General features: G+C 48.5%; 1 protein-coding gene and 1 pseudogene across 1 annotated transcript; both read left to right on the forward strand.

Annotated features, from left to right (window-relative positions):
- Window positions 1–23991: 23991 nt before the first annotated feature.
- Edar (ectodysplasin A receptor) lies at window positions 23992–52444 on the forward strand. The gene is made up of 11 exons (XM_041656590.1): window positions 23992–24042; window positions 24687–24809; window positions 25961–26142; window positions 32984–33069; window positions 43561–43647; window positions 44622–44747; window positions 44847–44921; window positions 45188–45260; window positions 47659–47818; window positions 49130–49190; window positions 52122–52444. The coding sequence occupies exons 1-11, from the start codon at window positions 23992–23994 to the stop codon at window positions 52442–52444; spliced, it is 1347 nt and encodes a 448-aa protein (XP_041512524.1).
- Window positions 52445–70501: 18057 nt separating this feature from the next.
- LOC121450992 lies at window positions 70502–71382 on the forward strand (annotated as a pseudogene).
- Window positions 71383–71564: the final 182 nt, after the last annotated feature.

Consider the following 71564-nt stretch of genomic DNA (forward strand, 5'->3'; position numbering starts at 1 on the left):
ATCTCTTGTTTGTAGATTTTTTTTAATTAAACCATTGAAGAAGGAAGAGCTCCAGATTTGTGTTTTTAACACAGCATCAGCAAGTACAGCCTGGTACTGTGTATAAGAAGTGTGTATAGGAAGTGTGTATGTGATGTTGTACATAGGCAAACATGAGAACCACTCCAGCAAATGGTGGCCATATATACTCACTAGTAGTTGAATGAATTTAGACAATTGTCCTAATCCACAATTTCCTTTGGTTTGCAGTGCTAGGGTTCGGAAGCCAGAACCACATACATGCCAAACCCTATTCTCCATCAGATGCCCAGTTGCCCTCCATCCTGGTTGTTAGCTATTGTATAACATCAGTGTGATGGGTGTGTCAACGGGCACCTAACACCTGTGTCCTCACTGGAGGACATTCAGACCACTAGTGACCCCTGATTAGTGCATCATGGCCTCCAGGGGGTGGGTCAAGACTAGCATTTTCTTTAATAGTCCAGTGTTGTGAAATGGGATAGAATGGAGACAGACTCTCATGAAATAAGCATTGGATTATAGACCCTTACATTTCCTGCAGCTAAATGTGTATGTGTGTGATATATGGTTCTGATTGCTGTAGCAACAGATTTGTCCAATAGGTCAATGCTGGGACAGACACAGCTTCTTCTTGTTGGCCGGTGCTGCCCTATACATACTTGATCCTTGCAAGTTGTCCCTGAGGGAAAGGCTGGCCAACTATGGGGTTACACCCAGGCATTGCAGGAGCATGGCAGCAGGCATGGTACTGGAAAAGGAGACATAGTTGAGAGCTACATCCTGACCTGCAGGCAGAGAGACTGGGCCTGGCATGGGCTTTTGAACTGTCAAAGCCTATCCACAGTGATGTACTTCCTCCAACAAGGCCACGCCTCCTAATCCTTCTAATCCTATGAAAGAGTTCCACTCCCTGGTGACTAAGCTTTCAAATAGATGAGCCCATGGAGGGCCATTCTTATCCAAACCACCATAAACTGCTATCTAGGCTGCCTTGGCCAGAGGCCCCTGAGGTATGTAGCTGCCACTGCTCCTGAGCCATGTGACTGCCATGGGAACCAGGCCTCTTTGAAATCTGAAAACCCTAAATACTTTTGGCATACTACAGATAAACAAAGCAGGATCCCAAATTGCCAGATAATAAAGAATCCATAGGATAGTCTCTCTGTGTATGGTTAGACCCTAGCAGAATCTGGCTCCCTCCCATCCCGCCCACCTCTTGAGACTCTGGTGCTAGCTGAGGGTACCAGAGGGTACCACAGCACCCCACCCTGCCTTGCCTCCAGGCACCTGGCTCTCAGTGTCTCCTACTTCACACAGGCTGGCAAGCTCGGATTCTCTCCCCTGAGTCTCACTGTCTCCGGAAACAAATCTTCCCTGCTAGTCCATCTCTTTACCCACCAAACTAAGCAAGTCTCCGGGACTGAGACCCAGGGTGTTCCAGCAGCCACGGTCCCAAGCTTGACCTGGCAGCAGCCTTGACAGCATCACTGACATTTGCCTTCCCCTGTATCACAAGCCCCTCCCCCATGCACACACAGACACACCATTAGGCACTATTCCAGCATGTTCTTGAAGTCAGGAATTCATGGGAAGCCACAGAGAACTTGAGTTGGCACAAATGTTTCCCTGGCTGCAGCCCACATCCCAGGCATGACCTTGGGAGCAAGCATGGCATCTCTTCTTCATGGGTGGGGACTCCAGTTACCTCTGCCACCAGCTATGAAGCCACTTCAAGAGGACTCATCAAAGGAGGGTGACATAATGCTACTGGGCCTCCCATAGCCTCCACGTCTATGTTGCCACCCTGCTCCGACTCTGTGCCTTTTCCTGGACACCCCACACGCCCCCATCCATCCTTTGGAGTCCCCTAGGGCTACAGTGGCCCAAACAACCAGAATCCTACTCTTGGACTGACAGGTCTTCCGGACTACCTAGTCCTGCAGAGACCTCAGGGCGGAACCAAGCCTGGGAACTGCAGCCCTGGCTCTTGGCTTTGTGGTTTTACAAGGAGGAGCTGTCACCGTAGCCTCCAGCAGTCCTCTGCCCCCACCGTTCTCCTTCTGCCCTCTGCCCTCAGCAGCCCTCGGAGCCTCTCAGCTCAGTCCATTTGCCTGTTGCAGGCCTTCCCACTGGAGAAGCGACTAGCTCATGGTTGCTAATGAAAGTGATCGCAATCCCTGTGTATTTATCTTAGATTATGGTCGTTAGGAGCTGAAGCACCTTCCAGCAGCAGTCTGCGGTTGATGTGAAAACAGGCGAGTCCCAACAATGAGCTTAGGGAAAGGTGTCAGGTATAAATCTCGGCTTCAAACACCAGGGTGCATTCCAGACTTCAGAGACACTTCTTTGAATAAAGACTCCCCCCCCCTTTTTTTTTTTCTTCAATCCCGCCTTTCTTGTCCTTGGGCCTGGAGCAGGATGAAAGTATAGGGGTGTGTGCGTTCATTTAGTCTGATAATGAGGGCGAGGCTCGCGGGCATGGTAATTTGGCAGCTTCGGAACTTCCTGTAACAGTTTTAATTTTTTTTTTTTATCCAAAGGCTGCTTAAAGACAAACATTTTTTGTTAAACTGGTAGTAGTTCATTTTCTGCAGGAACCGTGCAATTAATCTTGTTTATATTAAAGAGGCAGGTTGCCTTTGTCAGCTTTCCTGAGCTATAATTAATGAAGATCAAAAAATGTTACAAAGACATAATATTTAGCTTAATGCAGATGAGGCCGGGCAACAGCTGCAGCAATTAGAGAAGCAGAGGGGGAAACAAATACCCCTTGGGAATACCTGGGATACATTAAACGGCAAGGATCTTCAGGCCTCTCTCCCTCCGCCAGCCATACCTGGAAGGCCCTGGTGACAGAGAGAGTTTGGACATCAAATGGTTCGCAAACGTCTGGGCAATTACATCTCAACTGCAGCTGGAAGGACCTAAGGATTCTACCGCTTAACCTAAGTTTATCCAGGTGTGTAGCTGCAGATCAGAGACTGAGAAACGTCGCTTCAGTGGCCGGAAGCGGCCAAGAATGGGCAGGCCAGAGGACCCTGGCGGCTCCCTGCTTGGAACAGTCTTAGCCCTCTGAAGGCATTCATTAGAATCAACACAGTGAGTCAGATGAACTCAGTGGATACCTGCCTTACCCAGGTGACTTCCTAACCCGGTGACTCAGACCTGTGGCTTTCCCGGGGAGAGTTCAAAGGGATTGGCTCTGCTTTCAAACCGCGCCCTATGCGCTTTGCCCTGTCAGAGAGCTAATAAGCAGCCACCTAGAGCCCACCAAAGGGTCGCATGGAGACAGAGTTCAGACGCGGAGGAAATTGAGAGTCAGGGAACAGTAGGCGCATGAGCAGCTAGTTAATAAGCTACAACCCCTACTGGGCCTCACAAATGTGAAATCTCAATTTCAGAAGTCCAGGGTGGGGGAGAAAAAGCAGAGGGAATAATATGTCAGGATTTTTCTTAGCACATTCTGATGACGCAAGAGAGAGCGCAGATGAATGTGGCTGACTACAATGAAGCAGTCCAGGGAGATTCTACTCAACCAGTCACCAAAGTGTCTGGGCTCATGGTTCTCGGCGACCCGGAAACAGACAGATAGCTATCAGAACCTGCCTGTTCGGATGACTCAATTCACTTCCAAGTCTTAAACGCTGCCCAAGGGTGTCACTCTCACATTTCAAGTCTTCATCGTGTGCCCTTCAGCGTCATAATTCCTCCTTTCATAATCTGCAGGAAGGATTCCATCAGACAGACACAAAGATGCTCATTGCAACAGTATTGATAACAGCGAAAATTGGAACCAATCTGAAGGCCAAATATTAAAGAATTCAATAGATTTGTGGTTCACAAAGTTCAATTCTGTGAACCATGAAAAACAATGTCATGTAATACTCCTTAAACGCTAGGGCAGTGGTTCTCAACCTGTGGGTCATGAGTCCTTTGGAGGGGTCGAATGACCCTTTCATGGGGGTAACATATCAGATGTCCTGCATATCATATATTATTTATATTACAATTCATAACAGTAGCAAAATTATAGTTATGAAGTAGCAACAAAGCTAATTTTATGGCTGGGGTGGAGGCCACCACAACGTGAGGAACCCTATGAGAGGGTTGCCACCTTAGGAAGGTTGAGAAGCTCTGCTCTAGGGAATGAAAAGGCAAACCACAGTACTGTGAACGAAGCGATCCTACTCTTTCCTTAAGAGGTGTTCAAGCAAGTGAAAAAACAAACACAGTGCATAATGGAAGTGGTGTGATTTTAGTTCCGTTTTAGCTATTTCTTTTATTTCCAGATTTTCCAAAATTTGGAAAAATAATTATACCACTGAGCATTTCTTGGCACTCATATGTGCCAGACACTCTGGGATAGGCTCTAGAGATGTTTCCTGTGAGACAACCATTACACACAGGTCATCTTCAAGAGCACATGGCTACTCAGTGACCAACGAGGACTTTTGTTGCATGTTTTCTTGTGGCACTGGGAAGCCAAGTATATGAGGTGCAAACACTCTGTCATGTATCTGTGGTGGTCTGACTGAGAATGGCCCCCATTGGCCCATGTATTTGAATACTTGGTGGAACCGTTTGGGAAGGATTGGAGGTGTGGCCTTGTTGGAGGAGGTGTGTCAACTGAGGCCTCAGAAAGGTCATGCCACAGGAAAAGGAATAAAAACAATCCATTAAGGATAAAGGCAGGAACCTCAATAGTCCAGGCCTGGTAAAGAAAGTCAAGCCCAACAGGCTCAACAGAACCTTCCAGTAACTTAACAGCTGCCAAAGTAAAACTCTTGTCTTTAGATCCCCTATAGCATATTATTATAATATTGTGTACTATGTATAATAGTATTCATTACAGCTACGTGAAGAAGTAGAAAAATATGACCCATAATAATAATAATTTTAGAAAATAGGTGATAGAAACGATTTCAAGGTAGCCATTGTTGGAAGTAACAAAGACTCAAGAACAACTAATTTTAATATACTTAAGGATTTAAAGGAAAAAAGCTTAGCACAATCAGTGAGTAGATGGAGAATTTCAGCAAAAAAAAAAGTGAGTTGTTTTTTGTTTTTTTAAAGGAAATTCTACAACTAAAAGGCAAAGGGGCCTAACACTGTGAAGGCTATAAAGGAGCAGTAAGGTAAAGTTAGATCAATTGAAATTATTTTATTTTATTTTTTAAAAAATATTTATTTATTTATCATGTACACAATATTCTGTCTGTGTGTATGCCTGCAGGCCAGAAGAGGGCACCTGATCTCATTACAGATGGTTGTGAGCCACCATGTGGTTGCCGGGAATTGAACTCAGGACCTTTGGAAGAGCAGGCAATGCTCTTAACCACTGAGCCATCTCTCCAGCCCCCTTGAAATTATTTTAGAAAGAGGACTAATACAGTTTTTATCATGACATTCCATTGCTCAGAAATCCACCGTCCCCTGCCTTACCTACTCACTGGAGACAGAATCTATATATTCAAGGCCATTTTGCAACTAACCCTCAAACTGCCTTCTACCTCTACCTCCCAGGACCTCACCGAGATCCCGCCTCCCCCACATTCTAGTTTATTTTTCTGATGCTGTGATAAACACTGAGCCCAAAAACAATGTTGGGAAGAAAAGATTTATTTCATTTTATACTTTCAGGTAATGATTCATGGCAGAGGGAAGTCAGGTAGGGACTCCAGGCAGGAGCCCAGAGGCAGGAACTGAAGCAGAAGCCATGACAGAGCACTGCTTACAGGGTTGCAGCCCACGGCTTGCTCAGTCTGCTTTCTTACACAATTCAGGACCACCTGCCCAGAGGTGGCACTGCCTGCCGTGGGCTGGGCTGCTCACATCAATCATGAATCAAAAAAACGGCCCCAGAGTGACCTACTGGCCACTGTGGCAAAGGAAATGCCTCAGCTGAAGTTGCCTCTTCCCATGTGACTCTAGTTTGTGACAAGCTGGCAAAAGCTACCTATCACACCCATGAACAAACTACCCATAACCACCTGTCGTCTTTCTAAGCATCATGACCACATCTAAAACCCTCTCCCTTTCCCCAAGTCCTTAAGATGGCATCAAATGCCTTTATCCAGGAGGTGCTCTTCAGTGGACTCAGCTGGCAATGTGATCCCTCCTTTACTCCTCTTCCAGCTGAATGGTACCACAGGAAAGCAGCTGGCACTTCTGCATCCATGTGACAATGCCCTCAGTCCTGGTCTCCTGCTCGTGTGTCTAGCCATCTTCATCTCTGCACTCCGCCAGTCTCAGTACAGTAGACTGCTGAATTAAAAAGCGCAGAGCTATGCAAGAACAAGGTGATCCTGTGGACATTTCTCTCAATAACGTTTCACAAAGATCTTCACTATATGATATAGCCCTAACAGGCACTCATGGTCTGGTGGAATGCAAGAGACTCTAGATATATTTAGCACAATATCCTCAGTGTACATCCATATGGAGAACTTGGAGGTCCGGGTGAAGGGTTTTGCCCATCCTGCTACAGCACACTCCTTTAAACCACATTGCTACTGCCCAGATGCCCATACCTATGCAAGCTCATAAGCCAGACTATAAGAAGGATTTTAAACAGTGACTTTCAAATACATATTTGGATTTTAATGTGACTAACCTCTCCCTTTCATCAAGCTATGCACTGCTTTGAATTGCTTTCAATCTCTTGACGTCTACTGTGTGCCAGTACAAGAATCGTGAATGGCCTTATGTGATCTTATACCTAGTTGCTGAGGTATCAGAAATAGCTGTCAGTTCAGCTCTTGGTGACAATCTACTAAAGTCAGGGTCTTTCTGGAACCTCTACTGGAGGTTGGTCATTGGAGTAGGCTTCCACCAAGCTAGCAAAAGATGGACACTGAGATGATTCAATGCACAGTTGCCATCAACCTCTATCCTCAGGATACTGAGAAATACTTGGGTAGATATTTCTCAGCCTGGAGATCAAGCACCCAGAAATAGATAGGCTATAATCAATGTGCTGCCTAGAGAGCCCCAGAACACAGCATCTGTCCTTCCAGATCTGTGGATTTGGTAAGACATAACAGAAGTTACAGCCGAGCCCTTAGCTGGTAGCTCCTCCAATGACAGCCTCCCTAAATATATCAGCCACACACAGTTCTCACTCCTACGAGGGCATAAAGGCGTGGGCCCCTGGGACAACCCTGTAGCAACATCCTTTGCTGAGACAAACTGCAGCCTTACTTCCCCTCTGCCTGTGCTTCCATCTTCAGTACCAGGTCTGTGTCCTGGGGATCTCCATGGAAACGAGGACCCAGACAGGGCTGAGAGCAGTGCCAGTAGAGTGTGGGAAGCAGATGAAATCCCGAGTGAATGTGTATTGTTAGCATGATCATGGCCATGTCAAGGACCTATAGGCATGACAAGCCCTTCCTCTGGTCAAGTAAGGTTGTTGACAATGTGTGCAGAAAGTATCAAGCACAGTTTCCTCCTCATGGATGACAGCAGCCTGAGACTGATCTCTTACAGGGAACCCCCTCCTGGAATAACCTAACCCACCTTCGAGTGTATATAATAAACCCAACTCCTCGTTCAGCTGTATATAATAAACCCAACTCCTCGTTCAGCTGTATATAATAAACGGCTGAGTTTCTGGGCTGCTGATGCATCTTCAAAGTGCATGGCCTACTAAAGGCAGCTTTTCATGTGTTTGTTGTTTCTTCATCCCCTGAAACCCTGGCCATCAGTTCCAAAGCCATTGCCTTAGTTAAGGTTACTGTGGCTGTGACGAAACTCCATGACCAAAAGTAAACCGGAGAGGAAAGGGTTACTTGGCTTACACTCCCACGTCATAGCCCATCATCGAAAGAGGTCAGAACAGAAACTCAGAGAGGGCAGGAGCCTGGAGGCAGAAGCTGACACAGAGGCCATGGAGGGGTGCTGCTTACTTGGCTTGCTCCCCATACTTTGCTCAGCCTGATTTCTTGTAGAACCCAGGACCACCAGCCTAGGGACAGCAGCACCCACAGTGTGCTGGGCCCTCCCCATCACTCACTAATTAAGAAAATGTACTATAGACTTGCCACAGACCAATCTGTTGGAGGCATTTTCTCAATTGAGAGTCCCTCCTTCCAAATGGCTCTAGGTTGTGTCAAATAAAGCTAGACAGCACAACCTTGACTTCTCAACCAGGGAGGATGGCAAATGGTCAGTGTCACATCCACAGGACAGACTTGGTCCCTCTGTGTCATGAAGGAAAAAAAAAACATGCCCTGCCCCACCTCTCAGTCACATGGCCTTGGAACAGGAGGATTAAACAGTCACGGCGTCTCCTGCATTAATCTGACCCTTCCCCACATAGATATTCAAAATACTGCTGGCCCATCCCTACCAAACATAGCCATACAATGAGCATAAGAGAGCCAGGCCACATTCTACCAGTGACTGAAAAAAAAAAATTGTCACTGTCTCTCTGTGAGGTTTCCTGGAGGCAAGATCACCATTTTCAGATTAAGGTCGAGGTAAGAGCCAATGACTGGCTGCTTTGCTTTTCTGGTCTTCAGGTTGAACCCTAATATCTGTCTCTGAGGTTTTATTAATTATGCTTCATTGTGTGTGTCTCTCTCTGTCTCTCTCTCCATATGTGTGTATGTATGTGTGTGAATGCTATTTCCTCTTAAAATAACTATTTTACTGCTTTTATTAAAAATAGTCCATGCTAAAAAGCTTGAAAATCAGACAGGGTAATGAAATATGAAGAAGAAAGAGGGAGAAATCCTAATTCTCCCACCCAGAAGTAGCTATCATGAACTTGCAGTAGACGCCACACGGGTGGTTGTGTATGCAAGCAAAGCCCTTGGAGTTTCTCCAGGAAAGACTTTCGCTGCTTCTTAAAGGAATGCAGCATCCGTGAAGGAAACGTCAAGAAGTCAGTCTCAAAGCTGTTCCCTTTGGAGACTGGTAACCGCCAAAGCCATCTCGCTTGTGCGTTGGAGAAGCGTCAAGGCAGAAACTGTGCTGTGTAGGAAAGACAGGTGGCTCCGGATGAATCCGCGGGCTTCTCAGAGCCCCCCCCCCCCGCTTGGGGCAGGACCTGGGCTGATGCGGACATGCTCCTGTGTCTGTTGTCCCAGGTGCGCCACCATCCCAGAGAACAGTCCTGACTGCAGGTGCTGGCAGGGATCTGGGTGATTCCGAGGAGCCTGCCTCGCTGAAGCGAGGGAGGGCAGGATGGCCATGGCGGGTGGTGCACCCGAAGCACATCTTACCTGGAATGGAGGACTGCCAAGAGGGCCGTGTGTCCTCAAAGACACCACACACTTGGCAGCCCTCCCAAATGGCTGATTCCTCATGCTTGAGGATTAGCGCTTCCAGCAGCAAGGCTGAGAAGTGCAGTGGGACAGACCCAAGTCGGGAATCTCTAGTTTAGTTGAACTGTCTTTTATTTCAGGCAGGGTCCGAAGGGAGCATGGGACTGCGAGTCACACACACTGTAAGGCCTGGGACTCTGTGAGTTTAGAGGCTCTGGCTCCTTACTAAATGGAACTATACAGCCTTTGTCCTTAAGCCACACAGCACAGGACAGGGTTTCCTTCCTTACAGTCTGCTGTATGCACAGACCATGTTTTTAAATCCATTTGGCACCCATGATCTTTGAAATAAACATGTCTCATTTTTAAAAAAAAAAAAATGTAGCTGTGTTATTTTCCAAGCATTTTTTTTTCTGGAATTCTATCTAGGTAGCTGATGTTTATGATGCTCAAATAAAGCAGATTTATTCATTCCACTAACTTTTCACCCAGCTCCCTAGAGGTCCTAAAGCAACCCTTTCCAGGATTTTAACGAGTTAGTAGGTCTCGGGCTTTTAAACTTTAATTTTATTGTAGTACCAGTATAGCTCAGTTCTAAATGCTTTGGCATCATTGGAGGGCTCTTGGTGTAGGGATAAATAAACCACGACATTCCAACCATGACGGCATTGAAGCGCATGCGGAGCACCTAATAAACCGTTCTCTATGCCTAGCCGCTTCATTCCTTGGCAGAGCCCCACCAGCCTCTCCCAGGGCCTCTGGAGGACGGCTCAGCCACACCCGTGATGCCTGGTTTGATCCATGGTCCCCAGAGAAGACCCCACCCTCTGCCACCAGGTGAGGCTGCCATGCAGCCACTTCCCCGCACTACAGTCACGGCTCCCTATGGTCAAAAGCTTCACACGCACGAATGGAAAGCAGACTCATTTTTTAAAATCACCAAACTAGCCGGGCGGTGGTGGCGCACGCCTTTAATCCCAGCACTCAGGAGGAAGAGGCAGGCGAATCTCTGTGAGTTCGAGGCCAGCCTGGTCTACAAGAGCTAGTTCCAGGACAGGAACCAAAAAGCTACGGAGAAACCCTGTCTCAAAAATCCAAAAATAAATAAATAAATAAATAAAATCACCAAACTAGTGTACCAGGACAATCAGAGAACTGTCACCCTCATTGTGCCGCTGTCCCCACATCTATCAAGCAGAGATGCTACCCCCTCCCCAAGGCTGTCATCCACACAGGCAGCCATGAAGAGCTCACAGTAAGTCTGGGCAGGCTCTAGGGTCGGTAGCTGTCTCGGCCATGTCTAGAGCGTCTGGAACTGGCCCTGTGGCACAGCTTTTTGCTCTGTGTGACAGGAACTCTCCTGTCCCTGGACTGAGCTGCTCTTGACACTACTCTGATGGCCTTTCTGCCCCCAGCCCCAGCTCTGACCCTTAACACTGCAGAGCTAAGTCGACATAGTAGCAGGGAACTCCTATCCCCCACTGTACCAAGGGCGCGAGTGTCCCAGGTCCTTCCTAGAGCAGGAAAGGGACCTGTCATCCATCCCACTGGCACGTGACTAACAATCCATTAGGTTAGGCACAACATAGAAGCTCCCACCAACACTGTCTGAGCTGAACTAAGGGGACTTTTGAAAGAAAATCCCTTTCTTTGGGTTCCATGTACACACTGCTGATCCAACAGTCTTCCCAAATCACTTGCATGAAAGGCCTCCCCTTTTTCTTTTCTTTTTCTGTTTTGGTTTTTCGAGACAGGGTTTCTCTGTGGCTTTGAAGCCTGTCCTGGAACTAGCTCTGTAGACCAGGCTGATCTCGAACTCACAGAGATCCGCCTGCCTTTGCCTCCCGGGTGCTGGGATTAAAGGTGTGCGCCACCACCGCCCGGCTAAAGGCCTCCCCTTTTGACACCACTTGAGAAGTGAAGTCACTGAGGGACAGTGACTTTGTGGGTCCATCTTGACCCTGCCCAGCAGCACCCCTAAGACAGCTGACTGGAGCTATCTCTTCAACGGTATGCAGACACCAGCCTGCAAGCAAGACACACCCCGGCAAGCGCTTGGGCTCTTCTCATTCAACACACCAGGTCAATGAAAAGCCACGATCTTCCTTTTTTAAGTTCTAATTAGCACATAATAATTATACAGATTTGTGGAGTACAGAGTGGTATTTAAGTATGTCTGTCATAGAGCAGGATGGTGGGCAAATCCACCGTGCCAGGCACTTATCATTTCCTTCTATTGGGAACGTTTAACTACTAGCTCTCTTTATGATCGACTAATTGTCATCAACCATAGTGCACCGGAACTTAAGAGCTCTTCAGCCTGGTCTATCACTGCGTTAAAGGCCACTCTTGGCTCCGAAAGTTTTGTGTAGAAGCCAGGGTGACATTAGAAGCACATTTACCCAAACCTAAGTGATTGTCAGTGCCATGCCGGTTCTGGATCTTCCAGGCAAGTTACAGTCTGTGTGAGCAGGAACAATTTCTACATTGCTTTTTTTTTTTAATCAGCGCCTGGTGCATATTGGGCACTCTCCACCGAGCTCCAATCCCAGCCCCTTCCATTCCTTTTCTCAAAAGTATACTTAATACTTCAACAGTGACTTCAGCTCCTCTGCCTTGAAGAAAGGTCTGGGGTGGGAAAGAGTATAGAGGGTAATTGCGTTATAATCTACCTCTGTTAGCGAGTGGGTTGGTTGTATGAAGAATGAATGACGCCAGGAACAGGTTTTACCTCAACCCCACTGATTCCCAGGCCTAGAAGGATGTGAACAGACCCTGTTTTACGCTCCATCCAGCAGAGGCCCTGAGGATACAAAGCAGATCCGTCTATGGGGTCTGGGCTGAGCCTGCAAGGTATTGAGGACTCCCTGAGTCCTTCCTGACACCATACTTGCACAGAGAACACTCTTTCAAACCGGTGGGGCAAGACTCTGGTTTTGACAGGAAGGATCCAAATCTTCAAGTTCCTTACTTCATGTTCAGACTCGAATTTAAGATAGAAAAACAAAGTGCTCACTGAAGGGGACACATAATGGCTATTTATAGTCTGCTCCATCCGGGTTATCTGTGTAAAATAGCACCTGTGCTGGGTTATTTCTGTCAGTGGGGGCAGAGGGTGTGGCCTAGCCCCAGAATTAGGGGTGCATCTACTTACGAAAGACAAACAAACCAAATCCTATCCACTTAAATGTGGAGCCTGGGGCCCTGGTGGTGGTGGTGGGGCGGGGGCTTGTGGGTGCAATGGCCCTGATGGTACCACATTATCCCCCTAGGTTCTTCAAGAGCGAACACTCTATGGGAAGTGGGGATGGTTTGATTGTACCAGGAAGTTAAGCTGAACTGATATTGAAAGAAAGCAGGAATGTACTGGAAGCAAAAAGTTTCAAAAATGTTCGCGGATCATAGTGTGGTTGGGAGGTGAGGGAGGACCCTGGCCTCTCCGGCCACACTAGGAACGTGAGCAGGAAAGTAGACAGTGGGCAACACTGCTCCTCGTTTCCATGGTTTCACAGGGTTGTAGACTACAGGGATGTAACTGTTGAAGCCACGCCCACAGCACGCTGAGCCTGCCCCTTTGCTGATTTTTGCCTCAGGCCCTTCAGAGCCCAACCTGAGCTGCCTTGCTCGTTGGCTCTGGGAATTCTGCTCCCAAAGCTCTGGAACGAAAGGAGCTCTGGGCTTGTGTCACGCACGCGCGCGCGCGCAAACACACACACGTCGTCCTGTAGGACCTGCAAGGTACCTTGGCTTCCCAAGGCAGTCCTGCTATTGGTACTTGCAGAGAATGATCAGTCTCCTGCATAGACTCTGCCAGATGTGTAGGGAGTGGTAACTGCCTCTGTGGCAGTACTGAGTGGTGCAAAGGTGCATATGAGAATCTGCCAACAGCAGAGCCTGTGCCACAGCTCCGCATCACACAGACGCCTGGTGGTGCCCAAGAAAGTTCTCTCTGACTGCTGTTGTCTTAATAAAAAGAAAGCAAATGAGAAAAAAAATGCTCTTTTTATTAGTATGACGGAGCATGACTTAGCAGTAGAAAATAACAAGACACTAAATCTTTTTTATTAATTTTATTGAGCTATATCTTTTTCTCCCCTCCCCTCTCTTCCTCTCCCCTCCTCTTCTACCCTCTCTCAGGACCCCTATGCTCCCAATTTACTCAAGAGATCATGTCTTTTTCTACTTCCCATATAGATCAGATCCATGTATGTCTCTCTTAGGGTCCTCACTATTGTCTAGGTTCTCTGGGATTGTGAATTGCAGGCTGGTTTTCTTTGCTTTATGTCTAAAAGCCACTTATGAGTGAGTACATATGGTATTTGTCTTTCTGGGTTTGGGTTACTTCACTAAATATGTATTTTCCAGATCTATCCATTTGTCCACAAATTCAAGATGTCATTTTTTTTTTATGTGTAGTACTCCACTGTGTAAATGTACCACATTTTCCTTTTCTATTCTTCAATCGAGGGGCATTTAGGTTGTTTCCATGTTCTGGCTATGACAAACAATGCTGCTCGAACATAGTTGAGCACATGTCGTTGTGGGTATGATTGAGCATCCTTTTGATATATACCCAAAAGTGGTATTGCTGGATCGTGAGGTAGGTTGTTTCCTAATTCTCTAAAAAATCGCCATACTGATATCCAAAGGGGCTGTACCAGTTTTCACTCCCACCAGCAATGGAGGGGTGTTCCCTTTACCCAAAAACCTCTCCAGCATAAGTTGTCATCAGTGTTTTTGATCTTGGCCATTTTTACAGGAGTAAGATGGAATCTCAGAGTTGTTTTGATTTGCATTTCTCTGATGGCTAAGGATGTTGAGCATTTCCTTAAGTGTCTTTCAGCCATTTTAGATTCATCTGTTGAGAGTTCTTTGTTTAGGTCTGCACCCCACTTTTTTATTGGATTATTTGTTCTTTTGATGACCAATTTCTTGAGTTCTTTGTATATTTTGGAGATCAGCCCTCTGTCTGATTTCCCACTCTGTAGGCTGTCATTTTGTCTTGTTGACCATGCCCTTTGCTTTACAGATGCTTCTCAGTTTCAGAGGTCCCACTTAGTAATAGTCCTTCTCAGTAAGACACTAAATCTTACCATGTGATGATACTCAGTTACTCTGCTCAACAAAAGAGGTCACTGTTAGGTTTTTCTTAAGAAATGAGCCTCTTTGCCAACGCACATAATTCCAATCAGACCAAATTTGATCAAATAAAAGATGCCCGTGTTTAGTGCAGTGCTCCCAGATGGCACCGGGAAAGCATGGCGAGGGGAAGAGAGGGAAGGGGAGACCACGTGAAATCTGGAGACCACGTGTACATTCTCTGGGGGGCCTGTCCTAGAACTAGCTGTTGTAGACCAGGCTAGCCTCCAGCTCACAGAGATCCGCCTGCCTCTGCCTCCCAAGTGCTGGGATTAAAGGCGTGCGCCACCACCACCCAGCTGCTAGCCAGCTTCTTGCTCCCTAGGAGAGCCTCTGAGAGAGATAGCTGGTGTCATGGTGGCAAGGTAGGCAGAGACATTGCTTTCCAAACATCTGAAGCCTGTGAGAGCAAAAAAATGAGGAAGAGCTGATGGGACTTGTCACAAGTATGACATAAAACAAGATGCCCTGGATTTAGTGGGAACACAGTAAGGAAATCATTCATTTACCTGCTGCCAAGAGAAGGAAACAGAGTGGTGACCCTGGAGAGGACATAGTAGGACTTCCCATGGCTGAATGGGACGTGCTGGCTGTGGCCCCACCCTCTCCTTTGTTTTCCTCTACCTACCCACTGTGACTCAGCTAATGCCTAGCCATTTGTCTTTCAAGGGACAGTCTTCCTGACCTCCTAAGTGGATCAATTCCCCACTCCCCCCACCCATGTTCCCACTAAATCCATCACTCCTTCCCCTCAGTGTTTATCTTGCTGAGCTGCGTTAGCCTTTTGTGGTTTCTGCCAAATGGTGATATGCTCCCAGAACAAGGACAGCGTTGGCCTGTTTGCTTCGTCTTGTCTAGAGGAGGCACTCTGTTGCTCTGTGATGGACACATGGGCTGGTGGAGACGCAGGGTGTGAGAGAGAAGCCCTGCGTGCTCACATGCAGAAAGAGAGGGAGAGGAGGGAGGAAGGGAAATGGGCAAGCCAAGCAGCAACACTAACGATCAACAACAAACTGCACATATAGCACTTATTCCGTGAGATCATAATGGAGATGAGAACTTCCTGTGGTCTGGTGGCATTGCAGTCACGCAAGCCTTGCAGCAGAACACATTCCTCGTGTGTTTGTGGTGACGCTGGCGTACACAAACCTACTGTGGTGCCAGCTGCGTAAGAGAAAACACATAGTAAAATTATCTTCGACACCTCCCATTTGCTGATGATAACGAGCTACTGTTTGCTTATGCATTTACTATATTAGCTTCTAATTGTTCTTCTAGAGGGCACAGCCTTTACTTATTAAAGAACAGGTTAATGGCTGGGGAGATGGCTTGACTATTAAATGTGTGTGCTGCTCTTACAGAGAGAGGACCCAGGTTCAGGTCCTGGCACCCATGTCTAGTGGCTCATAGCTGCCTGTAACTCTGGCACCTGGAGGATTCGATGATCTTTATGGGGTCTGTGAGCATCCACGCTCGGGCTCATCTACCCTGCCCATCCACACAATTAAATAACATAAATCTTCCAATTAGAGAAATATAGCTCACTGAGAAGCAGCGTTTTGCATTCCACTGACACCAGGCTTGGACACCATCCAGTTGCTCTCTCCACCGTGGCCCTAGGAGCAGTAGGCTACAACATCGCCTGCTGTGCCAGACTGTACCATCTAGGTCTGGGCACGAGCCGTCAATTTCCCGCACAAGGCATATTTCTTCAGAACGCATCCATTATTATCTATGTACATGTACTTGTGTGTTTCCAAGTACAGGTGTCCCCTGAGAGAGCACATAGACATGCCCCCAGCCTCTGAGAGGCAGCAGAACCCGCAGCTCTGAGATCACCAAGAACTTTTTGGGTGAAGACCTCTGGGTCTTGGTGCCTGGTTCTCTACGCCTGTGTGATAGGGCTTGAACTTCTCGGTGCCCCACCTACCCGGCGCCCCTCCACCTACCCGGCGCCCCTCCACCTACCCGGTGCCCCTCTAATTACTCGGTGCTCCTCCACCTACTCGGTGCCCCTCCACCTACCCAGTGCTCTGTGCTCAAGTGTTTCTGCCTCAGCTTCGTTCTCTGTCCCTCTGCTTGATGAGATCATCAAGTTTCTGCTCTGGGCTACGTGTCCCTACCCATGTGGCCATGCGGGTCCTTTTCTAGCAGAGCCATAGGAGGCCTCACTTGCTGTGGGTCCCAGGAGGAAATAGAAGAAATGGGGGGCTCCTGGTTTGAGACGGTCATTGAACACCTCTGCCAGAGGTACAGTCACACCAAGCGCGAGGGAGACCCTGCCCCTGAGGGGCTAGGAGAGGAAGTGAAGCAGATTTTCCAGAAACACGAAAGGGGGATGAGTTCATCCCTGCGCCACTGAGCAGTAATTAGCGGCGCCCCCTGTGTCATCAATCACCGAGCGGAAGTGCTGTTCGCTGCTGTGATGAAGAATCCAGCTCCTGGTGGGAATGAGCATCTATCTTTGTTAGAGAGAACTGGGGCCCGTTGGGAGATCAGAGAATCTCAAAGACCCTGAGGAGGCCACCAGCAGCCTCCCCTCAGGCTCCTCCTGCAGAAGGAGGTGGGGAGGTGTGGGGGGGGGGCGGAACGGTGGGAGGGAGAGGACCTAGCCCTGCAGCTGCCTCCCACACAAGGCTGATTGCCAGCACCTGGCCTCGCTCCACAGAGGAGCCCTGTGAAGCCGCTGCTGGCCTCATCTCTTTCCCATCATGGCCCCCTAAGGGTATCACAGGGTTGGGGGGGATGCAGGGATGACCAGACCTCTGATTCTAGTCCCTGAAACCTGGTGAGGACAAGGGGGGGAAAACATGGTGTTGCCTAATTCAGGTACTCAAGTGGGTAGAACAGGAAAAGATGGAGGACAGAGGCAACCTTGGCCCACACACAGAGAAAAGGGACTCTGTGGGTTTGCTCTCCCCGCAGGGCTACATTGTTGAAGCTGATAGATGTGGGATAGAATGTACCCAAGGTGGTACCCTCTTTGGAGGAAATAAGCCCATAGCTAGCCTCTCCTCCTTCAAGGGTGGTCCAGAAGGCCAGAAGACCGTGAAGCCCCAGAGACTGGGCTACCCCCCGTAATAGCGACCAGCAGGGAGGATAGCTACCCTCAGAGAACAGAGGCAAGCTGCCCCGTCAAGACATGGTGTCTGAGGAGAGGACCGAGACAGTTTAACAAAACTCCTATGTTGTTTGGTGTTTGGTGCGTTTCTCCTCAAACAGGAACCCTTTTTTTTTCTCCCTCCCACTCCACCCCCGGTCTATAAGACAGCAGCATGCACAATTTTATAGCCGCTGTGCAGAAACATGGACAGATCCATGTGTGGATGGAGGCATGTATGGATGGACGGATCCATGTGTGGATGGACGGATCCATGTGTGGATGGACGGATCCACATGTAGATGGACGGATCCACATGTAGATGGACGGATCCACATGTAGATGGACGGATCCATGTGTGGATGAACAAAATGAAGGAAACTGCCAGATATAGATGAGAGATGCTGTTTGCTGACCAGCAGACTTGGTGGAGAGAGGCACGGCAGCCTTTCTTTCTGAATTCTTGAGAAGAGTAAACCTTAGCTAAATGTTGTTTCTCCTCTCACCCTGCATCAAGCCCCAAGGAGGTCACTCAGACGATACTTCTCACACCCCAGTGTGCTCAGAAGCCACAGATGTGGGGGAAATGCAGACCCCCACACACAGCAGGTCTGGGCCAGAGACTGCATCTCTTTGGAGACGCTGACGATGTGGGGCCTGGGACTCCAGCTAGAGCACCAAATCCAAGAACACCAGTGTGAGTCCCTGTGACCTGGCCTGGCCTGTGCTTACTTACACCTTGTCTGAACATCCAGGCTGACTGGAGACTCATAGAGGAAAAGGTTCTGTATTAATGATCTGACTCCCGGGCATCATTTAGTAGCTACACTAAGGAAATCAAACCACATTTCCAACCTGAGAGTCTGGCACACAGGCATGCCATGGCCTCCACTGTCCTAACCCCATAATCTCACAGGGTTTCTGAGCCCCGTTGGGTTGAACACTCAGCTGGATAAGAAGCCTAGTTATTCCAATTTTATAGAGGAGGCTACGTGGCCCCATCAAATAGGGTTATGAAGGTTCCAGGCTAGGGGAGGACAGAATGCCTACCCAGAAAGTTCCCTTGCTCTTGCACACCTTCTCCGTGGAGTTTTGTTTCTGGACCTAGAGCCTGTCCACTCAGCAGACCGGGGGTGGGTGTGGTGGGAGAGAGCAGATGCTGCCCAAGCTATGTGTGTTCGGATCCAAACTTTGCCCACTACTCCGCAGCCTTGGGCAAGTTACTCAGTTTGTTTGTGTTGGGCTACTACGTATGTAAAATGGAATTATGAGAGTCCCTTCCTGTGTAGTAGTGGTATGTGTGTATGCACTGGGTCGCATTGTGACATCTATTTCCTCCCTGGGTTTCCTCCTCTCGAACTATTGTGCCACCCTTGCTCTGCCACGAGTGTGACGGATGTGTTGTCCAATTTTAGGTCAACTTGACACAGACTAGTGTTGTCTCAGAGGGAACCACGGTTGAGAAAATACCTGCCTAGGATTAGTCTATAGGCAAGTCTGTGGGGTATTATCCTGATTAACAGTGGATGTGGGAGGGCCTATCCCACAGAGTGCAATGCCAGCCCTGGGCTGGTGGTCCTGGGTTGTATGAGAAAGCAGGCTAAGCAAGCCATAAGGAAGAAGCCAGTGATCAGCATCCCTCCATGGCCTCTGCATCAGCTCCCGCCTCCAGCATCCTCCCTTGACTTCCCTCAGTAGAGGAGTATGGCATAGAGTTGTGAGGTGAAATTCTCCCTTCCCTCCCAGCATGTGAGGTGAAATAACCCCTTCCTCCCCACACGACTTTTGATTATGGTGTTTTATCATAATTATGTCAAGTGAAATAAGCTAACAATGCAATGAATATGATTACTTAAATACTTAATACAGTATTCAATACTGTAAAAATACAAATAGTTTGTAATGGCGGTAGTATAGCCTGGACAGACAGAAAATGTAGGCAGGGCAGAAACATTAGCAGTTTTTAAAACTAAAGTATGTAATTTTGATTATGGTGTTTTATCACAGCAACAGAAACCCTAAGACCATGGGGTAATCTTGATTGTCACCTTGGGGGTCAAGAAGGAGACGGGTGAAGCACACTGTCAGTGTGTCTGAGGGCATCCCCAGAGAAGCATTAACTCCAGAAGAGCCATTCTCTGCATGTGAGCAGCATCGCCCCCTAGGCCAGGGATAGGACGAAAGGGGAAGAAGAAGAAGCCAGCGAGTGCAGGCTCTGCTTCCCGCAGGGCTGCTCCTGCTACAGGCTCTGCTTCCCGCAGAGCTGCTCCATCCTACAGGCTCTGCTTCCCGCAGGGCTGCTCCATCCTGCCATGTCTGGATGGACTGAACCTCTGAAACCATGAGCTGAAGTAAACTTTTCCTCCTCGGAACCAGTTCTTCACTGTGAAGACAAAGCCGCTGACCCAGAGACCCTTTCCACAGCTCGCTGCAACCCTCTGCCTTCATCGAATTCTCTCGGCTTTCCAGTCAGCGGCTCCTAAGAGACCCCACCCTGGTCCCTCACACTGAGGCTTCCAAAATGCCTCTGCTTGTCCTAGGTTACCCTTCGCAAGCTAACTTTCCCTGCCCCTGCAAGACTTAGGTAGGTCCGCCCCATCTCACTCTCCACAAGAATGGGACATGAGCTTCTGAGGAAAGGCAGGGCATCGGCTGCTGCGAGCTGAGGATGTGCATTTTCCCAGCTCTGCCCCAAGAGTTCCCTGATCGGCATCAGGAATGTTACTGAAGGAAGAAACATGTCTTGTGAATCAACAGGGCTTCTCGACTGCAGCTGCATCATGGACCTCTAGTCTCCAAGCTGTAGATGACCTCCTGACCCCTGAAATACTGCCTGGAGGGAAGGATTGGCCCCATCCTGTATCCCAGAGTATGGTCAAGGTGGAACAGTTCAGAAATATTTTGAAGGATAAAGCAGCAGTCAAGAGACGACCAGTCTCTACTGAGGACTCCAGCTTGACGAACCACACATGTCTCCAGAGCCACCTAAACTTTCTGTCAGTTTTAAGTACTGCTTGTCAGTGGGATTTAGGCTTTATGGGGAGAGAGTTTCTTGACAGAAGGCCCAACTACTTGTCTGGGCCATGCGTTAATTATGAACTTCAGTCCTCGGTTCCAGCCACCTACAGTGCGCAGCCATGATGTTCCTAGGTTTAGGCAAATGAGGGGCTTTGTTTAGACTTTCTACCTCCATCTAGAGAGAAGAAGAGGCAGACAGGAGAGTCTTGGAAGGACCATGAGGACTTTGTCCCAGGTGCATTTGTGCCCAGAAGACCCTCTTTGGCCCGGGGTCTCTAAGGTCACACCATTCAATGGTGGCGATGGAGTGCCAAAGAGAAAGGAGCCACAGGGAGGCCCTGTGCTGAAATTACCAAGTCAGACTGCAGGCCAGGAACAGGGGGTTGAGTTCAAGGTCAGGGGTGCCTGATCTCTTCTTCTCCAGCACCCATGGGTTCCTGCACAGGGGCTGTGCAGACACAGCCTATAGATGCCACAGAGACAATCATGAAATAGGTCCAACTGCTCCAGCCCAGTGCCACAAATAAAGTGTAGGGACTTGAAACAAGGGATAGTCACATCTCAGGCAGGTTCTTAACCCCGTGGTACTTCCATTTCCTGACCTAGAGCATAAAGGTAAGAATTGAGCCCACTTCGAGTAGAGGCAATAAAAAATGAAGTCTGAGGTTTGCCACACAAGTTCAGGAGCTGGCTGGCATTCCCACACTGTCACGTTGTCACTCCAGGTGGAGACTGTGTAGAGGTGGGAACGGCAGAAAGCAGAGAAGTACAGGGGGTACGAAGGAAGGGGAACAGCTAAGGAGGCGGTGGTAGCCCCTCCTGCCCAAAACTGACAGCAGACATGGCTGGTGTGGTCTGCCCTGGCTCGGGGTCTCTGCTGGATTATGAAAAATATTCTAGATGTCAGATAACAGGCCAGTGCTGCTGGATTCCAATGGGCTATGTGGACAGCCTGATGAGGACTGGCGATTTATTTACCAGTGGATGCAGTTTTGCAAGACCCTGGTCTGGGTCATTGATCACGTGACCAGTTATGCAAGTTAAGCATCAGCCTTGCTTGCAGGTAGATGGGAAGAGATGCTGTTACTATCAGCAACCCAGTTGTGATCCTCCGAGGTTGAAGGCAGCTTTCTTGGCTCCTAGCTCTTGCATCTCTATCAGTGTGAGGAACTGGGGCTCCCCAAAGTAGTGGGAGGTCATAGCTGAGCCCCATTTCCTCTCAGCTGGGCTGACATCCGTCTGTACTCCTGAGGTTCAGGAGAGCACTGACCACAGAGCCACCCCTTCCCACCCAGACCTTACACCTTCCAGGATAAGTGTGGGCAAAGCACTAAAGATGCGTTTAGCTTTTTGTTTACCTTTGTCTATTTGCTTTCCCTTTGACCCTACTTTTATTGGGCGCATCTTTAATGAGCCTATCCGTAAATGCTCTAGGCTAACACCAAAGTGTGGAGGCCCAGCACTTTCCCGTGTTTCAGGGAAGCTCCCAAGAATCTGCTATAATTAGACATCAATTAAATTAGAAACCATTAATATGCCTCTTGGAAGGCCTCCAGTACCCAGAGCCTCTGGCCCTATCCACAGTCACGATGGAAAGACATCCCAGCTAAACCCACTGTCCCGAAGCAAGGTCAGAGCTTCGGACCTGAGACAGGAGTGTGCATGAGGACAAAGTTCCCTTTCTGGCCTCTGCTGCCTCAACTTCACCTCACCCATTAGGGCTCGAGCCATCCTCTCAGCCTCTAGGCTGGGTCTCTCTGCCTCCCCTGCTGCCTGCCCCAGCTTGCTTCTTGCCAGAAGGAAAACACCCAACAAGTTCACAATTGAGGGCAACCTGAACACTTTCATCTTGCCTTACAGGACCAAGGTGCAAAAGAGCCTAGAAGCCCGGCCATTTCTGTCAGGCCACCCAGTACACAGCAGTGATGTGTGAGGGCAAACTTGAGGTACCTGAGCCCATAGACGATCCAGACCCTGTCCCTCAAGACCTTGCCAGTGACCCTGGCCGGGTCTCCTCAGACTATTGCAGAATGCCCATCTTCAGACAGCTCTTGGGAACACACTTCTCCCCGGAGTGAAATAAACAGCCCTGGGGTCTTTTTCTAGTCACGAAGTTCGGAGCAGAGCTAAACCATCCACTCTCATCCTTGGTCCATGGCTGCCTCTACTCTCTTATTTCCCGCCAAACACAGTCTCTGCTGTAAGGCTAGGTGTCACAAAGACCCAACTCTTGTGCATACAGACAGTGTCTCAGGCACAGCCAGCGAGGTCTTCTGTATGAAGTCTTCGTCCCTCAACCGTGGGCAGTTAAGCCCTGCATGGAACTGAAGCACCTATATTCTTGTTCTAGGGCTAGAGGCCAAGCCCAGGAGTTCACACTTGCAGACGTGGGAGGGGGTACTTAACCACGGAGCTACACCCCCGCCTGGAATTCTGTTGTTTATTGTGGTGTTGAATAAGAGTGACATTTCAGAACCCTGCCTAGATCCTATCAACCCTTCTTAAACAGTGTGGACAGTTCTGCTCCATGAGGAGGCAGGAGATTGGACAGGACTGCTCAGGAAGGAAACAGCTCCTAGCTCATCAGATACGGGCCCTACCTGCCTCTTCTCTGTCTGCTTACACCTTGGGTGTTTCTCTCCTAAATGTGCACTCTACTTCTAGAACCCAGACTAAGCAGGACCGAAAATCTGCTGGGATCAGGGTGTAAATGCTGAACGCCCAAGTGCTCCAGGCCTCCCTGGCCCTGGCTGACTTCTGCCAACCCCCAGCTTATTGCCAGGCCACATTTGCTCAGCCTTCCCTCTAGGGGTTCTCTCTAGGGCATCGTGTGATGCTGCAGAGGGTATGTGAGCTGGCTTCAGGGTCATCAGCCTGAAGCTTAGCCTAGAGTCTGTCTATTCCAGTGGTTCTCAACCTTCCCAGTGCTGTGACCCTTTAATACACTTCCTCATATTGTGGTGGCCCCCAAAATTATTTCGTTGCTATTTCATCACTGTAATTTTGTTACTGCTATGAATCATAATGTAAATAGCTGGTATGTAGGATATCTGATATTCGACCCCCAAAAGGGTCGTGACCCACAGATTGAGAATAGACTATTCTCTCTCTCTTTTTTTTTTATTTTTATTTATTTATTATTTATTTTTTTATTTTTTTTTTTGGTTTTTTGAGACAGGGTTTCTCTGTATAGCTTTGGAGCCTGTCCTGGAACTAGTTCTTGCAGCCCAGGCTGGCCTTGAACTCACAAGATCTGCCTGCCTCTGCCTCCCGAGTGCTGGGATTAAAGGTGTGCAGCACCACCTATAGACTCTATTCTTTGGGGTGTGCCATTCCCCATGGTGTCTGCTGGAACTACCTTCATCCACTGAGATGCAGTGGAGATGAAGGCAGGTGGACCACCTGATGCTGATGCAGTATGTCTTTCAGGTACACTTCCAGGAGATCATGGCCCATGTGGGGGACTGCAAGTGGATGTCCTGGCTCCCGGTGCTGGTGGTAAGTTGTTCTGAGTGCCTCTCCCACTGCACACTTACTTCAGCCCCTGCAGAACAAGGGGTATTCCCTCAGGCCAGAACCTTCGCTAGCTGTCCCACCTCAGACTGCCCTGAGCCTCCTGCACCTCGGCTTCAGAGCTCCTCCAGCCTCCTCCCCCCAGCTGTCAGAATGAGGCATGGGGGAATAAGGATGACGGTACCCCCAGTTCTAATTGGACCATTTTCCTGGCACTTGCTTCACTGGACTTGTAGATAGAAATGTTTCTCAGTGCTTAGCAGTGACGTGTTAGTCTATGTGATGGCCCACAGCTAAAAAAAGATCAGAAAGTTCCTGCCCTCTTGAGTCCTGCCTGGCAGTGGGGATTGAGACACCGTGAGACCAAAGGACCAGCCCCTGTAGCACCCAGAGATCTAGACATTCAAGAGAAGGGGTGCCTTCTTCATGACCTTAAGAGAATCCAAGGCTTCTCTTGGATGTGGGAAGAGGATGAATTTGGACAACAGGATCAGAAGTAAGCCATTGTAAGGATGGCTGTGGATGGGGGTGGAGACAGGAGTGGCCAATGTCGGGCTCTCTGGGGACTGTCCCTACATAACAACTGCATCTTGAGGAGGTGTGGAGGCCAAACACTTTTTCTGTGGCAGGTGTCCCTGATGTGCTCAGCCAAGGCAGAGGACTCCAACTGTGGCGAGAATGAATATCACAACCAGACTACCGGGTTGTGTCACCAATGTCCTCCCTGCAGACCAGGAGAGGAGCCCTACATGGTAAGAACCAGTGAGACGAAGGTTTCTCTCCCACCCACCAGTTCCTGAGTAACCACTCAGAGGCTTAATATTAATTATACATGTTTGGCTGATGGCTCGGGCTTATTCCTAACTAGCTTTTACATCTAAATTAACCCATTTCTAAGTATTGCCATGTGGCTGTGGCGTGACTGCTGGCATGTTGTTCCCTGGGCAGCTGGATGGCATGTCCCAGCTCCGCCCTTCTCCTGTATCTTTGCTTAGATTTCCCGCCTGACTGTATCCTGCCTTGTCATAGGCCAAAAGAGCTTTATTTATCAACCAATGAGAGCAACACATATTCACAGCGTATAGAAAGGCATCCCACAGCAGACCAGCCTAAGTCCTTGAGCTCTCGGGAGGTAGGGGTGTACTGACAGCACCATCCTCCTAAACTGTCACTGAGGTCACCAAGAGGTCACCAAGGTACATTCACCAGGGTTGAGTGGTATGAGCTGCAGAGCCCAGTGTACCCTGCAGCATATTTATCAGGAACTCTGAATTTTTTTTTTTTTAGTAGGGGCTGGGTTTCAAGACAGGGTTTCTCTAGGTAACAGTCCTAGCTGTCCTGGAACTCACTCTGTAGACCAGGTTGGCCTCAAAGTCACAGAGATCCTCCTGCCTCTGCCTTCCAAGTGCTGGAATTAAAGGTGTGCGTCACCACGGCCTGGCTCTAAATTCTTAGAAAAAAAGTGTCCTGTCCTGCCCTGTTGGGCTGATCGTCTGAATTGGAAGCAGACAGAAATGCTCTCCGGGAATAGTACATCCATTGTGAGTTCTGGGTTCCCATTCTGTGGTACAGCTAAGCTCGCATGCTCTTTGAAACACCAGAGAAACGTCAGGGGCAGCAGCATCTGGGGTTCTTGCAGAGTTCTGAGAAAACTCAGGCTTTCGGGTTTGTCCTATAGTGAAGGACACTCTGGGAAGCCACTGAACCTCTTTAAAGGACCTCATCTGGACACTGTCACTAAGCCATCAGAAGGTGGGCAGGAGCAAGCTTAGAGAAAGACCCGAGGAACACAGGACCTTACAATTACTGTAGGATGGGCAGCCAAGGGTGGACACGGCCAGCATGTCACTGTGCCAGCCTCTGTAGTCACTTGTATTCTCATATCCTCTGCCTCCCCGGCCAGTCCTGCGGATACGGCACCAAAGACGATGACTACGGCTGTGTGCCTTGCCCTGCAGAGAAGTTTTCCAAAGGAGGTTACCAGATATGCAGGCGCCACAAGGACTGTGAAGGCTTCTTCCGGGCCACGGTGCTGACACCGGGGGACATGGAAAACGATGCTGAGTGTGGCCCGTGTCTCCCTGGGTAAGTGTGCTGCTGGGCTGACCTCTGAGTGGGGAGGAGCCCGGGCCCTGTGAGCAGAACCCCGCAGGCACAACTTCCCACCCGTTGTCGTCACCTGGGGGTGATAAGTCCTGTCTGCTCACGGACAGGCAGCCTTCAGGTGCTGACTGCCTATGTACAACAAAGCAGCCAAACACAATGAAACAGTACATAGGAAGCATTTCGGAGGGGGATAAAATCTAACCTTCCCAGGAAGGTACTGGTTATGGCATTCTGGGAAGCCCTCTGATGTCTGCGCTTTCCATACCGTGGTGGTACATAGGTCTTCCCCCTCCAAAAGCCGCGTGAGACTACAGCTGGTCCGACAGACAAAAAGCTAAGAAATCTTTCTGTTTTCTGATAAAATGCATGAGCAAATTCTGCCCGGAATCAGAAAATTCCTATCTGGACACCCAATCAAGACTAAGCCACAGCTGTTGCGGCTGCCTCCCCCTAGTGGCCACAAAACATCACATTTTGCAAGACTGCAGAAGGAGAGGAAAAACATGGTGGGACAGGTGGGGGAGGGGATGGAAGTGGTGGTGGTGGTGGCGATACAGGTGTGGGTGGAGGAGGTGACAGAGATGGTGGTCGTGACGGTGATGGTGCCGATGGCTATGATGTAGCAGGTCTGGGGTGGGGTGGGGGGAGTCCAGGTAATGCCAGAGGTGAGCAGTACCTTATGAGAAGGAGGTACAGAAACGTCAGAAAGACACCTCCAGCATAACCATCAGTGAGCTATGAATTTGCTCTTCATCACCACACACACACACACACACACACACACACACACACCACACACACACAGAGAGAGAGAGAGAGAGAGAGAGAGAGAGAGAGAGAGAGTTCAGTTTTATTGTAGAAGCAATTATTTTACAGTTCCCATCCCCAGCTGTCCCTTTGCTGGTGACAGACTCCTACCCCAGTTTCCCAGGGTTCTGTCTTCAGCTTCGGGCCACCTCCCGAGTCACAGACTCAGGTATCCAAATATTTGCTAGGTAATCCAATGCTCCGGTCCCTCACACAAAGTGTGAATCTATGAGACAGTAGAGCCTCATCATGCAACCTTATCCTTCGACATGCAGAAAGCAGGAGGATAGAAATGGGGAGGGTGGTGGGCGATTCCCTTTCAAAAGATGAGTGAAAAGTAAATTTTCTACTCGCATAGTTGTTGCGGTTACTGTGTTGTGGAACTCCCTCCAAAAGGAACAGCAGCATTAGAACCAGAATAGCCGTATCCCCACATAACTGTATAGGCACCATTAAGGGGACTGGTTGGTGTAGACCCTGGGTTTGCCCCTGAGTGAGGGAAACTCAGTGAGATCTGATGGTAGACAGAATTAGTTTCTAATAGCTTACACAATTCTTAGAATTTCATTTTGACTGATTTATTTATTAATTGGCTTCAGTTTTTTTTTTTCTTGGTTCAAAAGTGTGGTACACAAACGCAGAGTGTCTGGGGGGTCCACTGTGTCAGGCACACACATCCCATCCCGCTTCCCTAGGAGGGAAAGGACCTCTGTGCAAACCCTGTCTACAGCCATGTAAAAGCTGCATTACTTATTTCTGCGTTATTTATTTTCCCTGAAAGCAGCAAGCATCTGAGAAGGTCTGGTCCTTTGGTTCCCATGGCCTCGGTGAGGAGCTCATGCCAGATGCAGAGACTCTAGAGGCAGGTAGAGCCAGATAGAGGTGTTCTAGCAACCAGTGCGGAAGACTTGACCCTTCAGACTGCCAAGTTAGGGAAGGATGCGACAGGACTCAGTGTCAGCAGGATCCTTTTGATAGCAGCAAGAGAGATGGCTGAGCAGTGACGAGCCTGGAACCTAGGGAGCAAGAATACGGAGAGCAGGGGGAACTAGGGCAGAGGCACTGCGGACAGCAAGAGTCTAAGTGCTGCCCAGAAGCTAGATGGAGGCACAGGACGGAACGGACTCATTGGCATCTGCCCTCCTGTGCGGACAGAAGCAGCGTACAGGAGGAAGAGGCATTTGGTGGGGATGGACAGACAGGTGGAGGTCGGATGAGTAGAACGCAGTGCTGCGGGACATCCAGACCAAACTCTCCCCGGCGGGCGGATGGAAAGGTGGAACACTCCAGGGAAGTGCTGAGCATCGCTTGGGCTGTGCATATGGCATCCCCAAAGCAGGCGGTTTCAGAGTGCAGGGAGGATGGGTCCCTGTGAGGTGAAGCTCCCTGACCAGACACCTGGCTCTCAGGTGGCTAGAGGAGAGCCTTGTGACGGTGCCACAATCAGTGGTCTATGCAAGCGGTTGCTCTGTCCCACGTGACTGTATGCAGCCAGCATCACTGCCCATTAGAGCCACGAAGAAGAGGCTTTCTAGCTAAAAGAGACAAGCCTGGCACCGTGCTGTGGCCGCACTGCTCAAAGGCAGATGCCAGCCGGCGCTGGAGATCTGACTTAAGAGCCATTTGCCTGCTCCCAATATTCACCAGAAAGTATCTAATCTCCGAGGACATTAGATAATAGTTGTGAGCCGCTGCCTCTAGAAGACTTCAGGCAGATGCCCGTTATGTAGACTGGGGTGGGGTTGCATAGGTTCCAGAAGCGTGTTTCAGGCTCTGAAGTCTTGAGTACTTCTCTCTCTGTTCCGTGGAACAGTAACTTTACCTTCACCATTGAGGTTAGAGCACCCGGTAAGTGAGGGAGGGGCCCATGTCCACACCATCTCAGTGTGCTGCATATCACTCCATAAATGTGGAGATTGGATCATTAGTTCCCTCTTGGCCTTGCAGTGAGTTCTATCTGCCAAGTCAGTCCGTCCTGACCCTGGAGTCACTGAACAGAAAAGCCTCCACTTTGCCCCTAGTCCCCAAGGACCTCTTAGAACTACTTCCCCTTCTCTCTGGATCTGAGGCTCCACAGGGACAGGCCCCACTTCCTATTGCATGTCCTAAACTTCCAGAACAAAATGAGGCTCTCATACTGTCACAGAGGACTATGGGACCTTTTGGCAGGCTGGACCGGTTAGCTCCATGAACCCCTGTGGTTGTGAGCCAGGATGTAGATTTACCTGGTGTTTGTCTTTTTAAGGCTGCGGGTTGGCCCTCTCCCCTCCCTGTGGTTTGGCAGGTGCTGGCTGCCAGTCTTCGGTTCTGCACACACATGTGGCCCAGACGCTCGCTGAACAATAGCAGCTCATGGGGCTTTCCTGTTGGGAAAGGTCTGTGTGGGAGAGGGAGAGGACAAGGCAGGAGGGAAGGGGTTAGATTTCATAACCTCCCTCGCTTTGCCATCCCCTGGCCCGTGGGTAGCTTCTGCAGCCAGCTCTACACCAACCACCACCTTTCCACAAGAGGCTTAGTGCAGCCCATGGCTGGGCAGGCTGGAGACAGGACTCTGTAGAGCACAGGTTGCTGCAGGTCATGGCATCTCATGACCCAGAGCCTCCACAAGCCTTGGTCCCAGGAAAGGGGAACCTGCTGGAGAAGCAATCAGAGGAAGGCAGTCTGAATAGAAGACTCTTGCATCCTTGTTTCAACTGAAGTTTGCCCCGAGCTAGACAACTTGGGCCAGGAAGAACAGAAGATAGAAGGAGGGATTGATTGAGGCTGTCCCCGGCTGACAAAGGCTCAGCTTAGCATGCTTCTCCATTATGATGTTCCTAGTCATCACTTCCATTCGGATTAACTCAGTTAGTGATGAGCACCCCCTCCCCCATGTGTCACTGCCTTTCCTTTCCAGAGCGCTGCATGAGACGAGCTTTATTACAAAAGTGGGCTTTGTGCTCGATGCTGCAGCCCAGTCATAGGCAAAACGTGCGTGTTCTGAGCACGCTGCGAGCAGCTCCGCCAGCTAGTGTGGGGCTGAGCGTCCTGAAAACATTTTCTATAACAGTTTCTCTCACAATGAGCTTATCAGAACACAACCTTGCGGTAACTCTGAGAGCATTTGTAGAGAAAAATCAAAATATGGATCAAAGAGTAAGGGCTTGCATCTTGGCAGAAAGATGTGGTCTTGACAGTAACTGGGCCACACATGCCTGAATGAACACTTTACTCCAGACAGAAGAAGCTGTCAGAGGGCAGAAGAGAGGCTAGCATCCTCTGCTCTTGTTTAGCCGTATGCAGAACTACAGGTACAAACTTTGAGGCTAGTTTAGGTTAGTCCTGAAAGAAAAGCCTAACATTTAAGAAATGGTCTCTGGGGCTGGAAGGATGGCTCTGTCAGTGCAGGCATGAAGATCTGAATCTAGATCGCCAACATCCACAGAAAAGTCAGAAGCGGCAACATGATCACAGAGCCAGGAGGGTACCTGGGCCCCAACTAGCCAGTCTGCCTAGTTGAATCAGTGAGCTACAGGCTCAGTGAGAGACCCTATCTTTACCAGTCAGGCAGAGAGCAAAGCAGCTAAGGTACCAGACATTGACCGCTGGTCTCCATTTGCCCACACGAGGAAGAGTGCTCCACATGCAGACGTGCACATACACACAGGAACACATGCGTAACAAGACACACGCTAAATATTCTTACAGCAGTACATGCTAGAACAAGGAGACTTCTTATCCGAAAACATTTGACACGTGTGTGCCGGGTGGGCCATGCAGCTTCTAAGGAGTTTCCGTCAACCTTGAGCTATGAATCAGTAGTTAGGAGCACTGGCTGCCCTTCCAAAGGAGCTGGATTTGACTTCCAGTACCTCCATGGCAAACTGTCTACAACTCCAGTTTTGGGGAATAGGACAGCTTCTTCTGACCCCCAGCGACAGCAAGCATCCACGTGATACACAAACAAAACGTGTAAACCAAAGACTCATACACATAAGATGAAAACAAACAGTAATTTTTTTTCTTTTACAGTTTTTCAGGCCTGTCCCTTCATTAAGTTACTTTGTAAGGCTTAGTCAAGCGTATAGTCAGGGCCCGGGTGGGAGTGTGGAGCTGGAAACAGAAGCCCCTGGGAGAAACAGAGAGAGAAACTCAGATGGGAGGTGTCAGCCTACAGCAGGAAGTGCCTACCTGCATCCAAAGAAAGGCTACCTCACCACAGATGGGAACCCCAGACAGGCCAGCCAGCAGCCCCCTCCCTGCTAAACCCAGGTCTTCAATACGTAACAGGTCCTAAAGCCCCTGTGATCCCTACCCCTTCTATGTGTGTGACTTTGGAGCCTTACCTGGGATGGAGCCCGACATCCAAACATAACCAGAACAGACAAGTCTGTGGCTCTGCCACTTTAAAGGGGGGATGGGTGACACCCCCAAATACCTTTGGAGCGTTTCTCCAGTTCAGTACTTGGAACTGCAGAGCGGAATATAACGCCACTCGTTACCTCGTGTGGCCGCTCTTCATCAACAATTGTCCTCCTTTCGTCCCTGGCAAGAGGTTTGCCCTCACTGACCTCCGGCACCCGGTCTTGGCAGGACAGGAGAAGAAAACGGTGTGGCCTGGGAGCCAGATGTCAGACCGCTGAAAACAGAGCTGACCGGAGCACCTTGAGGCCACCTGCCCCTGCGGAGTGATTAATAACCACTCTCCACCACTGGTCCCTATGAGGCTCCTTGCTTCACTGACAAAGATGGCTTCTAAGGGGACCAGAGGGTGCTTTTGGGAGCTATTTCCAGAAGGCTTGACAGTTAAACTGTTGTGGCTTCTCCGAAGGGTGTTTTTGAGATTGGTTAATTAATGTTTACAAGATACACAGGGATCTGAAGATAAAAGGCGTTGAGGAAGGGCAAGCAATCACAACCCTGGTGTTACTGGTAATGGTCCAAGCTCAGGCGGGCTGGGGTCCAGAGTCTCCCAGCCCGCCCTCCAGCCCCATCTGCACCACCCACAGTCGTCAGGGGGGGCTAATAAGAAAGAGGTTGGGAAACAGCTGCAGGTGGATCCACCAGCAGAGAGGGCTTTTCATCTTGGGGTTCTCAGAAAGAGAAGCAATGCAGCCCGCACACAGGCTCCCTTTATTTCATTAGACTCCCCACAGTGTGGTCAACGGCCTCATGATCACCACACAATGTTCATTTATGGTAATGGCTCACACCAAGAAATGAGCCAAAATGTCAAAGAATTCCCCTCCCATGCCGCTACTGGGAGGGGATTGGGTACTGCTGAGGGCCGGATCCTTTAAAGGGCGGGGCATAGGTAGTAGCAGGAGCATTGCTTGGGTGAAAAGGGGCTTGAGGTAGCATCACTCTGAGTAAGTCCACCCTTTACTCTGAATGCGACCACAAACAAACGCAATAGTTACACAGGTGTCTTTAGCCTGGGCCATTAAGGGTATCAGGACCTGATTCCTCTCTGGGTCATCTTCAAGGCCACCAACACTGACCTGTGTGACCCCTCTAGTCATTTCCTGTCTCTGGCACTGTCACCCAGGCAGGCAGCTGAGGGGTCCCAAGGGCCCCCAGGGACAAGCAGGCATTTTGCCAGCAGCCCCATCAGGCTCTGGGTTCTAAGAGGGGAGAGGGACTGGGAGCTCACCAGTGCCCCCAGGTGGTGGCACACAGGTACTGCTGCTGAAAGCTTTTATGGGAGGTACAAATTACACACACACACACACACACACACACACACACACACACACACACACACACACCAGACCCTTCAAGAAAGGAACAAAGAGAGGAAGCCATGTGAAGTCAGGCCCCAAATCATCCCAGTACTGGAAAAAGACTATTCTACTTCAGGACATGCTAAACATCCCCCCAAGAAACTCAGGGAGGGCTGTTGGCCTCTCAGGCCCTCAGTTCCCACCAAGCTACTTCATACCTGGCTTCAGCAATGGCCTGGTGACATCCAGGTTGTGTCTGTGAAGTTCTTCTCATGCAAACACCTTTACTCTGTCTCATCTTGTCTCCTCAGCTACTACATGCTGGAAAACAGACCGAGGAACATCTACGGCATGGTGTGCTACTCCTGTCTCTTGGCCCCTCCCAACACCAAGGAATGTAAGTGTTTCCCCTTCCATAGAACCACTGTCTCATTGAAACGCAATGGTCTCACGGTGCCCCAAATGTGTGTGGTTGCATCATAAAATGAAAGAAGTTGATGTTCTTCTCCTTGGAGTGGTCTTACCAAGAGCAAGCCTGGATCAGAATTCTGTTTCTCTCCCTATGTCTTCCATCATCTTCGGTCGGTCTGTTGTGTGAGTTTGAGTCTGTGCCTGCCCAAAGGCCATCTTGTGAATGTCTGTCCCATACCTATGTGCGTGACTGTCTGTGTCCCTAACAAAGGGCTTTGCTCTCTCTTGTATTGAACAGCACAGAAAAGGGGAAGGAATCCACACGGGGATGGGATGAGGGAAATGGGACAGAAATCCTTGACAGGGCTTTACAAAGGGTGACGTCACTGACTCCCAGTGACCCCGACTGTCCCACATAACACACACTCCTGCAAATGTCACTGCACACAGACTCATCAGCCTATACCCATGCGGTGGCCAGCATTGATGGTGGATATGTTTTATAAGGTTGTTCTCCACAGCCTACATAAACACACACACACACATGCACTACTCTTGGGGACGGGGCACGAAAGGATACAAAATTGAAGATTACCGCTGTGCATCGTCTTAGGTTGTAAATGCTGACTGCATGGGAAGTCCAAGACATAGTAAGGACATGTCAATTTGTTCCATTGTTCTCTTTAAAGCAGAAACAAGCTGAGCACACAGTAGGATCACAGTCTTATGTCCTGAGTGACCTCATGGGATATTATTAACTCCAACTGTCAGGTCCTGCACAAGTTCCTGTCTCTGAGAATGTTAAAAAATAATTCTAACAGTCTGTAATGGTAAAAGTAAAACACTGCAGGTCTCCGAGTGGCGGCAGGCAGTGGGTCCTGAGACTGCAGCGGGCCACGAAGGCAGCCAGTCCCAGGCAGGGAGCCGTGTGGCAGGTGACAGACAGACAGACAGACAGATAGGCATACCATGCAGAGTGAGGTTGGATATTTATTTAGTGGATGAGGGAAGGGGAGAGGGAAGAAGGGAGAAGAGGAGAGAGAAAGAGAGAGAGAGAGAGAGAGAGAACCAGAAAGGGGGGAGGAGCCATGGCAGCAGCTACCTTTTTGGGAGAGAGATGGAAAAGAAAAGGGCTCATACTGGAAGGCCAGCCTTGGGGGGGGGGGTTGTCTCTTAAAGGGACAGGACAGACCATTACACAGTCCATCACCACAAGGCCCCATTTACTACTGGTATAGAATGAAGCCAGGCCCAACACCTAGATAAGATTAGCACAGAAGCAGCTGGACAGGGAGGCAGCTCAGCCAGCAGCAGCATTTGTTTCTCTTGCAGAGGACTGCAGTTCAGTTCCCAGCACCCAGCTCAGGGGCTAACAACCACCCAGCTCAGGGGCTAACAGCCATCCAGCTCAGGGGCTAACAGCCATCCAGCTCAGGGGCTAACAGCCATCCAGCTCAGGGGCTAACAACCACCCAGCTCAGGGGCTAACAACCGTCCAGCTCAGGGGCTAACAACCACCCAGCTCAGGGGCTAACAGCCACCCAGCTCAGGGGCTAACAACCATCCAGCTCAGGGGCTAACAGCCACCCAGCTCAGGGGCTAACAACCATCCAGCTCAGGGGCTAACAACCACCCAGCTCAGGGGCTAACAACCACCCAGCTCAGGGGATCTGATGCCTTCTCCTGGCCTCTGTGGGTACCTATCACACACACTCACACTCACTCACACACACACACACACACACACAAATTAATAAAAATTAAATTTTTCTTGAAAGACCAACACAACAAAGGTATAAATAGACATTAAGGCCATCATGCTGGTCAGTCAGCAACTCCTCTAAGGAGTCACTTGGTTGTCCCTTCTGTCATGAAGAGAGAGGTCCCAAGACCTGATCTACTGAGCTAATGTGTGTGACCATTAAAAAAGCTAAAGAGACTGCAGATACAAAGGTATTTGGAAAGAACTGTAAAGTGCTAGACAATTTTAAGCTCTCCTGTATATATAAAATTACACAAGGCCATGGGAAATGTAGAAATATCCGTAAGCGATCAAGAATTGAAATAGCTCCCAAAAATTACAGCTGTCAGCCTCGTGAGATTATCATCCTCCATGGGCTGCTGCTTTCCTAGTCTCTTAAGAATTGCTCTTCCGTTTATGGAGAAGGGTCCTCCCCCCGTTTCAGAGCACTGGAATGTATGGTTTCTTGGATTTTTGAGACATGGTCTATTAAATGTTGATATGTTCTGAAGTTGGGGCCCTTAACCTGCATCCGAACATCAACCCTACTAAAAAGGTGTTTGGGGACCCCGTCATACTGGATGGATGGAGGCTGGATGAAGGAAGGCTGGACGGAGGCTAGCCTCATCTACCCATGCTCCATAGGAAGGGAAGCCGATGCCTGGAACCCTCAGGCCACGATAGTACTTTCCTGGAGAGTGTAATAGGGACTTCCTCCTTAAAAGGTCGGGTGACAGGAATGGAAGAGTGTCACCTCCCTTCTGGTGAGGCCAGGAGAGGAGTGGACTGGGCAGGAGGGTGCCTAGAGGCAGGGATGCTAGCCTTTGGGGTACTCAGAGGGCCAGGCCCTTCTCTGTATTCCAAGTAGTTTAGCAACTGGAATAGATTTGCATGTGTTTAAAATTGAACTTCCTACCTGTCATATGCTAATTCATTTACAAATTGGAGGAGGCCCTGCGGCTCCTGGCTGCCAGCCTGACCTGAGGTGAAGTCAGCTGCCATTGCTAATGTGTCTTCTGTCAGGGCATCTCCATGGATTAAATGCCAGATAACTCTGTGCAGAGGTTCTCAACTGAGTGGGAGAGATCAGGGTCTGCCATTGCTAATGTGTCTTCTGTCAGGGCATCTCCATGGATTAAATGCCAGATAACTCTGTGCAGAGGTTCTCAACTGAGTGGGAGAGATTCTTAGTCTGTGGAACCTGGGAGGAAAGCAGCTCCCCTTGCGGGCCTCACACAGATGCATGCCCTTCCCTAATTGCCTCGCCAGCCAGAAGAGCTAACTAACCATGTGCATCCAACCTAGCGGAAAGCAGGCAAAGTCCCTGACTCCTAGGGGTTAAGCAACAAAACACACAGAATTCCCTTCCTTCCCTCTAGTCTTTAATTGCTTAACTGATGACAGCTAGATCCCAGGAAGGCTTCGTTGTAGGTTTCTATACTCCAGTCTTGGCTCTGGGGCCAGTCCAGCTCCCACTGGAATCCTTTCAAGCCGATCTCCAGGCATTTGTTTCCCAGCCCAGAACTTGTCAATGACAGATGTGGTCGGATTCTTCCTCAGAACTAGAACAGGCTCCACTCTGCCCTTCTCTATCCTGGCCTCAGTCTGGAGACTGTGTTACCCAGGATGCACTGTGACCAGAAAGACTACCAGTAAAGATGGCCCCCGTAAAATTAGGAGACCCATACACTCTGTATTGTTGTCCACAGCCCCGCCCCAGGAAAGCCAGAGACTTGGCCAAACCTCGTCTTTGTTGGGATCTTGACATCCCTGGCTGGTGGCCTAGGCTGCACCCCTTCCTAAAGGGTGGATTTGCTGGGCCTTGCTGAACCAAGTTGTCATTCTTGGTACTCTGAGTCAAGGACCCTGGGGCACCTGGTGATGCAGCTACATGCCCAGGAGAGCGAGAGCAGGCAGATGGCCAGGTGCAGGACAGCCAGCCTAGCTGCAGGCCTGAATCAGCATGAGGGTCTCCTCTGTGGGAAGGACGAGGGTCAGGGTGCCCACCGCTCTCCTTACCCTGCATGAATGAGCCTGCTCTGGCCTTCTCAGAGAACTGTCTGCTTCTCTGAGCACTGGGCAGAGGAGTTCGACTCTTAGTGTATGAACTGCTTGAGATAGTAGCTCATGTTTCTGGGTCTGCCTCTGACGCAGGGGGTCTGAGTGGTCCCCAAACACATTTTCATTAAGTATGACATTTGGGCATAGGTTAAGGGCTCTGGCTCCAGACCCTTTCTGCCTTTGTTAGAGTATTTATCCAGCCTCATGAAGCTGTCTCTGTCCCTGCCGAGCTGTACTAAGTGGCGGCATCCACCAAACAGACTTTCACAAACCAGGGTGGATTAAGGCTCACCAAGTGCTCCCATAAGCATGTCATAGAGTGCATCCATCAAAGGCCCTCAGGAGGAATGAGAAAGTGACACGCATTTACTTATGAAGTAGAATTAAATGTTCCTGTTCCGGATGGCCAAGATGCTGGGTCCCAGGTCAGTCCTGCCTCCAGGCTGACCATCGTCTCCATCAAAGCGTGGAGACCATGGGATCCTTGGAATTGCTTTAGTTTCTGCTTTCTCTGCTGTGTAATTGAGACAATAGCCACACACACTGGGGAGACAGAATGTGTGCATTGAATCTGGAAACACAAAACAAGATACAGCTGGCAGCCTTCCCTAAACTGGCACCCAGCAATCTCTTCCCAAGGCCTTGCAGCAAAGCCCCCTGCCCTCCTGCCAGGAACATCCCACCGGGAGAGCTTCAGGCCTTGGCCTCTTTTGCCACCTGGTGTCATGGTGCACTGGTAAATCCAAGTTAGACCGAAGGCACACGAAAGCCCTTTGGTTTGTTTTCTCAGTAAACCAAGGAGCAAGATGTACTTGAGCAAGGAGCTCTGTCTATAATTTCCTTTCTCCCACGTTGTCCTGAGAATGCAGATATCCCGGACAGCTAAGTTGAGGGGCCTGTGCTGTAAGGACAATTGGTCAGAGTTTGGAGGCAGAATCTCAGGACTGGAGAAAGGTGTGCATCCCTCTTGACTTCCATGTGAATTCCCACCCCGAAGAAAGTGATCTCATTATCTTTACATCCGTTTCCTCTAAGATCTGTGTCACATGATCTCTGTGAGGACAGGTGGGACTGAATGGACTATGTGTGGGGAAATACCCCCCACGGGGCTAGTGAGATAACCCACCCAGCAGAGTGGGCAGCAGGCTCAGCCACACGACAGTGGCCCTGCACTTCTAACAGCTCGTCTGGGACAGAGTGGTTAGAAAGACAAGGACATAATGCAATAGAAGCACTGTGTTGTGGCAGGACCAGCCCTGTCACCTCTATCTATCTATTCATCTATCGATCGATCAATCAATCTATCATCTCAGTGTGTGTGTGTGTGTGTGTGTGTGTGTGTGTGTGTGTTTAATCACCTAGCAGTGGCTAAGTCCCCTGAGTTTAGTCATGAATAGGGTGGTCTCTTACGAGAGGGACACCCAGGCTGTGGCTTAGAGCATTGTAGTGGATTATGTTTGGCACACATGACTCCCTCATGTGAGCCTTAGAATATAAACAGGAAACCCTGACCTCTAGGAGCATGGACCCAGTCACTTCTGTAAAGTACTATTCACACCAGAACATGCCACGCAGTACTGTTCACACCAAAACGTGCCACATACCACCATTCACACCAGAACATGCCACGCAGTACTGTTCACACCCAAACGTGCCACATGGCACTGTTCACACCAGAACAAACATGCCATGTAGCACTGTTCAAACCAGAGCATGCCACACAGCACCGAGGACCTGGTAAGAGGCAGGGTCTTCCAAAGGAGGCCTGAGTAGAAGCAAAGATAGTGTTCCCAGCAAACCAGTCCTCTCCCTTCGAGCAGCTGGTGAGGAACCAATGACCCCACCCATGGCTCAAGGATCCACCGCCAGGGTTGTGGGGCACCTCCTTGACAACCCTAAGAACCAAATCACTCTTTAAAATCCAAACTGTTTACACTCTGTAGAGGATGCCAGGCAAACTCTAATGCATACTGGCACTTTTATAAATTGTGTGGATTAACAACTTCAAAGGCCCGTATATACCATCATCTCTTTGAACAGAGCTACAACCCCACTAAGCCTTGCGCTTCCAGCTCCCTAAGTCCCCGAGGGGAACAGGGTAGGGTGAGATATTCCTAGCTGCAAAACATTTTGAGAGTACAGAGTCAATCCGCATCAGACCAGAGTACAGCCTGATATGGGAGAATATGCATGTAGGGGTCCTAGCATGCTGCTCAGGGGACTTGCACCATGGCCATGCCTCCCTGATGGGCAATGCAGATGCTAAGGCATCTTCTAGGCTCCGCCCCCAAGTACCTTGTAAGCGGGGATAGTTTATAGAGCCATGATGATGATGGTATGCCCTGAAGAGCAGCAATAACCCAGGTCTGTGGCTCTCTCTCTTTCTCTCCCTCTCCGTGGGTCTTGTCCAAACATACATCACACACGGTTTATTCAACACGATACAGTGTGTTCCTAATATTAACGTCTATAATTCTGCTATGTGTTTTTCAAGGATTTGGGAGGATAGAGAGCGGGTGTTTGTTTCCTCTGGGGATTTTTTCCAACCGCTCTAAGAAAGAACAGCATCCCGAAGTGATTGCCAGTGTCCTGTGTTTGCCCCGCAAGGCCTGCAGGTGCCCTCCTGACCATTAGCAAGCCACACTCACTGCGGCTTCTAGGGGGTCCTTTGGGGACTGCGCTGCCCCAGCGCTCTCTATGACGGTGCCAAGGGGCTTGAGCAGACCTGTGTGAGTTTGGCCTGGCAGCCTAGGGATGTTCAGGACTAGGGTTTGCTCTGCTTTTCTGAGGCCTCCCTCGCCTAGAAGGCAGAAGGCACTGAATTGAGGGCAAAAGAGACCAAATAAGAGGCAGGTGGTTGTTTTGGGTTTTTTTTTGTCACTGCTGTGCTCAGAGCAGGTCCTACTGAATCTGATTTCAGCTGTTCTCCAGAGTACATTTCTTTCGCCTGCCTGAAACAGAGCCGTCACTCAGAACAACCGAACCACGCACCCATGCATTCAGTTGCTCTGGGTCCCTTCGGCTCTCTCTTTGCTGAAAGAGCAGCTCCACTCTCTTGCCAGTTCTGACCCTGAGAAGCCTGTCGTCAGGCCGTGGGGTGCAGCCCTTCAGGACCTGCACGGCCTGTGGGCCTGGCTGAATCTGTGTAATCCTGCTCCTTCTGTACACATAGGCCCCAGAGTCTGCTGCAGGATCCCAGAGGGAAGTATCTGCCTCCCTGAAGAGTCTGGAAGTTCCCTGAGGTCCATCACATAGGAAGGGTAGGGTGGAGGTCATGAAGACCAAAAGGGTTCTCTTGAAGGGTGGCTGCAGGTGTTTGGCTCCAGTCCCCGGCTTAGAGAAGAGGTCTACCTTCCTGCCATACCTCATCCCCACTTCCCCCTTCTCAGATGCACTCAGCACAGCATCCTTTGGCTGGGGAGTTCCTGGCAGCTCCTATAGCCTGTACAATCTGGATGCTCTGCTAACACCAACTGGAGTTCAGTTTGGGGACTGTCCAGCAAGGCATAGCTGGCCCAAGCAGGTAGCATCTGTGGCTCTGGAAGATGTCCGTAACAAGTAGCAGCCTGTACCAATGTTTGGCGATGTCATGGAACCAGCCCTCTCGGGTACAGGGGCATTTCATAAGTCTGTACTAACCACGCTACCTCTATTGTTTCTTTCTAGACCATAGACCTGGGTGTGTTTGCACCCTGTCCCCAGCCCTGTTACTGCCTTGGTCGACAAGTTCTAGCAAGCAGGGAAAGAAGGGACCAAAAAAAAAGACAAAGATTGCTCGTGTCCACAAATACAGCCCGTGGCTTTTTTTTTCTTCTTCTGCCCATATATCTTAAGCTCACCTGAGCCCCTAACCAAACCATCAGATCAGTTTCTTTTCAATGTTCTATTTGCTTTAGAGAAAGGCAATTAGGTTCTATTCAAAGCTGGGTCAAGACCGTCCTCCTGATGACACGTGATGTCTGTTTCCCAGCATAGTACAAATGTCAAGACCCTGGAGCTTGCCTCTGCTGGCTGGAGCAGCTGCCAGCCTGTAAAAAACTTGGTGGGGGTCTGTGAGCAGGAAGGGGTACAGCCTGAATGTCTGTCATTTGATAGGTGAGCAGGTGAAAGTAGCTATGTAGACAGGACCACCACTGGGGACTACCTCGCCTAAGAGTTATCCCTAAAGATAAACTTTAATAGTAGAACGTTAAGTTTGGAACCTGAAGGTCACAGAAAGGCTTCCAGTCTTCCTCCAGAAAGTTAAAGAGACATCTCACCCTCCCTGGGCAAGTGACTATCCTCCTGGCCCACACCACAGTTCTATTTCTGTCTAATGCTGAGGGCCAAGCTACCCCTGAATACCTTTTCACCTCTCCGATGCACAGAAATCCACCTCCAGCCTGCCCTCTGCCCGTGAAGCCCTCTGGCACGTCCACACTGTTCGTCTTTCGTCTCTCTATTTGTTGAAATAAGTACAAGGCCCAGGACAGAGGCGCCTGGCCTCTCTCCACAGGGTGTATACTCGGCCGCCGCATTCCATGCTGTGTGACTGTGTTCCTGCTCCCGGGCTGGTACAAGCCAGATGGCAGGAGGCTTCACACACAGCAGGCCTGAGTTTCTCCCAGAACCTCTGTTAGACTGCTGCCCCAGCTTATTCCTTACAGAAGTCCCACAGCACTGTAGGCTGACCCCAGGGCACCCTGCAGGCCAATCTCTCAGCTGGCTGGGGTGGGTGGGTGGAAGGACGTGACTTCAGGGAGGTAGGTGGCTTTTCAGAATCATGGGATTATTTTATGATCCTCTCCAGAAATGAGAAGCAGCAAGGACAAGAGAGAAAGTCAAGAAAACATAGCTCCCTCCCCCACTCTAGGGCTGAGGGGCAAGGGTCCTGCCTCTAATACTCCTGAGCTATCTATGGTCCAATCCTGATTGTTTTTTTATCAATTGAAGAACTCAAGTTTGCCCTAAGGAAAGTTATTTGTCAGAAAAAAAAAAAAAAAAACCAAGGACTTGTGGTTTGTCTGGTAGCAAATCAGCTTCCATTTTTCTCCATGCTAAGTGGCAGTTTTTCTTTTCTTTGCACTGTCCCCAACCCCAGTGTTTGGATTATTGAAACTGGGTCTCTCTGCGTAGTCTAGACTGACCTGGAATGCGCTCTGTGGACCAGGTTGACCTTGAATTTACAGAGATCTGCCTGCCTCTCCCGAGTGTTGGGATTAAAGGCACACACTACCCTACCCACCCTTTCATTTTGTTTTTTTAGTGACTTTTTTTTTCCTGTGGAGGGAGAGCCATGAGCCTAGGCTAGAGAGGAGAGCAGGGCACACCCATTCTTAAATGGGTTGGTGGGAACTATTTAAAACTCATCTCTGGTTCAGAGTGCAATGCAGAGGTGCAGTGATTGCCTAGCTCGCATGATGCCAGCGCCACAGAGCCACCACCACACAGGACCTTAGAGAAAATCCTAGAGGAACGCACGTCAGAGCTGCGAACACGAGTGTGCCGCTCTGCGGGCTCCTGCCGCTTCCTCCTTGAGTCTTGTTTCTCTGGATTTTTAGCAACAAGAATATGTTGCTTTTATGACCAAAAAAGATATTGAAAACACATTTCTGCTCTCCCTAAATGGAAATAAAATCAATCAAGCAGTATTCCCTCTAAAATGCTTCCATAGACACGTGCTGTCTTTCACAGCATGCACGGACTTCCTCTCCATCACAGGAAAACTGAGTGGGTGGGGCAGAGCTCTCTCAGTACTTAGCTCTCGGCAGCCTGCTCCTGGGATGGCACTGCAGCCACTGTTAGAGAAGAAACACCCTGTGTTTCAGTGTTTGTACAATTAAAATTGAACTTTGCGTGTAATGCTGTTCTCCGTGTCCACCTCCCAGTTAGAGAGGCCCAAATGTAAAGAGATAAAATTGAAACAATAACCACGGTTTCCCTGAGTCATATGGAAACTTGGCATCTATAAGCCTGGCATTCCTGGTACTATATAATCATTGAGTGTGCCTAAACCTTAGTCATTTAAAATGAGCAAACATGTAAATTCAGATTACAAAACTATGGAGTCAAAGTGTCCCTAAAGATGCAGATTTTTATTTATTTTCCTTTGGCCTATGATGAATTTATTGATAAATGTAATGGAAAGTTTTTTAGTCTTAATAAAATATCTTCAAGCAATATAATAAAAAAAAAAAAACAAGAACCCCAATGGATGGAGAGATGGCTCGTGGCTAATCATGGCTAAGAGTGCTTGCTGCTCTTGCAGAGGACTGCACCCACATTGGTTGGATTACAAGCACTAGCTACTCCAGCTCCAGGGGTTCCAGTACCCTCTTCTGGTCTTCACAGGCACCTGCACACATGTGCTGCACACACAACACACACACATACATGTACACACACATGCATGCATACACATACATACTTATACACATACACACAAATACACACACACAAGTATACATATACATACACACACACACACACACACCTTTAAAAAAACAGAATTTCTAAGATGTCAGAACACTCTTTGGGAACGTTAAACACACTAGGAAATAAAATATGTGCTCTCGGCCCCTCCCCTGCAGTACAGCCCAGAGGCCCAGGTTGGTTCACTTCACTGCGGTATCTTGTTTTCCAGCCTTTGAACATGGTACTTTGTCAGATCTCTGAGGTTTTGTGTTCTCCTTGCAGGTGTGGGAGCCACCTCTGGGGTTTCTGCTCACTCCTCCAGCACATCTGGGGGCAGCACCTTGTCCCCCTTCCAGCATGCTCACAAAGGTGAGGAGGGTGCCCAGCTGGGGGTTCTTTGGAACTCAGCTAAGAGGGGACGAGGAGGGGTGAGAAGGGAGAGGGGATCTGTCAGCAATGAGCATGGAGCCCTCCCTGTCTTGTCGCTTCTCTGATATGATGGAATCGCATGTTCCCGCTCAGGGCCACCTCGCATCTCCCAGCACCCGAGAAAAGCAGGCAACCACGAATAATAGGACACACGCATCCCCCGTCTCCCACATCTGGCAGTGTGATGGATGTACCCGATGACATCAGGAGGCTGAACACCCTCAATGGGCTCTCAGCTCTGTACCTCCTTCAAACGGTCCAGGGTACCAGACGCCTGCCGCTGCCTTTCTGGGTGACAGGTCATTTGGATCCTGCTTCATGGGAACCAGGTGTCCTGTTTGGTTACTTTGGAGAGTTGGAGGAAAGTTTTGGATAGTCCACATACCAAAGCTGCAGTTAGGGAACCAAGCAAACAGCTCCGGGAGTAAGGAGCAGCCAGGCAGAAGTGGAAACAGCAGGAGTTGTCGGGTCAGTTCAGCCCTGGCTTCCCTGGGGCTCTTGCTGGGGCTCTGAGGACAAGGTGCCAAGGAAAACCAAGCCAAGAATCCGATCTCTAGCCCGAGGAGTGGCCTTTTGCTTGGGAGTGCCTAAACCTGAACTATGCTGTCTCCAGACACTGGTTCATGGGCCTCTCATCCCCGTTGCTACCTTTCTCTCAGGATCTCAGAGTAGGAAAGCCAAGAGTAAGCACCCCAGGGATGGCTTCATGATTTGCCTCCTAGTCTTCCCAGTCCAACACATGTGAGCCTGCTTGACAATGTGGGAGCAGCCTAGCAGCCAAAGCACACTTTGAGGGCCAGGTCCTTGGGCCAAGTGTGATCCCTGGAAGCATTCCTACGACCAGGTCTTCTGGTGGGTGCTGGGGCATGGGGGAGGGGCCTTCAAAAGCATTTCTCCTCCTCTCCCTGATGCAGAACTCTCAGGCCAGGGACACCTGGCCACCGCCCTGATTATCGCCATGTCTACCATCTTCATCATGGCCATCGCCATCGTGCTAATCATCATGTTCTACATCATGAAGACTAAGCCTTCAGCTCCAGGTGACACCCTGCGCCCTTCCCCCATCCCAACACTCCTCCTCCTTCCCTGAGAGAACCAGGGGGGCTCATATGCCAACTTTTTTCTCTCTCTTCGAGCAGCCTGCTGTAGCAGCCCCCCGGGAAAAAGCCCAGAAGCCCCAGCTAGCACACACGAGGAGAAAAAGGAGGCCCCAGGTTTGTACACACCGCCCATAAACAACATCGAGCATGAAGGCAGAGTATCCCCACCTTTGGCCTCCAGCTTGACAGCTCAGCCTCCCCACCTCTGATTTCAGTGCTCTTTGCGCGTTGTGTGTGTGTGGGGGGGGGATGCCCACTTGTTCTGTGCCCAGGCAGTGAGCCAGTCACCAGGGGTGTCTACTGAAAAGGAAATAAGAGGGGAGATTCCAGTTCCGGGCCACATGCTGACTCTCATTCACCCCCAACTTCCGTTCCTACAGACAGTGTGGTGACCTTCCCTGAGAATGGCGAATTCCAGAAGTTGACGGCTACACCCACCAAGACCCCCAAGAGGTACATAGAATGGGGACTTGCCTACAGTCACTGCTGGATGGAACAGTCCCAGTTTCTAGGACTGAAGTAGCAGCTGGGTCCTTCTAAATCCTGGAGCAGGCAGCTGAGCTCCAGTGAGGGAGCAGGGTAGCTGGTGCCTGGCCTGGGAGATGAGCGTCCCAACAGAAGGGGGCAATCTAAACGAGCACGTAATTTCTGTTTCTTCACTAACTCCAGCAGCTGGTGTATGCTGGGGACGGTGTAACACCTGCTCTTCGTTTGCCTACCCACCCTACCCCCAATCTCCCAGATGCCCTGGGCCCTCCATCTTTCTCCGATGAAAGGCATGAATCCCAGGATACACACATCCTGGTCAGGTTCTCACAGCTGCCCGCAATGCTTAAAATGCCTTAAAGCCAACAGCGCCTGCACCAGGCCCAATACTAGCCTTGCCACATCCCTAAGACAAACAGGTTGATGTCAGCCGCACTTCCATAACCGTACCAAAATCGCACACTAGGGATCAAGAAAACAGGAACCAAAGTCCAGGCTGTCAACCATCTATTAAGGCCTGGTGCATACACCCTCTGGGAGAGATATTTACCTGATGGTATTTTAGCACATTTACCAAACAGTGGGTTATAGAACACCCTCCACCTAAAAATCAACTAAGAGGGAAGTCATTCCCTATTGTCCCCATAGTCATTTGAACTTGGTCCTGCAATTCTTCAGCACTGGCTCCCAGCAAGGCAGCCTGAAAACCCCTTTCTGATGGCCCCTGCTCTGTGGCTTTACAGACAAGTGTGGGAAGGAGCCCATCCACCCAGTGCCAATCTTTGCAGCTAGGGAGCAGAGTTCCTAAGCATTGCCAAGCCAATCGCCCGAAGAGCAGAATGCCGAACCCTCCCTCCTGACCTAAGACAGGATCTTCCATGACACAAGAATTCTTGCTTATCTTTCATACTTGAGAATAAGTACTCCTCAGCCTGGACAAACTTTTGGCACCGAGGAAGCCCAGCCTAGTGCGTTAACCCATTTGGAAAAACTCTAGTGCTCTCAAGGCTCCCAACGCAGGCATCTCTGCACCGTAGATGGAGTTCACAGGTGTGAAGCTGCTCAAGGCCCTGGAGAGGGCTTAGTTCCCACGGTGCCTTCATTCTGACTGGTTATTGTTCAGGCTCTGGGAAGTTGTAGTGCAGGCCCTGTCCTGTGTGCTATACATGGTGCCGAGGCTGAGACAGGGCTCAGAGTATGGTGTGACCCCATTTGGTCCCAGCTTGTCCCTTCCAGGTCTTTTTGTTCCTAAAAGTAGCACAAAGGGCATGGTGAACAAGCAAGGATGTGCCCCATGGCTTGAGTTTCTTCCGAGGGAAGTGTTTGCAGGACTATACGTGGGGAAATATATACTCTTTGCATGTATAAATATTAAGGTTTTGCTTTAAAGACAAGGTCATGAGTCTTCTTGTCCCTAAGAACAGCTTTTGGGTCTTGGAAGTGGGACTTGGGAGCTATGTAGTGATCTGTGGAAATGCCACGAGGTAATCCGTGAAGATCCCATCATGCATTTTCATTTGCTTGCCAGAGTTTGTGAAGGGGATGGGCCAGCCACCTCCCTCGTGGGCCCGCAAGCGTAATGACAAAGTGACTCCATTAGATGGTTTCATAGCGGCTTGTATTTTTTCTTTTCTTTCCTTTTTTCCTTTATTCTGACTCCAGGGCTGTGTTTGCATGTGATTTTTACTGCTAGCAGGAACACTCAGATATAATGTGTGGCAAATAGAATCCCTTTTCCTAAAGGTCTTAAGCTAAACCAAGGAAGTAAGCAAACTGCTTTGCAGGAAAAATGCTGTTTTGCTTTTATTTTGAACAGTTTGGGGGCCTAAGCTCCAGCCCACAGGTGCCAGGTCCTGTGTGAGCTGAGCAGTGAGCAGGGTGCAAGCACATGAGGCAGGATGCATGCGGTCACCCACCCTGCCCACCCTCTGGGCTCTCGATAGCTCCCACAAGGCACACGTCTGAGGCCAGGTCACTGGTCAAGAGGGCTTTCCTTGGCATTAAGGTGCACTTAGAACACACTCGGTGAAGCTTCACCAAGCATCCATGGTGTAAGGCAGCGTGGAGAGATGTCGGGGCAGCCCTCGATGGTGTCCTCAGCCTCTCAGACCCCACTGCTTCTTGGGACCCCACGCAAACATCTACAAGGCCACACTATACCAGAATCGCTTGTCTGTCAGGGAACAGGATGTCCCTTTCTCACCTCGTGCCCCCTTACCTAGAGCTCAGGAGATGCAGGAACTGCTTAAGGAACAAGACATTGTGCAATGCTCTCCATACCTGGAAAACAAGGTCGGTGCAAGGCAGCTCATCTGGGCCTCGGTTTCCCAAGCTCCACTAACAGGCGTCCCGCTTGTCTCTGCAGTGAGAACGATGCCTCCTCTGAGAACGAACAGTTGCTGAGCCGCAGTGTGGACAGCGATGAGGAGCCTGCCCCGGACAAGCAGGGGTCGCCAGAGCTATGCCTGCTGTCTCTAGTTCACCTGGCCAGGGAGAAGGCTGCAGCCAGTAACAAGTCTGCTGGGGTGAGTCTCTGGCGGCTGCTCCAGGGGACACCGGTGCAGTAATTTACAGCCATCAGACAGGATCCCTCATGTTGAATAAGCTTCTTAGGATGCCATTTCTCCCAAAAGTCCCAGCTAGGACAAAGACCAAAGCAACAGATTTTTAAATATTATTTGTATTGCTTATAGACAAAAAAGTTTTTTAAAAGATTACTGCAAATGTCAGAAAATAGGAAAAGAAAAACTTTCCAAAAATATACGGTCCATTTCTAAGTAGTTACACACACACACACACACACACACACACACACACACACAAAATCTGTGTGTATTTGTGGGTTCTGAATCCATGTGTCAACTAAGTATAGATAAAAAAGAAAACAGTGCCTGTTCTAACCATACACACTTCTTATTGTCATTAATCTCTAAACCATACAGTGCAATAACTATTTGCACACTTCATGTGTTATTAGAAATAATTTGAAGATGATTTAAAGTGTATGAGACGATGTGAATAGTATTATGCAAATAGACCTTTTACACAGTAGTCTTGAGCGACCACAGATTTTGATATCCTAAAGTTTTAAAAACAAGAAATGATGTTTTGTATGTAAACACGTATGCATGAGCGCGCACGCGCACACACACACATACACAGAGATAGACATACAGACACTGCTCTTAAACAGCAATAGACTCACTTGTACAAATTGTCCCGAGGGTTTTATCACTAAAGCAAGCTACTTTGGAATGCCAGTGACACAGGGTGTGCCCTCGGGCCCTGGCATATATTCCTTTTTGTGTCTGTGCCTCGGGCAGCCCAGCCAAACCATGTGGCAAAATTGTTGGTAGTAGAGAAAGGTCCTGCAGGGATCCTGGATCTGGCTGGCCCTGCAGGATACTTCACTCTAGGCACAGTAGAGACCATGCTGCCTGCCACAGGCCTGGTCTCTTCACCCAGGGCCACTCATTGCCTCTCTTAGCCCTGAGCTCCCTGCCCTGAAGAGAGCATTCCGTAGTTCTGTTAGCCACTGCATGCATGGCTGCCCTGGTGGCCAACTGGGGTCGTCATTGTCAACCTTCTCAACACAATGATGACAGCTCTAACACTGGTGTGCCTTTAAACCCAAGTAGTACCCCTATTGTGCACAGAGGCTATCTGCATGGAAACCCTAGGGACATTCTTCCTTCTGGTATGTTTGGGCTGCTTCCACCTTGGCACACCAGAGATGCCTGTTATCACTCCCAAGCCAGTGCAAAGGGAAGACTTGAGGCTTTGCTACCATCTTTCCCCTTTTTAAAGATGAACATTCTCTCCATTGTTCTTTATAGATTCAAAGCCGAAGGAAGAAGATATTGGATGTATATGCCAACGTGTGTGGTGTTGTTGAAGGTAAGGGCTAGAGGACCATTCTTTAATCCCAGCACTTAAGAGGCAGAGGCAGGCGGATCTCTGAATTTGAGGCCAGCCTGGTCTACATAGCAGTTCCAGGCCTGGTAGGGCTACATGGTGAGACTCTATCTTAAACAAGCAAAAGACGAAAAAGCCATTCGGGGTACACTTCCCTGAGATGATAACCCCCAGTGCCAGGCCCCTGTGTGGACAACTGGGGACAGCCATCCACATCTGATGGAGGTGGTCAGGCCCCCATCAGAATGGCCAAGTGACCCGACCTGTGATGTGGGGGGGGGGGAGTTTAGTTCCTGGCTTAGGCTAAAGCACCCCATAATGCTTTCGTCACAGGACAAGAGACTCCCAGCACGCACGCGGGTGCAGCGCCACTGTGCTTATGTCCACATAGGTATTGTCATCATGGAAGTGACCGATGACACTTAGTAGTCAATGTCAGTGAGGACGCAGTCTAAGAAACACATGGGCGTGAGATTTGTCCCTGTGTCAATATCGAGTATACTGTCACAAGCTAGAATGGTCGGGGCATCAGAAGGTGTACTATGGAGCCAGTGTTTTCTGTCATTGACAGCAGCATCACCATGCAGGCTGTGGCTGTGCCTAGAAGCTGTTTCACAAGGCACACTGGCCTGGCCTTGGAGGGCTCCTCCCTCCTTCCAGAGCAGCCACGCAAGGTCAAACGGCCTGCAGTGGGCAGGTGAGAAGCAGGAGACTGAGAACCATAGACAGTCCAGTCTGTAATCCTCCTAGATGCTACAAAACCTAAGCCCCAAATTAACTTCTCTTCACCCTGGAAATAAACCCCTCACCGCTGATGTCAGGGGACTTTCCTGCCTCCTGCCTTGCTGGCATCCCTCCACATACCCTGATCTGGTTGAACTGTTTGCCTGGAGAGGGTCCTATACTGCCTGCTACTCCTGTCCCATGTGGGAGAAGTGCAGGCCCTGAGCTGGGACAGGCTGGTTAGATGTTCTCTTTGGCCAGAAGTAACCACTGAGCAGGAACTCCAGGGCCAAGAATTCTTCTTGGCTGCCTTCAGAAACATGGCAAGGCTCCATAAGTACATGCCTGGTCAGCCTACTTAATCAAGCTTGGCATGGTGGGTGCTGTTGGCTGCCCAGAAGAATATGGTCCGGGAGTTACATTCCAGCACCCCCGAAGCTCTTGTCTGTTCCAAAGAATGTCTTAGTTTTGAAACACCAAACCCATGGGACTGTGGCTTTTGGATTGATTTAGAGCTTCAACCATAAGAAGAGCCCTCCAGTGGGTCCTGTGGGGTGGAATCTTCAAGCCTGTGCCCTCAGGTGCTACTTGGCAGCCCGGGCACGAGTCCTTCTTAATGCCACAGTAATAAGTCACAGCCAAGGCTGAGGCCCTCGGGCCAGCATGGCTTGGCTCCCCAGACCATTGGAATCACATTAAGACCTTAATACTTGCTACCTCTGCCTCTCGAGCCACCCTGCCTTCCCCAAGATGCCAATGTGGTTAATATGGGGGGAACCCCAGACACCGAAGTCCTCCAGTTCTTTTAAAGGTTTTCATTGTGGTATTCTTCCTCTCCACCCTCCACTCACCTCCCGCCGAGACAGAGCTTCTCTGTGTAACAGCACTGGCTGTCCTAGAACTCCTAGAGATCTGCCTGCTTCTGCTTCCTGGCTGCTGGGATTAAAGGCATATGCCGCCACACCTGGCTTGTGGTGTTCTTAACATTTTGTGCTAAGAGGTAATAGAGCAAAGCCTGGGTGAGCTTCTCCTAGCTTCTCCTGATGCTGACAGCTCACAGCCCCATAAAAGCCATGATCAACATGTTGATGTTGACCCAGTAGATGGCGACCCCTTCCACCACCACAGGGGCTTCTCCTGCTCTCCAAACCCACACCTGCAGCCCCATCAACCACTATTCTGTTTTCTATTGCTGTAATTTTGTCACTTTAAGACTTTTATAAAAGTCAAATTGGGGGCTGGAGAGATGCTCAGTGGTTAAGAACCCTGGCTGCTCTTCCAGAGAACTTGGATTCAATTCCCAACACCTACATAGCGGCTTACAGCCATCTGCAACTCCATTTCCAGAAAATATGTCGCCCTCTTCTGGCCTCTGTGTGTACTGCATGCATATGGTACACAACCGTACTGGTAGGCAAAACACCCATATATGTAAGATATACATTTTAAAATACTATTGTAAGTTGAATCATGGAGCACACACTCAGTGATTAGCTGGTCTCTCCATAATTCAGTAGAGTGTCATCCGGGTTGCTGTGTATGTCAGTGTCACGGGAGTTTTTGAGTATCCTTGGGAATTTCTACCTAGGCAGTCATATCTGCACACAAGGGGTTTTATTCCTTCCTTTCTAACCTGTGTGCACTCTTTCTTCTCTTTTCTGTCTTCACTGCTTTGGCATGGTGTCACATTTAAATTTTAACCCTATGAACTGTGTTTACCAAGAAGCATGTGTTAGAACATTTATTTAGTATTTTTTAATTTGCTTGAGTTTTTTAAAATTGCTTTTATTGAGCTATATATTTTTCTCTGCTCTCCTCCCTTCCTCTCCCCTCCCCTCCTACCCTCTCCTATGGTTCCCATGCTCCCAATTTACTCAGGAGATCTTCTCTTTTTCTACTTCCCATGTAGATTAGATCCAGAAAGTCACGTTCACTTTTAAAAGCTGGAACCAGACTTACACCCCGAGAATAAATGTTACTTTTCATAGTCCATAATGCTTTGTTCTATTGTTGAACTCTGTTAATATTTTGTTAGAAATTTTGGTGTCAGATTGGGAAACAGTTTCTTCTTTTCTATTTTCTGGAAGAGACTACTCAGAGCATACGTTAATTCCTTTCAACACTTGGAAGATGTTTAATGCCGAGCTCCCCCCGACTGCGGTTTGTGACATGTGCCCATCCCTCTCCTAGGTCTCAGCCCCACAGAGTTGCCGTTTGATTGCCTTGAGAAGACAAGCCGGATGCTCAGCTCCACGTACAACTCTGAGAAAGCGGTGGTGAAAACGTGGCGCCACCTTGCCGAGAGCTTTGGACTGAAGCGGGACGAGATTGGGGGCATGACTGACGGCATGCAGCTCTTTGACCGCATCAGCACCGCGGGCTACAGCATCCCGGAGCTGCTCACAAAGCTGGTACAGATCGAGCGGCTGGATGCGGTGGAGTCCTTGTGCGCAGACATACTGGAGTGGGCTGGGGTCGTGGCCCCTGCCTCCCCGCCCCCAGCTGCTTCCTGAGGAGTGTGCCTTGAACTGTCCTCCCTGGGACCCGCTGGGGATCTGATGAAGCCACTGCAAGCTGTGAGTGATGCCATCGGACTGCCGAAACTCAAGGCTTTTCCTGGTGGGTCACTGTATTCCTTAGGTGGACCTAAGGAGCCTGCTGATCACTCAGATGGACATGTGGGGATGATGCTGGTGAAGAACCCCATCCTGTCTGTCAGGGGACGCTTGGTGGGAGACAGAGGGCATGCTACAATCATATCACCAGAACATCAAACAGGCTAAATGAAGGGATGCTAAGAAAATGTAGCAATAATTCCGAGAGTGGTGACAGCGTCTGGTGAAGTTGAGAAATGGGACCATCCTTATGAAGAGAATAGCTTGAAGGTTTTAGTACAGACAGACGTACAAAGAACAGACGACCCATTTCCTCCATTGCTGCAAATGGAGCAGTCTGTTGGGGTGCTCTATGGCTTCAGGGGTGGCTTGACCTGTGTTTGCAGTCGCCCACAACGATACAAGCCTTGCAGTCACTAGTGGAAGAACTTGGGGGTATGTCACTGCCGCACAAGGCATGTCTGCCCAGCCCAAAGGAAGTGTGGGCAGATTTGGCCTCCAGCATCACTCACAGACAGAGCTGTAACAGTGTGTCAGATTGTTGTCCTTCAAACGGGTACGTTCTCTCTAGAAAAGGAGATGACGACTTCATAGGAGTTTGTCCGTGCCCGATTCTAGACTGCGGGAGTAGCTGGAATTCACAAATGAGGCTTGTGTGAGTCCAGACAGCATCCTGGGCCAGCGAGGGATGGTAGAGCCTGAGGTGCAGTACAGAGCTGGGGCCGGCAGGACTGGGGGTGTCATCCCAGGGGGCTGTCATCTCCTCCCCCAGCCCGAGCTTCTCTTCTGCCAGTGAGAGCTTGGTCTTCATGTCTGTGGTCAGGAAAGTTAAGGCTCAGGTGAGCAAAAGAAAATGGAGGCAGGACAGGAGAGGCTGAAGGGGCCTCCGTGGAGTAGATTCAGCGTGGGCAGCCACACAAAGAGAGAAAAGGAGGAACTCCTATCAGGGATTCTCGTGTAAGGGCAACTGTAGGACAGAGCATTTACAGCGAGGAAGCTTCTAAAGGGGCATTGTTCTTGGCAGATTCTCTTATTTCACCTGTAACTGCCAAGAAAAGGAATTCAAGGGAGCTTTCCCGCCAGGGGGTTAATGCCCAGCTGAATGCTGGGCTCCCTCCTGAAGTGCTGTCTGCAGTGATAGTTAAGTTGCAATAAAGCCTCTGGTTGAGAAAGCGGTGGGTTTGCTTTGTTTTTTTGTTTTTAAATGGCGAGTCATAGGACTGAACAGAAGCCTTCGGGGTGGGAATCAGTTGTACGTTTGAAACCATCCAGCAATTTCCCGCCACGGAATACAGAACATACTGTGAGAGGACCATAATTAGGTCCTGAATATTTAATATAATATGATCATTTTACTGTGTCCGTTTGTGATTTTTTTTTAAAAGAAGGTATTTGCTGTATCCTGCAACTTAAATAGTCTGCGTAATTATCCTTTTAATTCCTCTTCGAGATCCTGCCGTGCCCTTTACCCCCGGTTTTCAGTAATGATGTTGAGCTTCCCCTTCATTAGTCTGTAAAGGTCATCTGTGATGAGTGGGCGAGGCTACGACAGCAGGCTCCTCTCCTCCCGGCTGTCTTTCTGGTGAGGAATGGGCAGCTGCCGTGGGCAGTGTGGGCTGGCCTCTCAGTTCACCTATTAGATCTCAAGGCTTGAGGGCACCCAGCATCCGTGTTGTTTCGTTGACTCCCAGCTTGCTGATTTATAGGAACTCGTCCCTTGTCTTTTACTTTATTTGGCAATAAATCCAGGAAGGGTCTGCTTCAATGAGCTTTGCCTACACTGTAGAGATCAGAATCGGCAAGACCATCACGTTTCTCACTGACCAAGGCTGGAACTCCATGCTGCCATCTTCGTCTGGAGACTATCATTATTTTTCAACACTTAAAGGTATTTAGTAAACGCTCAGGCTAGGTCCGAGGCCCTTAGCCCATGAAGTCATAATTGTGAATATTTTATGTAATTCTGTTTATATAACTTATTATATTTTTATAAGCCCAATAAACATGTTAATAAAAAGGCGGCTCCAGACTGGTACCGTGTGAACTGTGAAAGAGTGACGCTCTGTGAATGGAGGAGGATTGACTGTCGTGGTCACTGTACTGCGTATGATGAGACCATGGGCTTGTGGCCATCCGTAAATAAAGTATATAAAATATATAGCAGGGAGGTGTTCACTAACAGGGACAGGCATATGTGGGGAATATGTAAAAACAGCACGGGGCACCGTTTTCCATATTTACTTTTAAACAGTGTGTTAGCTGCTATGACCGTGCCACTATCAAATACAGTGTCTTAGAGCACAGTCATTTCTTGGTCTGGCTTTGGGGTCAGTAAGGACTGGTGGGGTCAACTTGCCTGGGCAGTGGCTGTAGAGCCTGGGGGTCTTGAGCATCGCAGCTGTGCGGACCTGGACCAGGTACACAGTGCCAGACCTCACTACCCAGCTACCTGCGGGAAACCTGTTGTGTTCTCAGAAGCTCCCCAGTCTACCCGAAGCCTTTGTCCACAGGGCTCCCAGTTCTGACCCTTTGTCAGAGTGCGCACCTTAGAGATTGTATGAATCTCCAGCGAGGCAAATTACACTTCAATTCTGCTAGCCCCACCCCCAACCCTGTGAACGCAAGCTCCCAGACTCAGAGACAGTGAACAGATTAGCAGTTTCGCTCCCAACAAGCCCTAGGTGGGATGCCAGCCCCCAGATGACTGCCAGGCTACTAACCGATGCGCAGTCCCTACGCCTGGCACCTTCTGTGTAAAGGAGCTTGTGGGACCATCTTTTACTCTTTTTGAGGGGTCCACCACCCTGCTCCCAAACAAACCACTCATGCAGTCTTATTCTTTCTTCTATCCACCCAGCCTTAGCTTGGCTTATTTCTTGCCAGCTTCCCTTAAATTATCCCGACTACCTTTTGCCTCTGGGCTTTTTCCTTTTCTTACTTCCATATATATTACCTTCACTCTTACTCCGTGGCTGGCTGGCTGGGCGACTGGGCGGCTGGCCTCAGAAGTCCTCCTCTCCTCGTTCTCTTGCACCACCCTTTCCTCGCTTCTCCTTCTAATTATCCTCTCTGCCTGCCAGCCCCACCTGTCCGTGCTCCTGTCTCGCTACTGGCCGTTCAGCAATTGATTAGCCAGGCAAAGAATCACAGCTTCACAGAGGTGCACAAATGCGGCATAAACAGGAACAACACATCTTTACATCAATAAACAAATGCTCCACAGCATAAACAAAAGCAACACACCTTAAGATAATATTCCCCAATCAGAATATTTTACCGGAAAGTTTCTGCTCAGTCTTTTAAGGAGCTACTGGATTCTAAGGAAGTGTACAACATGGCAGGCTTGCCTAGATTCATTTAACACGGTTTCATTCAGCTGTCTCCATGTAGCCAGACAATTGTCATTTTAGTATGCCAATGTTCACATACTCTGTTAAATGGATTACTAAGCTTCAGACATGTAGCAGGTTCTTGGGAATTTTTATAGCTATAAATTATATTGCTATAAATAATACAGACACATTCAATATGCATTCCTTGTTTGAAATTATTTACTTAGTCTGAGCCATCCAAATCCAGAGAACTAATAGTTATATTTACACATTACATTTCTATGGCAAATGTAGCCTATAAGACCTTCCTTTAGGGTAACTAAGAAGTGATCATTAGTGTTTATCACTTCTGGGTAATATGGCAGACTGACATCTGCTTCTGCTGATGGTGATATAAAAGACAGGAGTTAGAATCAAAATAAGCAGTGGACTCTATTCCTATAAACAAAGAGCTAAAGACAAGAAAAATGAACACAGAAGAGATTTTCCTCTCCGATGAAGCAAGAAGCTCGGTGTCCAGCTATACCAGCCCCTGCTAGGTTAAGAGCAGGTTGTCACCTCGACGGGCAGAGAGATAGGCTGTGCCACAGAGACTCTAAATGGGGGTGGATACAGGGGTGAGACCGCAGGAGCAGAGAAGGATGTGGTGGAGGCCCTGGAGATGACAGCCATGGCCCAGACAAACTCAGGGACCCTGACACGCGCCATGCCAAATTTGGTTCGGCCTCCTGAAGGCTGACCAGGAAGAGACCTCCCAGAGAGACAGAGGCAAACATAAATGGATGGGTCTGGCCCCCTCAGAGACTCAGTCACAGAAAGCTTCAGCTATGAGCCCCAAAATATCAGAGGCGAGTCTGATATTAAGGGTAAGGGACTCGGACTGGGCCATTCTGGCAGGAAGCGGACTTAACTGGCTTGGTTTACTGGGACTGGCAGCCATCGGTGCCACCTGGAGATGATAAAAAAAAAACTGAAGGTGGGGGGAAATACAGCACCCCAACAAAGAAGCGGTACTGACTGTCAGCACGCCCTCAATACCGTCTTACTGCACATTTAATTTTCTGCATAATACTTGGAAGTTTTTACACTTTACTTGCTGAGCTGCTGGCTCTGTATCTCTCAGACTTCTGTGACCTGTTCTCTGTGCACCTGCTCTACACCATCCCTGCTATCTCCATCCTTCTAACCCTCCTGCTTCTCTTCTCATTTCGCTTCTATTAAATATTGATACCTTTGACTCTAGAGGTACTGTATGTTGGTTTGTTTATTTTTAAGACAAAGTCTCACTATGTAGCCATAGCTGGCCTGCAACTCACAATGGGGACCATGTTGGCCTCAAACTCACAGAGATCTGTCTGCCTCTGCCTCCTGAGTATTGGAATCGAAGGTGTGTACCAGCACACTAGGCTGACTATACATTTTCTCAACCAGTCAGTAGTACCACCTTGCTGAGGACAGAAATCAAACACAAAGGCTCCTTCTGGAACCGATGTTAAACTATGGCGTCTGTCAGGCAGCTGTCTGCCCCAGGAAGGAGAGGGACAGGAAGCAAAGAGTGGGAAAAGTATATGTCTGACAGCCGAACAAAGCACAACAAAGAAACACACAAAAATACAGAGTGTGGAGGGCAGATGGGGACGGCTTCTCAAACATAAAGAGGAAAAAGTCAAAGTGAGCTCAGGGCAACAACGCATCATGATAAATCCTCAGTTGCATCTCATAGCAAAACTGGTGCTTAGGGAGCAAAGGGGTTCCAGCTAGCTGTGCACGGTGCAAAAGGGGCCTCCTCCCTGCGATCACTGGAACAGGAGGAGGTTGCTAGAGCAGAGGGAGGTTATACTAAATCAGTCACAGTCCCACAGAGCAGAGCGTAAGCAGCACAGCCAGACAGGACCAGGCTAGGTCCTCAGGTGTGGCTGGAGTTCACAGGCGGCTGCAGGAGATGCTAGATCCCAGACTGAGAGTAGAGTGGAGGTCCCTGGAGAGGCTGCTGCCCTCTGAGGACTGTCTCAGTCACTTTTATCATTGCTAAAGTATCAGATATAAATGACTTAAGAGGAAGAATTTATTTTGGCTCGGGGTTTCAAATGATCCAGTGCATAGCTGTGTATGTGAGAGCAGAGCATCGTGGAGTCAGGAATGGACGGCAGAGGCTGCTCTCCTTACAATAGACTGGAAAGGATGCAAGACAGGGACAGAGGCCAGGTACAACTTTAAGGACAGCCCATCTCCCTCCGTGACCTACTTCCCCTAGGTATATCCCAGCTTCTAAAGCTCTGTTACCTCCCAAAACTGCACAACCAGCTGAGAACTGAGCATCGGGACAATTCCTATTCCAACCACAGCAGGGGTGCAGCTGACAGGATTCTGCTACAGATCCAGGTCCATTTAGCCTGGTCCATTGTACGCCAAACACTAAAACCAGTTTTGCAAAAGTGGAACACCCAAGTCTCCACTCTGAATCTGCCAGGTGTTTTTAGGCTGAGGCATGGTTTCCTTGCCTTTCCCAGGATTGCGGGTTAACTAGGCAGTGGGGGCAGGGACAGGCTTACACAGCTTTGTCACATTCTCTCTCCACTTATTCCAAGCCCACAGCAGGAAGCAGGGATTTCAGAAACCCGCTGCATCATTTCTTCCTCCAGTCTTGGCTAGGGCTCTCACTGAAAGAACCCAGGGGTCAAGGTGGACATGGTGGCACATGCCTTTAGTCCCAGCACTCTGAAGGCAGAAGTAGGCAGATCTCAGAGTTCAAAAGCCAGCCTGGTTTACACAGTGAGTTCCAGGACAGCCAAGACTGCATAGTGCTATAGAGATTTGAATTGGTGTGGCTCTTGAGCTGTTGATACAAATTGTACAGTTCATTTGAAAATATAATGTATAATTAAGAAATATAGGTTAATAGATAACCATCAAATGTGTAGTCGTATTACTTAGGTTTTCTAAATATATAGAGATATATTTCAGTTAGATAGGTATTCTTCAAATCTTTCAAATATGTATTCAAATACAGAATATGACATTTAAAATGTTTTAAGAACTTAGGACTTTTTATGTCATGATACACATTTGCTCCTGGCAGCACCAATTACTTCAAGAGGATGATGGGCATTGAAGATGCTCCTTATGGAGTTTGCTAGCCATTTGGGCAAGAAACTTCTCTTGTCTGGATTGCTTGATGTTATGCTGTATGAACTAGACATGCAGGACCCATAGAAAAATGACTGCTGAACTTGCCTAAAGGTGAGACAGTCCTTCAGGGTTCCTGCTTCATGAAAGAGTCTGCCAGATATTCTGCAGGACACAGAAAAAAAGTGACTGACAAACTGCAGAACTGTCTTTGAAATTTCTTGCTTTATGGAAAAGTCTGCCAGATACTATGGGCATGTAGGCTGAACATGGATGCCCCAATGATACAGAAGAACTTTGGGTGACTGTTCAGGCAGTGAGATGTCTCTGTCAATTCTAGACTTTTGGAAGTTGCTTACAATACACTTCCTCTTTACTTAGGTAATATTATATCCTCCTGGAGTCTTTGATGGAGTTGAAGGAATATATAATTACAGTTTTCCTTAGTTATGATAAAAGATAAAGTAAATATAAATATTGTGACTGTAATTCTTGCTTGATACCTGTTTTGTTATCTGCAGTTTTACTTGTTAAAGTTAAAACCTTCCTTTTTATTTAAACAGAAAAGGGGAGGTGATGTGGGATTCCCCTCTGTGATTACTTTGAGCTTATGGCAAGACAGAACAGAACTAGGCAGGGAAAGCTAGGCTGTATGCAGGAAGAAAAAGGGCAGAGTAGAAAGAAACCATGTAGCCCTGCTGGAGACAGACACCAGAACTTTACCCGGTAAGCCACAGCCAGATTAATGGAAATGGGTTAGTTTAAGATATGAGTTAGCCAGAAATACACTTAAGTTATTGGCCAAACAGTATTCCAAATAATATGGTTTTTGTGTGATTATTTCAGGGCTGAGCAGCCAGGAACAAAGAAGCGGCTCTCGTATAACATAGAAACTCTTGTCTTGGAAAAAAAATTGAACCCTGTAGCATGAATAATAAAAACCCAGAGACATGTATTGGGGTTCAACCTGAAGATCAGAAAAACAAAGCAGCCAGCCACTGGTTCTTACCTCGACTTCCAACCGAAATGGCGATCTGGGCTCCAGGAATCTCAGAATGAGACTGTGTGAGAGCTGTGTCCTCCCATTTTATATTCCTCTCTAGGGCTGGGATTAAAGGCGTGCACCACTGCCGCCTGGCTTCTGTGGCTAGCTAGTGTGGCTACTGGGATTAAAGGTGTGTGCCACCGCTGCCTGGTCTGGAAGGCTGACCATTGTCGCTGTTTTGCTCTCTGATCTTTAGGCAAGCTTTATTTATTAAAAAACAAATGAAATATCACTACAGATCCCAGGAGTCTCAGGCCACGTGAGGCAGGTATAAAGGTGAGCAGTGAGGCTGGACTGAGAGAGAGGTAGACCAGTACTCCACAGGGAGTAGCTTGCCTTGGGGAGAGTGACCAGTGGAGCTTTGGGTTGCTTTTTACCTGGTTATTGCCTGATGCCACTGTACTCCTGAGCTATCTCTTTGGATCCAGGTCATTTGATCTTGAGTTTGTTCCAGTATTCAGGCTGGAAGGTATGGACTTTGGGGAATGTTCCTCCACTCTTAGAATGGTCCTTCACAGCAAGTCCAGCTCACTGGCAGAACACAAGAGCTTATTTCCCTGTATCAGAAGACACAGGGCCATGACTAGAAGGGACCAGACCCCACCCGCATCTTTACACACTGCCCCCTTCAGTATACAACTTGCCCTGACAGGCTGCGAATGGCTAATCACCGCAGCTGCAATCCAAGGAATCTCCTGGAGTTGTTGGGACCATTTGGAGTCCTGGCCTCCAGCTGCTCTTCCCTGCTAGAGATCTTTACTTTCCTTCTGATTTGAGTCACTGAAAGCTGTGTCAAAGTTGTTTACCAGCTCTGCTTCACGGGCACGTGTTGCCTTGGCCTTGAGGATCAGAGGATAAGGTTTTCACCTGTTGGCCCACCTGACTGATGGGTATATATAGCCTCTATGGTGCTATTGAATAAAGTTCTTACCAGTGACTAGAGGTCTGTGTTTATGTCTCTCTGTCTGTGTGTCTTTGTGTGTTTCAACCTCCAGCCCCTTGCCTGAAGCTCAGGAACTGTATGATAGTGCATAGAGCGCAGACGGGCGCTATGTGCTGCATGGAGTCTCGTGTGTGCTTTAGTACTAGAGTGCATTCTGTTGCTGCCAACCGGGCACAAGCTTCCTGAATGACCTCAGGACTCTGCTGGGTGCAGGGTGAGCATGCGCAGATGGCAGTGCGGGCTGTGTTCCCACAGGAAAGCAAGATAGCTGTATATACAAATGTCCTGGACAGTTATTTGGACTTCCTGGAGGCAGAAGTTGGCTTTTAACTATTAAATTGGTAGACAGAACAGATCCAAATAGAGAAAACTGCTTGATGCATTCCAGAGTGCTTGGTCTTTTCATATGTAGTGCTTATGTGAGAGCTGAAGTCTGTTTGTTTAAACCAGATGGAATGCTTTCGGGAGTGACTTTTAAATGATAATCTGTATTTGTTGGCTTGACTCCCAAACAATAAGCTGGCCCTTAGTGTGTCCTTTGTTCCTGCACAAGTGCATCCTTGTGGCCAAACTGAAAGAAAGAGGCTCCCTTCCACTTTCCCTGGGAGGGAAACACTCATCAGTAAACTCCATGAGCAGTGTGGTCCCTTAGCATCTCCCAGCCTCTGTCCCCTATGGAAGTCTATACTAACAATACCAGGATCTCAGAAGGGAGCATGTGTTTTTCTGACGGATGGGAGAGCGCCAACAGCAATGGGACAAAGTAGGAGGCAGCTGGATGCCAGGTTGGAGCAACTGCTACTCCCGGGGTGGCATGTACAGACCCACAGCTGCCTGGTCTTGGCTTAGAGATGTCAGTGGCGGCCACCAGGGAGTTCTATCTGATAGGACACAGACTTGCTGAAAAGGGTCCTGCCCTGGTAGCCCTACTACGTTTGACTCTTCCGCTCAGACCTTCACCAACCATGGGTCTGGCCTTGACCCCCTCAGGTTTCTTAGGTGGGGTTTCCTCACTAGGTCCTCCAGACAACCTGCCATGGCTAGTCCTAGGAAACAACGCGAAAGCAAAGATCTCGTGGCTTATTCTTTGTGGTGATGCTCTAGTCCAGTGGTTCTCAATTCTTCCTAATGTTGCGACCTTTTAATAATACAGTTCCTCATCTTGTGGTGCCCCCCAGCTACAAAGGGTCACAACCCGCAGGCCGAGAACCGTTGCTCTCGTCTCTGTTTTGCCCCCACTTGTGTTCCTCATCAGAGAGGGCATCATGGCAACACTTTACCTCGTGGAATTGCATTGCTAACTTCTATCACAATGGCCATCTATGCATTCAGAAGTGCCTTCTGTCCTTGTTCTCAACATTGACAATCAGGGTTCCCTGGCTTCTGCTTAACAAGCAAGACAAGTTGGGTCCAAACACTAGGGAGAGTTGGGTTTGTTGTTTGATTTTTGTTTTTTTGTTTTTGTTTTTGAGACAGGGTTTCTTTGTGTAGCCCTGGCTGTCCCAGAACTAGCTTTGTAGATCAGGCTGGCCTTGAACTCACAGAGATCCATCTGCCTCTGCCTACCGACTGCTGGGATTAAAGGCAAATGCCACCAGGACCAGGTTTAAGGAGAGTTTTGAGTTCACACTGTTTATAGTGAAGCTGACAGCCGGGCCGTCTCCCAGTTGAAAAGTTGACTGCTCAAAATGGGATTTGGTTACTTTTTGTTGCTGTGATACAATAGGGAACTTGTAGAAGGAAGAGTTTATTTGGTCTACAGTTACAGAGGAAGTCACAGGGATGGAGATGGACAAGGCTTGGCAAAAGGAGCCAGGAAGTCGAGAGATCACATCTATCCACATACAGGAAGCAGAAAGAGAGCAGGAAGTGGGGCAAAGCTGTAAACCTTCAAAGCCTCCCCCTGTGACATGCATCCTCTAGCAAGGCCACACCTCTCAAAGGTTCCATAGAATTCCTCAAGGGTGCAAACAACTGGGGACCATGAACCTGTGAGGGACATTTCTCACGCAAACCACCTCTGTCTGGCTTGCTGATTCCTTCAGCCTCCGCCCCTCCCAGGCAGCTAACCAGGCATTTCCCAAACCTCTTCCTGCTTGACTTACTTCACCTTTGGGTTTTCATTTCACTTGTACTGACATCTGTGAATTTGAATATATACTTATCAGGCCCAAAGGGTACCCACCCCAACACCTCCCCCACAAAAAGAGCAGGCCCACTGACTTGGTCCAAAGTTGAGTCTAGGACCAACTCAAACTAGGCAATAGAGGGATTTCTGGCAGTTAGAAAAAAAGCCAGCATTGCCCAGGAACTTATGAAATGGTTTTCTTCTGCCAAAAGGAGTCATTTCCCCTGTCTCTGGCAGAAGGGACTAATGTATCTCCATTGACATATACCTGTGGTTGCAGACAAGCCCATGCTGGCCTCCAGGCTCTTAAACAGTCCCTGTTCACAAGTACTCACTATACATTCCCAAGCCCCATGCCAGTCTCCTGGCCCTTCTCCCTTGCCATCCCACCTGCACTATGCTACCCCAAGGCTGCTCTGGATCCTCAGTCTCTTTACCAGCAAGGTCCCCTCCCCCTGTTCCCCCTCACTATCCTCATATTCTCCCATCTCTTGCAGAGAGCCCTGACCATGTCCAGCCTTCTTTCTCTCTCTGCTCTGGACTCTTCTAGATGGCTCTGGGTGTTCTCTCTCTCTTTTCTACCCCCATCCCCTCCCCTGAACAACCATGGACTGGCCATTTCTGTGGTTTTCTTCACTGTGCCCCTCACATACAATACTAAGCAACCTAAAGGGTGTCCTGTGGATTGATTCTGAATTCAGAAACACACAGGGAGATTTCTGGACTAGTTTAGAGGACTCAGGAAAAGGAATCATGATCAATCAACTTTCTCCAGCATAAAAAAACCCTCCTCCTCTCACAGTACCTGCTTTAAGGCCCTTTCTAAGCCCAGGAACCCTAGCTTATCAGGCCCCCTTATGTGTCCAGAGGCCTCGCTTCCCGTCATCCCTTGCTGCTGGTAACCTACCACCATGCCAAGGCAACCTCACCTTCACCAGATTTCCCGGAAAAGGAGCATGTAAGACTCCCCTATAGCACGAGGCTCTTCAGAACGCCTGTCTTACTTGGTCTTTAACCTTCAATCTGCTTGCATCTCCCAAAGGTTCCTGCTATCGCTGAGGGCAAAAGAAGAGACTTAATTTCCCAGGGCTAGTTAAGTCTTTTCCAAAAAACCCAAACCCTCCCCATTCATATCTGATTCCACTACCAGTCGCTGGTTTCTAAATACCCCCACACCTTACCGGTTTCTCCTTGACACCAGTCCTTCCACCTAATTCTGGAAAACCCCGCAATTAACCAATCTCACCTGGTCAGGTTACAACCTGGCACCACCTTATCCCCAGGGCACTCATTTTCCTTCTGGCACAACTGGAAAGGTTAAACTGCACCCAGTGGCCTACAGCATGGGGCTGTCCTAGATGCTGCTCAAACATCTCCATCTGCCTACCTAGGAACTGGACAGGGACCATTTCTCTCATCCCTCCAGACACCCCACTCCCCACACTGGCCTCCATTCCAATAAAAGCAAAAAATGGCCATGGGGTCACCCCTTTCTAACAACTCTGGGCATCCTCTTCAGGAACTGGGTAGCAGGCCTAGGTACCTTTACATCACTTAACCTCCGTCTCTCCCCATCTGAGGAAGCCTTAAGGAGATTTCTAGATCGGCTCCAGGATCTCCCTGATTCTTTGGCCACCCAGGGGCTCTAAAACTCCAGAGGGCGAGGCCCCTGCCTGCAGCCCACAGAGGAATATGTACTCTTCTATAGGAACTTGGCTGCTTCTGCACCAACAAATCAAAACTAGCCCAGGACTAGGCCCAAAGACTTAGAAGCCAGGCACAAAAATCTCAATACAAGTGTTCCCTCCCACCCTTGCCCCTCCCCCACTCATGCCCTTCCTACATTTTTACCTTGTCATTTAAACTTTGTGGAGGGATTCCTCCTGGACTGCTTACTGTTATCACCCGGTCTACCACACTAGGCAAGAGAAAGTCAAGAGAGAGTCACTCCAGACCCAAGAATCCCAAAATGACAATTCTTCCTGTCAGCAGGAAGTACTTACCTCCAAAGAAATGGTTCCCCTATGCCATGTGTATGTGTGCACACACACATATACATACATACACACAAATACACACACACACACACACACACACACGAATGATCTGGAAAAAGGGAAATTCCCACCTTTTCTTAAAACTTAGGCTCTAAACTGGCTCAAAGTTCCAGGAAGCTGACTATTTGTACAATTCCCAGAGGCTGCAAAAGAAAAGCAGCTGACCCCACCCCCCAATGTTGAAACAGACAGCAGGACCTATAGTTTCAAATTTTAAAGAAAGCTTATCTAGAAAAATACTCAGCTTATTTCCCTCGCTCTGTCCCTTGTCCATCCCTAACTTACCTTTAGCTATAAAAACCCCACTCACACCGTGTGCCCTGTGCTCTCCTACATTCTAGTCCCCATGCCGCTGGGTCTTGTGATGTCCCTCACAGTCTAAGTAAGGTCTGCTCCTGCTGGGTGAGGTAAGGTCAGCGTGAATTTTCATTTTATTTCCTTCTTCAGACTCAGTTCTTACAGAGATAACCTGGCAGGGCCGGGACCTGGAGAAATACCAGGAAAGTTAAAGGTCTGAATATCCTTCGAGGTTTGCCAAGTCCAGTAGGGAAGCTCAGGTCAGCCTCCCACCAGAGAAGGGGGCAGAGTGGCTCCGTAGAGGCTTGGCAACTGCAGGGAGGGAGGCTGACCGGTTTACAGCACCTCAGTCGGCTGTCCCAGCTCCCTAACTCCAAGGTCCGTACTGGCTCAGTCTCCTGCCCCCAGATGCTTATATACTTATGTCTGGAAAGGTCCAAGGATGTAGCTCTGGTGCTGTGCTGATGTCTGAAAGAGATGAGAAGTCAGACGCCAGACAACGCTCAAAACACAATAGGCCATCTTATATGTGATCCTATATTTATCTCATAAAATGAACAGTAACAGCCACAGACATTTTTCTGGTTTGACCGCATCTCAGCCAGTTACTATGGATTTATCGAGAAGTGCTTTTAGACTTTTGTGTAAACAATTGTAGACCTTAAGACATAAAGTATCGCTTTTTAAGTCTTAAATGAGTCAATTCCTTTTATGTTTACATTTCTACTGGAACTGACCAGATTGACTAGAATTACGTAAGAAAAACAAATCTCTAAAGCGGCTTTGGATTCAGTAACAGCAGGTTTCTGTTAATGTTTCAATTTTCAAGACAGAAAAAGTAGCAGCCACAGGCTTCAACTTATTTGGAAATTATTCTGATTTTTCTGTGTATGAGTGCTTTGCCTGCATGGATGTCTGCGTGCTGCATGGATGCCTGGTGTCCACAGGGGGCAAAGAGGGCAGCAGGTGCCCCGGAACTGAAGTTACAGACATCAGAGTCACATGTGGGTGCTGGGAATTGGATCCTGGTCCTCTGGAAGAACAGCCAGTGCTCTTAACTAGAGCCATCTTTCCAGTCGCACGGATTAAGATATGATTATAAATAGCCATTACTTCATTTTAAGGTTTCAAGTTATCAAAATGATTTTTTGAAACTGGTTTTTAAAGAGATACAGCTTATAAAACATTGAAATTTTGATATTTATGTCCTGGTAAAGCTGAAGCAGGCATGGGCAGCCCGTGTGTGGCGGTTCGGTTGAACTCGTCCACATTGGGTTTCATGGTTTAAGTTGATGAGGATGACTGACCAGGTCTCTTCAACATAATTATCCTTAATTCTCGGTCTGTCATTGAAAACTAATGCTACAGTCAGCCTTTGTCGGAGACAGAGAGATAATTCAGAAACACACAACTGGCCAAAGTGTCAAGCATAGGTGATGGAGTGCCCCACCCTACAGGGATATCTCCATCCCTGGGGAACAGCCAGGGACCAGCACAGGAGGGTGAGACAAGGCGCTTAAGAGCCAGAGGATGGGGGCGGGGGGGCATACAGCACAGAGATGTCCTCTGGGTAGGACACAGCTGCTGCACTCATGAGCACACTGCCGCTGCGGTTATCGGCATGACACCTCTCTGACTTAACCTATCGTCATGGGTGGCAGAGGAACCCACGAGGCCCCAGCGCTCCCTGGGCTGACACTGGCAGTTAATGGTTGCTGGAGGTAGGGGATGTCATTTTCTTCACAAGGGTAGCCACGGATACATTGCCTATGGTCCTGAATAACCTCCTACACACACGCATACAAGAAATTCCAATTAAACTAAATGGGACACGCAGAAAGGAGACATGAAAGTGGGAGAGAGGCTTACTGGGAAGAAGGGTTTTAACAGGAAGGAGCAGAAGGGTCTTGGGGGACAAAAATTATGTACTATCAAGCTTCAAATCTGAGGTGCCTACTTAAAATATCAATGCAGACCTAGTTGCCAGGTTCTCCAGCATCCCTCAACGCCTACCTGCTACAGGATATGGATGGCAGCATACCCCGACTACCCTGGACTCTCCAGGCCAAGGGCTGGGCTGCCCTTCCCCCAGAGACTTTCCTATATAATCCAGACATTTGGGTCACCTGGTTACTGCACCTGGTTCCTCTGTCTCTTCTTCCTTGTCCTTCCCCACTCTCCACATGGCCCAGCTCAGCCCCGTCATGTCCACTCTGAACTCTCCCAGATGTCCCTGCCTGCCTATGCTCTCCCACATGTCTATGATAAAATTTCTCCTCCACCATCCCTAGGAGCAGTCATGTCCTTTCCTTTCCTTTCTTTTTTCATTCATATACATGAAAGAAACTACCAAGAAATTAAAATGCATAATTGTTGTCAACAGGGTAATACGTGTAAGCCATTCACAGTCACCAGCTTTACTTTAAAAAAAAATTAAGTTTGACAATAGCTAGGTCATAGTCATATGGTTATTCTAAAGATAGATATTGGCCATTTGCACCTCTTCTGAGAACGGTCTACTCAATTCTTTGACCCTTTTAGTTTTTACTTTTTTGAATTCTCTGTATATTCTAGATATTCTCTGTCATATATATTCTGTAAGCTTCTTCACTCATTGTTTTTTCTTTTTAATTTCATGATGTTCCATTTGTTGACTGTCGACCTTATTTTCTGAGCATGAGAGTCCTTGTCAAAAGTCCTTGGTTATATCTTTATCTTCAAAAGATTTTCCTGCCTCTTTGTCTAGCAATTTCGCAGCAACAGGTGTTACATTATCAACTTCAAAACATTGGGAGTTAATTTTTGTACAGTGTGAGAGATTGGGATCTAGTTTCAGTCTTGTGCATGTAGATACCCACTTTTCCCAGCATCCTTTGTCAAAGAGGCAGTCTTTTCTCCAACAACTATGTTGGGTATCACAGTAAAAGGAACCAGACAGCTGGAATTGGATGGGTTTGTGACTACACTATTGATCTACATGTCTGTTTTTGTGCCAGAACCATACTGTACTTGTATTTATGGTTCTGTAAGACAACTTGAAGTTACATTGTATATGGTGATTCTTCCAGTCTTTGCTGACTGTCCCTTTGCCCCAGGCTGACTTGTTTATCTGAAGATTTTTAGTTTGCAAATGAATTTTAAGATTTTCTTTTTTTTTAAATGATGAATGGCAGTGGAATTTTGATGAGGACTATATTGTATCTGTAGATTGGCTTCTGGTAAAATAACTATGTAATCATTTTCACAGTAGTGAATTTTCTAATCCATGAGAGAAGTCTTTCCATCTTTCAGTGACTTTCTCAATTTCTTTCTCCATTGTAGAGGTCTTTCATTTTTCTTGGTTAGAAGATGTGGTAGCTTGGTTGTAATGGCCCCCATAAGCTTATAGGGAGTGGCAGTATTAGGTTTTGTTGGAGTAGGTGTGGCCTTGGAGGAGGAAGTGTGCCACTGTGAGGGTGGGCTTTGAGGTTTCCTATGCTCAAGCTATGCCCCATGACATAGACTACTTCTTGACCTGCAGGTCAAATTGTAGGATGTTCAGCTCCCTTTCCAGTCCCATGTCTGCCTTCCTGCCAGCATGTTGCACCGTGATGATAATGAACTAAACCTCTGAAAATGTAAGACACCCCAATTAAGTGTTTTTCTTTGTAAGAGTTGCAGTGGTCATGGTGTCTCTTCACAGCAATAGAAACCCTAACTAAGACAGAAGGTATGTTTTTAATGGCAATTATGAGATTTTATTCCTGATTTCTTGCTTGGCATGTTTGTTATTGGTATACAGTGCAGCCCCTGTTTTTGTGTGCTGATTTTGCATCCTGCCACTTTGCTGAAAGAATTTAATCAGCCTAATATTTTTCTGGTGGAGTCTTTAGGGTCTCTTTTGTATAAAATCATAACCTATAAATAAAGATACTTTAGTGTTTTTTCTTGTTTGTATTTGTTTTATTTCCTTACTTTGTCTTACTGATGTGGTTAAAACTTCTAATAGGATATTGAACATGAATGGAGAAATATGACAGTCATATTTTGTTCTTAGTGTGACTGGAAATATTTGATTTTTCAACTCATTCAGTATAATGTTAGCTATAAGTTTGCCACATATAATCTTTATTATGTTGAGGTATGTTCCTTCTATTCCCACTTTCTTCAGGTGTTGGTCTATTGGATTTTGTCAAAAGCTCTTTTTGCACCTACTGAGATGATCTTCTGGTTTTTGTTCTTCAGTCCATTTATGTGACATTTTACATTTATTGCATGCTTATTTATGTATGTTGAACCATTCCTGTATCTTTGGAACAAAGCCAGCCTAATCATAGTGAACCATCTTTCTGTTTTGTTTTGTTTTTGTTTTTCGAGACAGGGTTTCTCTATGGCTTTGGAGCCTGTCCTGGAACTAGCTCTGTAGACCAGGCTGGTCTCGAACTCATAGAGATCCGCCTGCCTCTGCCTCCCGAGTGCTGGGATTAAAGGTGTGCGCCACCATCGCCCGGCCCGTGAACCATCTTTCTAATGAATTCTTGAATTTGGGTTACAAGTTAGCGGTTTGTTGTGGGATATTTTGATTGTGCTCTGACACTCTCGAGACTGCCGATAAAGTTTACCTCGAATCAGAGGGTGGAGTTAGCTACTAGCTGATCAGAATTAGCCACAGAGTTCTTGATGGACCCAGGACATATAGAGAGATACACAGGGATTAGTAGGGAGAGGCCTAGAAAGATTCACGGCACTTTTTGATTGAGGAGGACGAGAGAGAGGAGGTCACGGTTGCTTCTCTGATCAACCAGGTTTTTATCCTGATATCTGACTCCCAAGTTTTATTTAATAATAGAACAATATGGGTAATTGCTTCAGTGATGATGTTGAGAAAATAATCTCCTGATTGAGACAATAACAAACAGCTTAATGAAATAAGGTAGCTGATGCAAGACAAGAAAAAGGAATTTAAAAAGGATACAGAGATACTGAAGAAAAAGTAAGTGACAAGTTGAAAGTAAAAAATATAATAATTCCTCTTTCCCATCTTGCAAGATGGCGGGTGAAAAAGGCGAGAAACCTGATACAAAAGAGAAGAAACCTGCAGCCAAGAAGGCTGGCGGTGATGCCCCTGCCGCTGGTGCAGCCAAAAAGGGTGACCCTAAGGCTAGAAAGCTCAAGAAGGGGAAGCCCCATTGCAGCCGAAATCCAGTCCTTGTTAGAGGAATTGGCAGGTATTCCCGATCTGCTGTATTCCAGAAAGGCCATGTACAAAAGGAAATACACAGCTGCAAAAACCAAGGTTGAAAAGAAGAAGAAAAAGGAAAAGGTCCTTGCCACTGTCACAAAACCAGTTGGTGGTGACAAGAATGGTGGTACCCGGGTGGTTAAGCTTCGAAAAATGCCCAGGTATTATCCTACTGAAGATGTGCCTCGGAAGCTGCTGAGCCATGGCAAAAAGCCCTTCAGTCAGCATGTGAGACGCCTGCGTGCCAGCATCACTCCTGGGACTGTCCTCATCATCCTTACCGGGCGCCACAGGGGCAAGAGAGTGGTTTTCCTGAAGCAACTGGGCAGTGGTTTACTGCTTGTGACAGGACCTCTTGCCCTCAACAGAGTTCCTTTGAGAAGAACACATCAGAAGTTTGTCATCGCCACCTCTACAAAAGTTGATATCAGCACAGTTAAACTCCCCAAACACCCGACTGATGCTTACTTCAAGAAAAAGCAGCTGCATAAGCCCAGGCATCAGGAGGGCGAGATCTTTGACACAGAGAAGGAGAAATAAGAGATTACAGAGCAGCGCAAGGTTGATCAGAAAGTGGAGGACTCACAGATTCTGCCAAAGATCAAAGCTGTTCCTCAGCTGCAGGGCTACCTGCACTCTCACTTCTGTCTGACCAACGGGATGTATCCTCATAAACTGGTTTTCTAAATTGCTGACAACCTAAAATATATATATATATAATAATTCACATAAAGAGCTCTGTGGAAAATCTCAACAACAGAATGGACCAAGCAGAAGATCAAGATCAAGATCTGAGCTTGAAGATAAGGTCCAGAAACTGGAATAATCAAACAACAACAAAGACACAATCAGGAGACAACAACCGCGAG

This window comes from Microtus oregoni, unplaced genomic scaffold (genome assembly GCF_018167655.1).
Source record: "Microtus oregoni isolate MIOR12 unplaced genomic scaffold, Mior012 000007F_ref0000211, whole genome shotgun sequence".
Lineage (NCBI taxonomy): Eukaryota > Metazoa > Chordata > Mammalia > Rodentia > Cricetidae > Microtus > Microtus oregoni.

Bases quoted from the DNA above. Each gene is read 5' to 3' on its own strand.
- Edar (XM_041656590.1), top strand. From the start codon at position 23,992: ATGGCCCATGTGGGGGACTGCAAGTGGATGTCCTGGCTCCCGGTGCTG. The intron at 24,810-25,960 runs GTAAGAACCAGT...CTCCCCGGCCAG, and splicing joins CAGGAGAGGAGCCCTACATG to TCCTGCGGATACGGCACCAA. The intron at 44,748-44,846 runs GTGACACCCTGC...CTCTTCGAGCAG, and splicing joins GACTAAGCCTTCAGCTCCAG to CCTGCTGTAGCAGCCCCCCG.